This window comes from Phragmites australis, chromosome 14 (genome assembly GCF_958298935.1).
Source record: "Phragmites australis chromosome 14, lpPhrAust1.1, whole genome shotgun sequence".
NCBI classification, from domain to species: domain Eukaryota; kingdom Viridiplantae; phylum Streptophyta; class Magnoliopsida; order Poales; family Poaceae; genus Phragmites; species Phragmites australis.
In genome coordinates this window covers 6,197,259-6,258,206 of record NC_084934.1, presented here as the reverse complement: position 1 = coordinate 6,258,206, position 60,948 = coordinate 6,197,259, and the positions used below count along the sequence as shown (strand labels likewise).

The 60,948-nt window shown below is 50.1% G+C and overlaps 1 protein-coding gene and 1 pseudogene across 1 annotated transcript; one reads left to right on the top strand and one right to left on the bottom strand.

Moving 5' to 3' along the window:
- The first annotated feature begins 3,765 nt into the window (after positions 1-3,765).
- Positions 3,766-27,909, top strand: LOC133890190 (protein NRT1/ PTR FAMILY 2.11-like; annotated as a pseudogene).
- Positions 27,910-40,421: 12,512 nt separating this feature from the next.
- LOC133891622 (probable 1-deoxy-D-xylulose-5-phosphate synthase 2, chloroplastic) lies at positions 40,422-43,582 on the bottom strand. The gene is made up of 3 exons (XM_062332349.1): positions 43,341-43,582; positions 41,207-43,129; positions 40,422-41,033 (listed from the first exon to the last, which is right to left on the bottom strand). The coding sequence occupies exons 1-3, from the start codon at positions 43,422-43,424 to the stop codon at positions 40,887-40,889; spliced, it is 2,154 nt and encodes a 717-aa protein (XP_062188333.1). The 5' UTR covers positions 43,425-43,582; the 3' UTR covers positions 40,422-40,886.
- Between the last annotated feature and the right edge of the window lie 17,366 nt (positions 43,583-60,948).

Below are 60,948 nucleotides of genomic sequence, written 5' to 3'. Positions count from 1 at the left end.
GCAAGGCAGAGTCGATGCATATAGATGATGATTGCAACTTCTTGCTCATAGTATTTACAGCAAATAAAATATCATACCAAATAACCATGCCAAATATAAACTCAAAGCTACCAAGAACATCGAATAATTGTTTTGCATCACTCTTGTCCTTGGGTTCAGTATCACAAGCTTGATGTAACTCAGACAAAGCTGATCTTAGATGAGAAGCTTGATATCTAATTGCTTTAACACTGTTGATTCGACTCTCCCAACGGGTATTACTCAATGATTTCACAGTCAAACTTGGAACATGGTCAAGTAATACTTTCCATCTTTTGGTAGAACCAGAAATAATACATATATTCATTGCACAATACCGAAAAATGAAATAGCTTTAACACATGATTTTGCCATGTCACAAAGAGTGAGATTAAGACTGTGGCAAGCACATGGCATATACAAAGCTCTTGGATTGATATCAAGCAACCTTTTTTGTACCCCCTGGTGTTTTCCTTTCATATTTGAACCGTTGTCATAACCTTGACCCCTTATATCAACAATATTAAGACCAAATGACTTCATATACTCAAGCAATACATTAAAAAGCCCCAAACCAGATGTGTCATCCACCTTCAAAAACCCAAGAAAGTACTCCTCAATTTTTGTTTTCCTCTTAGACATATTAACACATCGAACTATCAAAGTCATTTGTTCTTCATGACTCACATCAGGGGTATAGTCAAGGATAATGGAGAAATATTTGGCCTCTTTGACAATCTTTAAGATAGTATTTGTAACATTGGAAGCCAAAAGAGAAATCAACTCATTGTTTTAAATGATAATGAATTTCATTGTTTTAAATGCGCCTAAGGTGGTCTTGCATTACCAAATCAAATTCTGCAATCATCTCAACACAAGCTAAGAAATTACCATTGTTATCATTGTAAAGCTGCTCACTAGATCCTCTAAAAGCCAAATTTCGTTTACCAAGATATTTAACAATGGCAACTATTCGAAACAAAACTTGCTTCAACCGTTCTTTCTCCTTTGTGATTTCCTGTTGCAAATCTTTGTCAATTGTTTCATTTTTGCTCAATCTAGTACTTAATTCATTCCAAGACCTCGTGCTAGTAATATGCTTGACACTAGTTTCATGTTCTCTAAATCCATTATCTCCTAATGAACTCTTGCTATTGTTAGATTTGAAAATCTTACAACAGAAGCAAAACACTTTGTCAACATGCTTAGAATAAACTAACCATTTTCTGTCATGTACCTCTCCATTGCTCATTGTTCTAGAATAATGAGCATACGAAAAATTCCTTGAGTTACCATCTAAAGGGAATTTAAGATTTTCTTCTCTTATAGGTCCCTTCTCAACTAATACGTCCCTAGCTTTATTATCAAGATTACCCCAATTTCGTGGATCATAGATATCCATAGAAAAAAAAGGTTGTTCATCAACACTAGCAGATGAATTAAACATATGCTCATGATCACTCATATTGTTATCATCCCCATTGGTATCAATATTTTCTTCTGTAGGGCATTGATCTTTTGAATTCTCATTAGGTTGTTCCTCCATAACAGCTATCGCCAACTCATCCGGGTTATTTGAACTGCTCGTATTACTCTTAAAAAATTTATCAATGGCTCCTTTTTGTGATTCCACCAACTCATCTACTCGTTTCCTTTTTTTTTCCTTTTTTCACTGCCAGATGCATACTTTCTAGAAGACATAATTCAAGAATATGCTGAAAATTAAAAAGAAAATACATTAGTGGTTGAAATACTACAAGGATCACCAACTAGACGATTAAGATAAGTTATTATCTCAACGATTAGGCCAAGTTGCCATCTCACCGTTGTCCCCAATCACCAATTCGTCGACTAAGACGACTAAACGAGCCACCGTCTCAGCATCTTCCCGCTGAAAATTAAAACAAATTAACAATTGATATGCATACTTTAAGAATTGATCACGGACAAACAAACTATCGGATTCACAATTTACAAACACCCAAAATAAATCTATCTCGAAATAGAAACTGGATGATGTGATTGTAATTTGTACAGTGGCGATTGGCGTCTGGCACTCTGGCGTTCTCGGTCTGGGCGTCCGCGTCTCAGCGTCTGGCGTCGGTCGGCTACTCACTCGGTGCCGTGCGTCAGTGTGTGATGCGTCAGCAGGGCCGGTCACTCACGCAGTCATGCTCAGCAACGTCGGTGATCGGAGAGCATTTAGAGATTGCAGACACGCGTGCGTGGGCGACTCACGACTGGGCGTGGGCATGGGCGACAGGCCGAGTGGCCGACAGCGACTGGGCGTGCCGCGTGCGCGTCAGCGGAGGCCGGAGCTGCTTAGCGTGGCTACGCGGGCGCGTCGCAGGCGGCAGCGGCAGGTGCACAGCCGCAAGGGGCAAGCTGGCAAGGGCGCACACAAGGCCAGGCTAAGGAAAAAAAATAAAAAAAATATAGATTAAAAAAAACCCTAATGGAGTAATGGGCCCCTGGGATTTGGGGGCCCAGGGCGGCTGCCCCGCTGCCCCCCCCCCCCCAAGGGCCGGGCCTGCTCAGTGCTTAATTTTTTTGCTAAATTTGGTCAAACAAGAAATTCTAGGACTTCGGTGAAACAAAACTCATGAAACTTCATCACAACCTAAACCAAAGCTTAGTTAAAACTTGCTGAAATATGTTTGAAACTTGGATCTTGTGTAAGACCCCTTTCCCGGGATCTCTTATACCTCATGTATCAGTCCCAGGATTAAGTAGCTGATATACATAGTATAACAATTGTAGCATCAAAGTCAACCTTTGTACATAAAAGTATTAAGATTACATAGTACAAAAGATCTACAAACCATATTGTATATTACAGACCTGACCTAACGACCATCAAAAGCACAGCGGAAATATCTACCTAAAGCCACAGGCAGCTAAAGTGTGAACATGAATACTAACTCGACTTCATCCGTGCCTTCATCTCCGACGTAGTTGCACTACTGCAAAAAGATATAAGAGTGCTGGTTGAAAAATAGCTTCGGTGGTGATTTTTCAACCAACACTCTTTACTCAGCACTGATACTCAATTAATATCAGTGCCGGTTGCCCACCCAACATTGTTGTCATTTCCTGACAATAAAAAAAGAAGAGAAAATACATGGTGGCGGGAGCAGCATCCGAGCCGGCTCAGAATCGAGCCATCCGAGTCGGCTCGGATGCCGCTCCCGCCGCCGCCGGATACACAAATCCACACAAATATACATAGTCCAACACATATCCACACAAATTGATACACAAATCCGATGTTGTGCTGGCCCTTCTTCTCGGAGCAAGTGACCGGTGGAGATGGTGAGCGCCATGCAGACGCCCTTGCCGCTCCCAGACATGTCCTCGCCGAGCAGCAGCATCACGAACCTCTCCTTCATCATCTCCATCTCTGCTAGTCGAAACACAAGGCACACCCACATTAGACTACTTCTCCACCGAGATGCTAAAGTTAGAAGAAATCACTAACCTGAGGCTGCTCTGCGCTTGTTCTTGTGCTGCTGCTTGGCCACCCCGATGTCGGAGGTGCAGCAGCCCGGTTTCCTCGTTGTCGTTGGCGGCCACTCATCGGTGGAGGCGGCGTTAGAGCTAGAGCTGCTCCCATCGGCCGAGTCCATGAACGAGGGACGGTGGGAGGTGGCTGGTGGGGAGGGGCGATGGCTGGTGGGGAGGAGCTGGGGAGGGGCGGTGACCAGTGGGAAGGGCCAGTGGCTGGTGGGGAGGAGCTAGGGAGGGGCGATGGCCGATGGGGAGGGCGGTGGGGAGGAGCTGGGGAGGGATAAGGTTGGAATGGCATGGGGAATAGATAAGGCTGGAGCCGGACTCAAGCCTGTGAGCCAAAATAAGATCGATGAAAAGAATCGAGTCTGGTCGCTTCACTGCCAGTTGGTTCTGGAGCCAGCACTGAAAACCAACTATCAGTGCCGGTTCGTGGCTAGGGCTGGCACTGATAGTTGGTTTTCAGTGCTGATTCTTAGCAGTTTAATCATTATTCGCGCTCAGGATATTAAGAACCGACACTGATACCTTTTTAATTCTGGTTCTGGTACAACCGATACTGATGAGGCGCTACTTATTGCATGTTCTGTAGTAGTGTCGGCATCTGCTTCCTCATTTGAATGATAGCAAGAGTGAGTATGGAAGGTACTCAGCAAGCCTTATACTACTTCAAGGTGTTGATAGATGCATCAGAAATGAATCAAGGACAAGGCTTTATGGTTTAGTTTTAAGCGTAAAGTGGTTTTATGCAGGTATTCAATTGTATTTTCTACTGTTAATCTTTAAAATAGTTTGAATAAGATAACATGTAACAAGGTATATCTAGGAGTTTTTTGGTCCTGGGAGGGGCTACACGTTGCTCCGCAGTTCCTATCATTATATCTGGTGTACCTCTAGTATCACCCAGCTCCTGGCAGATTGAGCCAGCAACCTCATCACACGGGCATCTAATCCACACACTCACTCATCAAGACACACAGACACCCCTGAGTCTAATCAATTGAGGTCATGCTTTGCGTGTCCATGACTGTGGATACGACTATACGAATAGATTTACACTCTGCAGAGGTTGTACATTGTACACACGCGATATGCTCAGCCTCCAATAGTTGCAAGCGAAGGAGCGAATCATACCGAGACACTTTAGTCACCTTTCCTTACCAGGCTTTTCTACGAGAGACCTCAAGTACCAGAGGCCTTGTACTGAATGCCAGATTGGCTTTTGCTGTCTCTTGAAACACTCAAACAGAGGACCAGATAGTCACTTAACTCCTCGTTACTCTCAGCCTCCTAGTATGATGCCCAACACGGTCGGGAGAAGAAAATTCAAGTTCTACCCATTCAGGACGCATGATTGCACTGGGGTGGCTTAGCATGTCAGAGCAATTGATTCGGTGCTTAAATGGCCAGGACATGTATCTTCTAGCAATGATACCACAAATGTAACTCAAGCCCCAAAGAGCATCCTCGACCAGAGGACAACTCTACTTGCCCTCGCCAAAACAGTTTTCACCCATTTCATACATCGCCCGCCATATCCCACACGACACCAAGGATTTCACAACCATTAAGGATTAATGGTATATGAGTTAAATTGATAATAAGGGAAGTGACATCTCCGAAGAGATGTATTCCAAAGCGATATCTCTGAAGAGGTGTATTCCACCTTAAGCATGCTAGATATCAAGGCGTCGTCCGACGTTATTATAGATAACGACAGGTAATCCTAGGGTGATATGTGTTTTGGGTGATGCCATTTAAGGCATGGCAATTATTTGATAGGATTAACTATTACAAGCAGTTTAAATAGCACAATACATAGCACATGCGATAATAAGTCATGTTTTAAGTTGATCAATTAGGTTATTGCAAAACATGGGTTCAAAATGATCAAGAAGATAGGACTTGCCTTCTCCGTAGTCTCCCTCTAAGCTTTGGTCATAGTCAGGATCTTCCAGGTTCTCCATAAAGTCTTCTGGTTCTCCAAACGTTACTACTATCAATAACAAACTATACTAAAGAAGAATCAAATAACATCAAATGGAAAACCACATGAGATCTAATGGATATCACACTGTGATAGATGGGTAGATGTCGAATCTAGACGAAAGAATTGCTGAAATTGAAGTCAGAATGGAGAAGTTATGACTCTTGAAAAATTTAATCTAAAATTAAATCGAGAAAATATGAAATAACACTATTTATGGGTGGGATCCACGGGTGGGGCCCTGTGAACAGTAACAGGGTGAGGCCAACTGCATAATACCGGATTGGGTCAAACTTGGGCTCGGAGCTAGGCCTAGGCCGATTTGCACAGTGTTGGGCTATAGGGTTGGGCCGCTCGGTTTCATTGGCTGCGGTAACTAGGTCGACCCATGGCGATTGGGCTAGCTTGGCCTAGCAGGTTGGCAACGCGTGGGTCGAGTGCGGCCTGCTCGACCAAGCTGCACAGACGAGGCCTGGAGCCTAGCCACACGCACTCGTGCGCACAGGCGTGCTAGCAGAGCAGAGCGATAAAGGGGATCAGGCCGTCAGCGAGAAATCATGATGGCGCAACATCGGAGTCTCGCATGAATCACGTTCCCCCTGGGGGTTCATGAAGACAAAAGGTCAACGAGCTTCTACACACGATGACAAACTCATTTAGGGGCTTATCGACGATGGGTTGTGCTCGGAGTGAAGCTGCGCGGAGCACGGCTGTGGCAGTGGAGCTATGCTATTTGCATGCAAGGGGGTTCTGCAAACTACGGCTACGGCTGCTAGACAACATCACGATGTGAAGGCCGACTCAGTAGGGAGCTAGGAGGTCGCCGGCGGCGAGCTTAGCGCGACGACAGAGAAAGAACTCGCGGATGCACGCTGTCGTGTGAAGGGAAGGCACAGGAACGACGACATGCTTTCTAGGAGGGTGAAAGGGGGACGGGATGCTCACCAAGCTCGAAAATGGTGATGGGTACAGCAGCAGCTGGCGATGCGACGGTACGGTGGTGACGGAGCTGCTTGGTCTCAGGCTCGGGCATGCTCCCGTCGGGCTCTTCGGCAAGGGAGGTCGGCACAAGGGTGGTGGTAAGCTCCTAATGCTCCTCGGTTGCTCGGGGGAAAGAAACGGTGACGGCAGAGCTGCGGTGATGGCGTAATGGTGGCAACGGCGGCGATGTGAACGGGGAGGAAAAAGGGGGAAAGGGAGGCGGATGCTCTATTTATAGAGAAAGGGGGAGCACAGAGAGGCGATGCAGTGGTATCGCACTGTCCTCAGTGAGCAGGACCGCGGCAAGGCGGCACCCTCCCTAAATCACGTAGCATGGCCGCTCTGCGCCGGCCATGCGCGTGCGCGGTCGTGGAAGTCGCACGATGGCAAAGCGGCTTGGGCTACGCACGTGAGAGAGCAGAGAGGGGAGAGAGAGCGAGAGCACAGAGAGATAGCACGAGAGGGCGAGCAGAGGGAGACAACGAACATCAACTGTGAGGAACAACATAATTAGATACAGTATAATGAGATATTTGGCTAATTAATTATGATATTTGAGTTGATCCACATATTAGCTTAGTACTTAAGAAGAATTGCAGCTTACATTGCATTATGAAAGTGAAAAGTGAAACTTTACCATGGCCCACATGTCATGACTATTGCGCCAACCATTAGAGCTGACTACAGAAATTCACTTCTAGGCCCACCAGTAAATCAAATATATTAGTACTATGGGCCATTGGATTGCAGATGGCAGCACACAGTACATCTGACTCTAGTTTATCATGTAAGAAAAATACTATAGGTGCCCAATATGTTGTTTGGATAAAGTTCTAACTGATAAAGCACAAATTTTTACCTTGCTTATCCTCCATGTCATGTGACTCTAGCAAAACCACTGTTTTCCTACTTTTTCTCAGAGCACTGAATCCATAGGCACCCATATGCTTGTGTGAGTTTAATTGTTTTGACTAAGTCCACTGATACTATAGGACACTGACTATTGGGCCATCAAAGCAAATCTTGACTCCTATACCAATAGCGCACATAGCTCAGTTTGGATTATCTTGGAGCAGGGAACACGTTACCTTGCATGTTTATCATCGTAGAACGCAAAGCTTCCGTAGCGGTCAAGTCATCGACGCTTATAAATAGAGCAGTACACCACCTGCTACTGGCCGTACACACAAGCAAGTCTCCTTTCAACACTCAAGTCTTCTTCATACAACACACGTAAACTCTTCCACTCTCATATTAGTATTAGTTTAGAGCTAGCAATATTGTGCTATTAGAGTTCTATAGCCTATAGTTAAATTATAGTTCGGGTATTCTGTCAAGTTATAGTCTGGGTTTTCCGTCGAGATATATAAATATTGATTTTCAAGTGTCGGTTCTGCCAAAATTTCATATCAGGGCAAATGCGCTATATTTGATCAGAATTTTAGTTTTCTTAGTAAGAGGCCAGCTGCGTTGGTACCCTACTCTATTACTAATATGCTTTTATCTGCAAGCTGTATTCACACCCTCTTAAAGTAACATATTTATATCAAGTGTCTGTTTATATTTTAATATTTTATTTCCCATTATTACGTATTATTATCTATTAATATTATAGTTTGATGTTACATTTTAAGTTATGCTTGTATTTCTAGTGTAGAAATACATATGTCGTCGATCACTAATGGTAGAGTAGATACTGACGTGGATAGTTGATACATTTTGAGTTACCGGGAGTACCTAGTGAAAAATCTAGTCATATAGCTGGGATTATCTTATTTACCTATATGGTGTGGTACGTACATTAAAAGTATCATTTGGGACTGTCCATAGAAAAGCTCAGGTCCCGTCGTGGTACAAAATACGACATGATATTAGTGATTAGATAATCTCTGTAGAGTTAATAAACAATGAAAATTTGAAAATAGAATAATTCAAGTTTATTTATACATGCAATGTATTTATCTTGCTGAGTATTTTATACTCGTATTTGTCTTGGGTGTTAAACGCAAAATCTCAAACTCATGATTAAGACATCTACAACTAGGTACTATACACGGGAAATTTTGGGATATATCAATTAGTGTAGTGTTTAATATTTGTTTACATCAAAATAAGTTATATAAGCACACACTTAACCATGTAAATTATGAATTCTTGTATAAATAAAGCTTTCGTAAGTTGCTCTGTAAACCACTAATTTTATTTAAGTATTTTTTCCTTAACATGATTATGGGTTTTTAATCCATAATTATGTGGCGTCTGTTGCGTGGCCCTGTGTTCGGGGCGTGACAGTTAAAATTGTACCAAAGCCTTAGGTTGTGTGGTTGGAGAATGCTTAGTTAGTCTCATGATTTACCCTTGCAAATTGGTTGTGCTTTATTTTCCAATTAATATGCATTAACATTTTATTTTACCTTTATATAAGATATTCTAACTCATATTTAATTGTTATTTCTTGCCGCATATGGTAGGCGGAAAGGTATATACAATTGATTTTAAAGAGTTCGTTAGTAATATCGCAACTGACTTTGACTTTCCAACTCTATATTTTGGCTATACTCGAGATGGAGATGTGTTTAAAGCTTTTGTTTATGTCCAATATAATCCAAGAAATGGACCACTTGATCATCCTTTCCATACTTTCTTTGAGGAGCATACATTTGAAGGCGAAGTACAGGAGGGCTGCGTTAGCAGCTATCCACGAGATGCACCATTACTGACCTATCCACCTAGATGATTTGCATCAAAGAGAGGTTTTTGAACTACGTGATACCGTAACTCAGTATCACTCTTACAATCATGATTTTCAGGATGATTTATCTTTTCTAGAGAATGAGATTAATAATGTTCGAGGTTGGCGTACATGTGTTTGTGAGTAAGGTGCTCAAGTTGCATAAGAATTACGTGAACTTTACCAGATTCTTGATCAGCAACACATCTGGCCTTCTAAACCTGGTGATTCACTCCTAATGCTAGCACCAGATGATTCTCATACTAGAGAGTCGTATATCCAGCTCTCGAATATTATCAATATAAATGATGATGAGGATCCTGAAGAGATTATCTTGGAGCACCTTGGATTGAATTTCAATTGACACAACCAAAAGTACTACAAAAATATCAACTAAATTGAAGAAAAAAATAAAAAGAACATGCTACCATGGGTAATTATTAAATACCGTTCTTGTTAACCCACATCATTTTCTCGTTAACTTCATCATTCAACGTCTGTTTTTTCTTACATTTTTCTAGATTTAGGCAAGGATTAATCACTCTTTAAAAACAGATTTGGTACATTTAGTCAAACTTTCGACGATAAAGTTGAACATTTAGCAACTAGTTTTTATCATCGTGTATGTTGCAGCAATATCTCCCAACAGAAGTACAGAAAACCTTGTTGAATCTGTTGGCAGTAGGGCTGTATAACAACCAGTTCAGCTTGTTTGGCTCGTTTAGATAACGAGCTGGCTTGGTTCAGCTTGTTAACATAATGAGCAAAAGTACCAGTTTGGCTCGTCTTATTTGGCTTGTGAGCCAACTCGTTTGGCTGACAAAAAACTATCAGTGATGTGAACAGAGGTCCACAATGATGTCGGGAGCCGAGATGGATGGAGATCTGAGTGGCCGACGGCACGGACGTCGTGGACGGGGGACTGATGACTGCTATGGACGGAGGATGGTGCTACCAATTCATCGCTCATCGAGTCCCTGACAGCTGGCGCCTTGGCACCTAGGCCTCGCAACCCTTGCGCCCATGCCTCGAACAGTCGAGCCCTCATTCCTCAAGCACCGGCTACAGCGGCTACGGGAGAATAGAAATGGGATGCTGCGTTAGGGCTACTAGGAGTGGGGCAGATATTTAATTATGCAAATGGGCTACTGAGCTGCATAATATTATATTGATTGTCTCTTAACTCGTTTCGCTTGCAAGCTAGCTTGTTATATAAACTAGCTAAAACTCTAACATAAGTCGTTAAATTTTAGAATGAGTTGAGCCGAGTTAGACGCAAACTAAACTAACTCGCAAGCTTCGAAGCAACGCTCGTCCAGCCCTCTCCAACAAGAGATGGTCCACCTGTCAGTCTCTAGCACCCGACCATACCATTTACCACACGCTGGCTCTGGGTCCCATCTGCTGCGACATACTATTCCGCCGCTGAGAACTAACCGCCAAAACCACCCCAGCTTCCTTCGCGCGCGCTCCTCGGACGGCTCAACTAATTCAAACACAGCCATCTGCCGCCACGTGCGCGGCGCCGCAATAACCGTGAGATGACGCCGCCCTCTGCTTCCGGCGCCGGCGGCCATCCAGAGCAGCCCAACTCCGAGTCTCCGACACGATTCGCACGGTCCACTCTAACGAGGGAGGCAACGACGATGACTTGGACTCTATTGCGACGAAGGAGCCGAAGGTCCCGTACCGGGGGTGGAAGACGATGCCGTTCTTGATTGGCAACGAGCTAGACGTTTAAGAAGCTGGGCAGCATTGGCACGGCGGCGAACCTGATGGTGTACCTGACATCTGTCTTCCACACGAGCAACGTCCGCGCCGGCGTGGCGCTCAACGCGTTCAGCGGCACCACCAACCTCGCCACCGTCTTTGGCGCCTTGGCCTCCGACCTCTACCTCGGGCTCTCGGCCGCTACGCCACCGTCGGCATCGGCTGCGTCGCCGCACTAATCGTAAGCCACCTTCAGCGAATGGCATTGCCAATTTGATTTGGAATTTATTGTGGTGATTCTTTTGATTTCTTTCTTGATGTTGCAATTCTCTATCGATCGCACGGCGTGATTATCCATGTTGTTCTTAATCCTTGTCGTAGGTCTTGGAACTTGATTCATGATAGTACGAAAGCAAGGAGTTTATATACGGTTTGTATACAGCTATAGCGTCGTTCGTATGTGTGCAGAGTTCGAGTCGGAATCGGATCGTGGGATGGCATGATTCGTGTTAGGGTTCGGAGTTAGCAGATTGCTATAAATATGAGTTGTAATCTCTAATCTGTAAGCAAGATATAGAGTCATGCAAGTCACGAGTTGAATAGAATCTAAAATTTCCTCCAGAGAGCTTTTGCCTTGTTTTATTGTTCTCATCGAGATACGTGAGATTGTTCTCACCGAGTAGTACGCGACTCAGGAGTAGCTGGACTTTGATGGTCGATCGGTGTGATCAAGAGCAGCACGTACACGGTGCCAGACTAGTCGTGGTAGAGCACATATGACTGGTCGTTCAAGCTGGTCGTGACTGGTGGTCTTGAGTTGGCGTGCTTCCATACTCTGGTCGCTCGGGTAGTCGAGAAACCTGATCGCTTGTGTTGTCGCAAATCCGGAGTGGTCGCGCACGTGATCCAGTGGTCAGACCCAACATCTGGTATCAGATCTCGTAGTGTGTAGCACTAACTCAGAAAGATGTCGATCGTACCTCAGGGCAAGGTGGCGCGGGAGAGCGGCCGGGGGGGGGGGGCATTCCTGTACCCGCAGTTGACGACGACGAACTACACGAGCTGGGTGATTCGCGTGCAGGCGATGATGGAAGATCAAGGCGTCTGGGAAGCAGTAGAGCTAGCGGCCGATGCGGCCGTCGACGAGAAGAAGGACAAGAAGGCGAGGTCGCATCTCTTCCAAGATCTCCCGAAGGATCTCCTGATGCAAGTGGCAAAGAAGAAAACCGCGAAGGAGGTTTGGGATTGTCTCAAGACAAGGTTCGTCGGCACGGATCGCGTCAAGAACAGGTAGCTTCTCACGTTGAAGAGCGATTTCAACACCATGCGCATGCAGGAGGGAGAGAGCCTGGACCAGTACGCTAGAAGACTCAACAGCATGTCCGTCAGGTACGCAAATCTAGGGGAGACGCTCGACGATGCTGCATTGGTCAAAAAGCTGTTTGACACCGCACCGAATCGGTTCCTGAGTGTGATCACTGCGATCGAGCAGTTCTATGACCTCGACAAGATGTCATTCGAGGAAGCCATGGGGCGGCTTAAGGTGTTTGAAGAACGTACTCACTCGCGTGCATCCGGTGGCACTAGCATCGGCGACAGCCAGCTTCTGTTCACTTAGGCTGAGTGGCAGGCGCGACAAAAGAAGGATGGTGGCAACTCCTCATCAAGCAACAAGGGTAAATCCCATCTTGCTGCAGATAGTAGCAACCGCGACCGAAGTGGTCGTGGACGTGGAAGAGGCCATGGCAGAGGTGGTCACGGTGGGATGTCACGCAATGACGAGGAGAGCGGCTCGAGCAGCGGTCACCACAACAAGAGCCACATCAAGTGCTTTAATTGCCACAAGATGGGGCACTACGCGAACGAGGCAAGGCACCAAAGAAGAAGGAAGAGGAAACACATCTCACTCGTGCTGACGACACCGAGCCGGCCCTACTACTCGTGGTGTCAGAAGAGCCAGCATAAGAACAGCAACACCAGCGGGAGCCGTGCTGTTGAATGAGGAGAAAGTGAAGCCGGAACTACGCGACACAATGGAGGGAGGCTCTAGCTCTGAGGTCTGGTACCTAGACAATAGGGCCAGTAATCACATGACCAGTGACAAAGAGAAGTTCAGAGAGCTGAACGAAGGTGTCACTGGTAAGGTGAAGTTCGGGGATGGCTCCACGATGCAGATAATGGGCTTAGGGCCTGTCATGTTCAGCTGCAAGAACAGTGACCAGTGGCTGTTGCAGGAAGTCTACTACATTCCAAGACTGTGCAGCAATATCATCAGCCTTCGATAATTTACCGAAGTTGGACACAAGGTGATCATGGATGCTGAACATCTACGTGTGTATGATAATAGCCCTGCACGGTTACTGATGAAAGTGAGGCGAACTCCAAATCGCCTCTACAAGATCGAGCTGCATCAAGCAACACCAGTGTGTCTCTTAACAAGCCTTTAAGACCCAGCGTGGCTTTGGCATGCGAGACTAGAACATGTCAACTTCATTGCTATGAAGCTGCTCGTCGATAAGGGAATGGTGGCAGGAGTACTGCCGATCACATACCTGAATGAGTTATGTCACAGGTGTTTGTTGGCAAAGCAGGCGAGGCAGCCGTTCCCAGCAGCGACAACATTTAGAGTGGAGAAGCCACTGGAGCTGCTACATGCTGACCTTTGCGGGCCGATCACACCTTCGACACTCATCGGTAATAGTTACTTTATGTTAATTATTGATGATTACTCATGATGGATGTGGGTGTTCGTGATCAAGTCGAAGGACCAAGCTTGCTCCATGTTCAGAAAGTTCAAGTTGTAGGCCGAGAACACGAGTGGGGAACGCATCAAGACGTTGAGGACTGATCGCGGTGGCGAATTCCTCTCTACTGAGTACACTCAGTTTTGCGAGGAGGCCGGGATCAAACGGCACCTCACCGCGCCATACACGCCACAACAAAACGGTGTGGTGGAGCAGAGGAATAGGACCGTGATGGCGATGGTGAGGTCCCTCCTCAGGAGCATGAATGTGCCTGGAAGGTTTTGAGGGGAGGCGATGTGGCACGCGGTGATCTGCTGAACTGTCTACCGACGAAGGCGCTGGACGAACGCACCACGTTCGAGGCTTGGAACGGAAAGAAGCCGCATTTGGCGCATCTTCGTGTGTTCGGCTGCATTGCACACGTGAAGGTGACAATACCATACTTGAAGAAGCTTGACGACCGAAGCCAGCCGATGGTGTATCTTGGTGTCAAAGACGGCTGCAAGGCGCATCGTCTCTTTGATCCAAGGCGCGGGAAAATTCATGTAAGCCATGATGTTAAATTCAATGAAAGCATGGAGTGGAGCTGGTGTACAAGAACAGGTGGCGGAGAGCCATCTGATTTCGATGTTGAGGAGGCGATTAGCACTGAGCCGCCGATGGGCGGTACTATGCCACCCACGGGTGGTCCAGCAGGTGTGCCAACGCCCGCGACAAATGATGATCAAGCTCCTTCATCGACTCCGCTAGCCGGTGAGGTGACGCCGGAAGGGCCAGTAACCAGGAGACGCGTTGCGGCACGCACGGCAACCGACTCTCCAAAAAAACCCCACCAATCTAGTGGTGCTGCCAGCACCTTAATTGCTGGTGGATGATTGGGCCACACCGCTATCGAGTGGGAGCAGCAACACAGATGAGGATCCTGTGCGCTACACGCACATTGCTGACATCATGAGAGATGCTCTAAGGGTGGATCTCGATGAAGACTTGGAAGCAAATGTCATGCTCATGGAGACGGAGGAGCTGTCTTGCTACCTTGAGGCTGTTGGACAGCAGGTATGGGAGGACACCATGACCAAGTAGATCGAGTCCATAGAGAAGAATAACATATGGACTCTCACGGCATTGCCAGCTGATCACAAGCTAATTGGGCTCAAATGGGTTTACAAACTGAAGAAGAACTCAGATGGAGATGTGATCAAGCATAAGGCAAGGCTGGTCGCGAAGGGATATGTGCAGTGGCAAGGAATCGATTTCAAAGAAGTGTTTGCGCCAGTGGCTAGGCTGGACACCGTACGCGTCATCCTTGCTGTTGCAGCTAACCGAGGTTGGCAAGTTCATCATCTCGATGTCAAATCGGCATTCTTAAATGGTGAGCTTGAAGAGGAAGTATACGTGACCCAGCCGGAGGGATTTGTAGTGAAGAACAAAGAGCATCTTGTGCTCAAACTTAGCAAGGCGTTGTATGGACTTCGCCAAGCGCCACGGGCATGGAATATTCGGCTTGATAGAAGCTTGAAGCAACTTGGATTTGTGAAGTGTGCTCAAGATCGCGCCGTATACACAAGAGGAACAGGCCAACATGGAATTATTATTGGACCATATGTTGATGATCTCATTGTGACAGGAGAAAGTCCAGAAGAGATTATCGGATTCAAGCAGCAGATGATGAGTGAGTTCGAGATGACCAATCTCGGATTGCTCAATTACTATCTCGGGATTGAGGTAACGCAAGAAAATGGGCGAATTACCATCAAGCAAACATCGTGTGCGAAGAAGGTTCTTGGTCAGTTCGGTATGCTGGATTGCAATCCCACAAAATTCCCCATGGAACAAAGGGTGCAGATGCATAAGGATCCAGATGGACAACTGGTTGATGCAACCGAGTATCATCGCATTATCGGTTGCTTGATGTATTTACTCCATACAAGACCTGATCTTTCTTTTGCTGTTGGGGTGGCAAGCAGATTTATGGAGATACCCACGGTGATGCATTACAAGGCAGTAAAGCAGATTCTTCGGTATTTAAAGGGCACCATGCATTATGGTATTGTGTATACCAGAGGAGGAGAAACAGAGGTCATCACCGGCTACATAGATAGTGATCTGGCTGGTGACATGGATGACAGAAAGAGTACTGGAGGTATGGCTTTCTACATTAATGACAGCTTGGTGTCATGGAACTCGCAGAAGCATAAAACAATTGCTTTGTCTTCCTGCGAAGCTCGGTTTATGGCGGCAACGATGGCGGCATGCCAAGCACTGTGGCTTAGAAGTCTGTTGGGGGAGCTGACAGGACAAGAGCCCAAAGCAGTCAAATTATTTATTGATAACAAATCAACGATTGCTTTGATAAAGAATCCAGTGTTTCATGGCCGCAGTAAACACATTGACACCAAGTTTTATTTCATCCGTGAGTGCGTTGAAGAAGGCCAGATTGAGGTAGATTTCATCTGCACAGAGGAGTAGCGAGCTGACGCTCTAACAAAGGCATTGCTGGCGGTAAAGCTAGTGGGCATACGATATCTTTTGGGAGTTCATGATCTAGACCCAGGACAAGATTAAGGGGGAGTATGTTGGACTTAATCCTTATCGTAGGCCTCGAAACTCGATTCATGACAGTCGAAAGCAAGGAGTTCATATACGGTTCGTATACGACTATAGCGTTGTTCGTATGTGTGCAGAGTTCGAGTCGGAATCGGATCATGGGATGGCACGATTTATGTTAGGATTCAGAGTTAGTAGGTTGCTATAAATATGAGTTGTAGTCTCTAATTTGTAAGCAAGATATAGAGTCGTGCAAGTCACGAGTTGAATAGAGTCTAAAATTTTCTCTAGAGAGCTTTTGCCTTGTTTTATTGTTCTCATCGAGATACGTGAGATCGTTCTCAGTGAGTAGTACGTGACTCAGGAGTAGCTGGACGTTCCTGGTCGATCGGTGTGATCGAGAGCAGCACGCACACAGCAGATAGCCAACTAGTCGTGGTCGAGCACGTACGACTAGTCGCTCAAGCTGGTCATGACTGGTGGTCGTGAGTTGGTGTGCTTCCATACTTTGGTTGCTCGGATGGTTGAGAAATCTGATCGCCTGCGTTGTCGCGAATCTAGAGTGGTCGTGCACGTGATCCAATGGTCGGACCCAACAATCCTGAATTCCTGACACTGACGGCTGGTGTGCCAGCGCTGCACCCACCTCCGTGCACGGGCAGGACGAGGGGGCAGTTCGCAGTACTGGTGCTGTCGTTCTTGTTCATCATGATGGGCATGGGTGGCATATCAGGCCATGCAGCCTGTCGTTCGGGGCCGACCAGTTCGACCCGCGTGTTGAGTCCGGCTGCCGCGGCATCAATAGCTTCTTCAACTGGTACTACTTCACCTTCACCATCGCCGTCTGCGGCTCGTCCACGGCTATCATCTACGTGCAGAACAACGTGAGCTAGTGGATCGGGTTCGCCATCCCTGCCGCGCTCATGCTCGCCTCCAACACAATCTTCTTCGACGGCGCGGGGCTCTACGTCCACCTGCGCCCTGAGGGGAGCCCCTTCGCCAGCGTCGTCCGCGTCGCCGTCGCCGCTTTCCACAAGCGGCGCGTGGCTGCACCCGAGGACCCCACCGTGCGTCGGTCTTCAGGACGCGCCACGCAAGGTCGCTCGTGTCCAGGCTCACCTACACCGACCAGTTCAGGTTCCTCGACATGTCTACCGTGGTGGTGACCAGGAACGAGGTCGACGACGCTGGAGGTGTTGGAGTCAAAATCAACTCGCTCTCACTCAATCTCACACAATTCTGAACTTGCAAAACGATGAACAGTGAATTCAGCCAACTGAAAGTTCAGAGAATGCAAGAGCCAGAGTTTTTCCGGGGGGTCGAATTGATCCCCTCGTTTTTGGTCTTTTCATTTATTCATAGCACTTAGGCTTCACACGATCACACGTTACACCGTCTATTTCATCGCCCACCTCACACCCGAGCTCTGAAATCGTCGCACGCACAACTGCATAGCACTCTGCTGGACGAAGCTCCCGCTGGTTAGTTGAGCGCGTATAAAGCTACGAATACACGCACACATACGCGAATACATATGCACACACATAAATACACCCCGGACATGTCTAACACAACATATCACCCCCTTAGACATTGTCCTGGAGTAATCTCCATAACACAAAGCCGAAGCCTCATTTCAACGAACTTCACACGCTCGAGAGCCTTGGTCATTATGTCAGCTAATTGCCCATCTGACATGCTCTATCTTCATCTTTCCATCTATTATGCACTCTCGGATGAAGTGAAATTTTGTGTCAATGTGCTTACTTCTGCTGTGATGAACCGGATTCTTGCTTAGCTCAATTGCAGAGAGATTGTCCACGTTCAGCTTGAAAACTTTTGTGTTTTTACCCACTAGGTCTGCAATGAACCGAGACAACCATAATCCTTGACAAGTTGCATTTGCAGCTACAATATACTCTGCCTCACATGATGACAAGGCTACAATCTTCTGTTTTTGGGAATTCCATGTGATCAAATTTCCTCCCAAAAAGAAAACCATCCCTCCAGTGCTTTTCCGGTCATCAAAGTCACCTGCTAAATCACTATCACTAAAACCAACCAGGCCCTCATCTGATTTTACCCCTTTCTTCAGAATACAACCACAATTGAGTGTTCCCTGTACATACCTCAAAATTTGCTTGACAGCTGCCTTATGCATTGTTGTGGGTCTCTCCATATATCTGTTTACCACTCCTACCGAAAAGGCCAGATCAGGTCTGGTATTCACAAGGTAGCGAAGGCTTCCCACAACACTTCTGTATTCAGTAGGGTCAACTGGAGGATCAGTGCTATTCTTTGTCAACTTCAATCTGGAATCCATTGGTACTGCACATGGGTTGCAGCCCAGCATACCTGTATTTTTCATAATCTTCTTTGCATAACTGATTTGACACAAAGTGATCTTCTCTTTGTCTTGCTTTACTTCAATGCCTAGATAAAAACTCAACAAACCAAGGTCACTCATTTTGAACATTGAGCTCATTTGTGCTTTGAATTCTTCAATATCCTTGTTGTCTGACCCTGTGACAACCAAATCATCAACATAGACACCAACCAATAGTACCTCACCTGCTCCTTCCCTTCTATAGACTGCATATTCAGAGGAGCTTCGACTGAACCCAAGTGAGAGCAGTGAGATATCCAATTTTGCATTCCATGCACGTGGTACCTGCTTCAAACCATACAAGGCCTTCTTCAACTTGAGAACAACTTTCTGATTGTCAGTATCAGCATATCCAGGTGGTTGTTGCACGAATACATCTTCAGTGAGGTCACCATTTAAGAATGCTGATTTTACATCCATGTGGTGTATTTCCCATCCACCATGTGCTGCTAAAGCTGCCAGCACCCTCACTGACTCCATCCTGGCCACAGGAGCTAATACTTCATCATAATCCACCCCCTGACGTTGAGCATATCCCTGGGCCACCAATCTTGCCTTGTATCGAACTATGTTCCCTTCAGGATCCTTTTTCAGTTTAAAGACCCACTTAAGCCCAATAGCTTTGCAACCAACAGGGAGTGTGGCTGGCTCCCATGTCTGATTTTCTTTGATAGCTCTCATTTCTTCCTCCATGGCTAGTCTCCATTTTTCCTCAGTCATAGCTTGCTCAACACATGAAGGTTCTTCAGTTGATATCAAGCATATGTCTTCCTGTTCAACATCAGTTTCAGCAAAGGAGAAAACTGGGGCAGTGCTGTTGTAGATATCCTCCAATCCTCGATACCTAATGGCATTACCCTCAGAATCATGTGAACCACAGGTGGGTGGTGAAACCCATATAACATTGCCTTGATCACTGATAGCTGAGGTCTGTTGTTGATTTTGAGATGGAGTCTGGGAAACGGCCTCTGACTGAATATTATCCGGCACACCTCTGAAATCAGTCCTTTGCTGCTCAGATTGATTCTCCTCACTCACATTCCCATCAAGCTGATCTGCCCCATCAATAAACAGATATTTTACAGTGAAAATATCAGGATCACAATATTCCCCAGAGGTTTCCCACTGCCAGCTCTTCTCTTCTTCAAAGACCACATCTCTAGTAATATGAACCTTTTGTGCCACAGGGTCATATACCCTATAGGCTTTTGAACCTGATTCATATCCAAGCAACACAGTCTTGACTGACCTATCACTGAGTTTTGTCTATCCTGGTCCTAGCTTCTTCATGTGAGCCAAACAGCCAAAGACCCTGAGATGTTCCACATTTGGTTTTCTGCTGAACAAGGCTTCATATGGTGTCATATCCCTCCAGAGATTTTGTGGGTGATCTATTCAGAACATAGACTGCTGTCCTTAATGCCTCAGCCCAGAATTTTGTAGGCACATTTCTACCTTTCATCATGCACCTTGCTATCTCCACAACAGTCCTATTTCTCCTCTCCACAACTCCATTCTGCTGGGGTGAATAGGGAGCTGTTGTGTATCTTCTAATTCCTTCTTCTTCGCAGAAATTTTCAAACTCAATTGAGTTGAACTCACCTCCTCGGTCTGACCCGAATGCTCTGAGCCTTACGCCAACAATTCCTTCTACCTGGGCTTTCACCCTTTTGAACAGCTTCAGAGCATCAGATTTGTATTTCAGCATCTCCACCCACATATACCTGCTGAAATCATCAACTACCAAGAGGAAATACTTATTGCCACTTGGTGTTTGAGGAGTAACAGGACCACACAGGTCTCCATGAGTCAATTCCAACTTCATCTTACTACGGTATGCAGAAACTTGAGGAAAAGGAATTCTAGTCTGCTTCCCAATCAAACAATTTTCACATAATTGCTCAGGGTGTTCTAACACTAGCATGCCATGAATCATCTGAGACTTGCCTAATTTCATTAAAGCACGAAAATTAAGATGACCATACCTTTCATGCCACAGCCAAGACTGATCACCTCCTTTTGTCAGCAAACACACTAGTTTGGTCAAGTTCAGGTTCAGCTTATACATTCTATTTTTAGTTCTTGGCGCCCTTGTCAACAGCCTTCTCTCTTGATCAAAGATCTCCATCACTCCATCCTCAATCACCACTTTGCACCCCCCCCCCCCTTCTTCTAATTGTCCTACACTGATAATGTGTTTTGAAGTCGAGGGATGTAATATACCTCAGTGAGAGCTCGGTGATCTTCATTCCGACACTGCAGCGTGATGGTGCCCTTCCCGCGTATCTCGACATACCTGTCGTCGCCGAGGCGCACCATGCTGATTGCTGACTGGTACAGCAACGTGAACGCATCACGGTTCCCGGTCATATGATTGCTGGCGTCGGTGTCCAAGTACCACACGCCGTCCTGCACACCGCTGTCACCGTCCACCCTTTCATTCATCAGCATCTGGGGACTCGGTAGTGTGCGCACCAGTGTGTCCTGGGACACCTCCGCCACCAGCAAAGTGTGTTGCTCGTTGTCGGCCTTAGACAGATTCACCTCCTCACGCCGTTCCCTGCGCGGATTGCGACACTCCTTCGCGTAATGACCATACTTGTTACAGTTGTAACACTTGCCTCTCGAGCAATCGCGCGCACCTCCCTGCGATGCTCCATCTCGGCCACCACGTCCGCGGCCTTCGCTACGTCCGCAGCTGCGTGAACGGCCACCACTGTGGCCTGCTCCGCCCCTATCGCCACCATTAGAGTTCTCACCGTGCTCCTTCTTCTTCGCCCGGGCCTGCCACTCCTCCTTGGTGAGCAGCAGCTTGCCGCTCGGATTCACATCGGTCGGCGTGTACCATTCCTCGGCGATGCATAGCCTCTTGGTTAGTTCTTCCACCGACAAACTCGCCACGTCCAACAGCATTTCCACTGAGATCGCCACTTGCGTGAATTTGTCGGGCACCACGCGCAAAAACTTGCGAACGATTTTCTCGTCTGGCAAATCATCGTCGAGCTTGCGCAGTCGATTGGCTAGCCCGATGATACGCATTGAGAAGTCGTTAATTGTCTCACCATCCTTGAACTGAATTGACTCAAATTCAGCACGAAACTTCTGCGTGCTTGCTACACGGACGCGCTGAACTCCCTGGCGCATCACCTTGATCGCCTCCCATGCCTCCTTCGCCGTGTTTTTTGTCACCAACGCCTGCAACATCTCCGATGGAATAGCACATAGGATCGCCGCCAACGCCAACCGATCCGCGTGGTAATCCACTGTCCCGGGATCTATCGCCTCCCACGTGCCCTACGCCTGCAGGTTCACACGCATCAGCAGCGCCCAATCGGTGTAATTGGTGCACATCAGCACGGGAAGCGACAACACGCCGCTGGCTTCCCTCACGACCCACTGGACCATCGCCTGCTGGCTCCCGCCGGCGCCGTGTGTGCTCGAGCCATCATTGCCGTCAACCGTGCGGCTGCCAGACTCGTCACCGTCTTCAGTGTGAATCCTGGCCGGACGAGGGGACTTCGGGGAGAGGGAGCCATCACTGGACATCGTTGACGGTTGACCTTGGCTCTGGTACCACTTGTTGGAGTCGAAATCAACTCACTCTCACTCAATATCATACAATTCTGAACTTGCCAGACGATGAACAGTGAATTCAGCTGACTGAAAGTTCAGAGAGCGCAAGAGCGAGAGTTTTTTCGGGGGGTCAAATTGATCCCCTCCTTTTTGGTCTTTTCTTTTATTCATAGCACTTAGGCTTCACATGATCACATGTTACACTGTTGATTTCATCGCCCACCTCACACACGAGCTCTGAAATCGTCGCACGCACAACTGCATAGCGCTCTGCTGGCCGAAGCTCCCGCTGGTCAATTGAGCACATATACAGCTACGAATACATGCACACATACGCGAATACATACGCACACACATAAATACACCCCGGACATGTCTAACACAACAGGCGGCCGCGCCCAAGGATCCATGGCGACTGTGCAGCCTACAGCAGGTGGAGGAGGCCAAGTGTATCATCCGCATCCTGCCGATGTGGGGCACCTGCATCGTCTATTACATCGCATTTGCGCAGACCAACACCGTACCTACATCGTCCTGCAGGCGGTCCAGTCTAATCGTCGCCTCGGCTCCCGCAGCTTCGAGGTGCCACCAGTGTAGTTCACCATCTTCCCCATGCTCGCGCTCACCGTCTGGATCCCGGTCTATGACTGCCTCGTTGTGCCGTAAATGCGCAACGTCACCAGCCGCGAGGAGGGCATCACGCTGCTCCAGCGCATAGGCGTTGGCATGGTTCTCTCCGTGGTGGCCATGCTCATCTCAGGCATGGCCGAGCAGCGCTGTCGCGAGCTCATCGTGCTGCAAGCGGCCGTGAACGGTGTTAGGTAATCTAGCTTGTTTAGTTTATTTACCAATATTGTTGTTTCCCAAGTTAGGCGGCATGCTCAGGTTGTTGGAATTTGCCTGGGTCTTACGCTCTTGCCACGCTGCGTCGTGAGGCAGAGCGAGTCTAGCGCGTTGTGGCCAGTTGTTGCGGACGTGCCGCTCGTTCCGGCAGAATAGCTGCCATGATCTTCTTTGTGTTCGTTTAAATATCAGATGAAAAAAATAGGAAAACGCTGCAGGTTTTACGTAGCACCAAAATCTGAGTGTTCATCGTGTTCACGAGTGTGTACTATTTCTTATTCGACAACAGACAACAACGGCTATTCCGGCCAACAATTGGTATTCAGAGCCAGGTTCGGCGAGGGCTGGGCGATGTCTGAGACACCACCATGCCGCGACAGTGCGCCGGTGAGTGAGCGGCGACGATCGCCATCACCACCGTCAACACGGAGGCGCGGGCGCGGGCATAGTCATGGGCGCGCGCAGTGGGAGCTGCCGATCGTCGTCCACCACACCGTCAAGGAGGCATCGGGTTCCACCCAGTACCCGATGCTGACCAAGACCAACTACCCAGAGTGGGAGCTCTTGATGAGCATCAACCTGCAGGCGCAAGGCCTGTGGGCAGCAATCGACCCCGGCGCCGTGGAGTACAGTGAGGATCGGTTGGCGCTAGCGGCGATCGCCCGCTCAGTCCCGTCGAAGATGCTGACCACCATCGGGAGGAAGCCCATGGCCAAGGAGGCGTGGGAGGCGATCAGGGTCATGCGGATGGGCGTCAATCGCGTTCGTGAGGCGAATGCCCAGAAGCTGTGGCGCGATTTCAACAACCTCTTCTTCAAGGAGGGAGAGACTGTCGATGACTTCTATATGCGCATCTCCGGCCTCATCAACAACCTGCGTCTCCTCGGCAACACCATCGAAGAAAAGGAGGTCGTGTGCAAGATGCTACAGGTCGTCCCCAAGCGGTTCGAGCAGGTCGCGATCTCCATCGAGATGTTGCTGGACGTCAGGACGATGTCTGTCGAGGAGGTGACAGGGCGACTACGCGCCGTCGAGCAGAGGCACGAGGCGCGAAAGGTGGCTGCCGAGCTAGGATCACGGCTACTCCTCTCCACCAAGGAGGAGGAGATGATCTGTCGCATGCGGCAGAGGGAGAAGGAGGCCGTGCGTGGTGGCGGCGGCAACAACGGTGGCGACGGTTCAAGCGGCAGCTCAGGCACATCGCGCTCTGGCTCGTCACAACCGAGTCGGGGACGTGATGCGCCCCTCAAGACCACCAACAAGGACCAGTGCCACTACTGCAAGAAGTATGGGCACTGGGAGTGTGATTGCAGGAAGAGGAAGTGCGACGAGGCAGTGAACCTGGTCCAGGCACAGGAGGATGATGAGGATGAGCCAGCTCTCATGATGGCCCAGGTGGCGTCGATCACCCCTCTGGTGAACGGCTCTCCAGCGCGTAATGAGGTGGCGGCCGTGGGCGACCGAGTCTACCTCAACGAGGAGCGCGCCACGGTGCATCTGGGCGACACCGACGATCTTGAGCAGGAACACGATGTCTGGTACCTCGACATGGGCACATCGAATCACATGACCGATCAACAGTGCCGCCTTCTCCGAGTTGGATCGCGGCATCACCGGCATGGTGAAATTCGGTGACGGCTCCGTGGTGGACATCATCGGGCGCGGCACGATCATCTTCTCAGCGCGATGGGGTGGCCATCGCATGCTGACCGACATCTACTACATTCCATGGCTACGTAGCAACATCGTCAGCCTGGGCCAACTTGATGAGTTTGGGTGCCAGGTGCTGATAGAAGATGGGGTCCTATGGGTGCGCGATCTGCAGAAGGAGCTACTCGCCAAGGTTCATCGCTCGTAGAACCGCCTTTATAAGATCACGCTCACCATCGCCCAGCCTATCTCGCTCTTGGATGATGACGTGTGGCGCTGTGGCGAGCGGTTCGGTCATCTCGGCTTCGACGCGCTCCGGAAGCTCGGTCGTGGCAGGATGGTTCGCGGTCTGCCGCAGCTAGATCACGTTGATCAGCTGTGCAATGCATGCCTGGCTAGTAAACAGTGATGAGGTGGCTCGATCTCGTACATGGTGATCTATGCGGCCCGGTCACCCCGGTGACACACGGCGGACGGAGCTACTTCCTCCTCATCGACGACGCCAGCCGATACATGTGGCTGGTGCTTCTGTCGAGCAAGGACGAGGTAGTCGGCGCGATCAAGAAGTTCCAGGCTGGCGTCGAGGTGGAGACGGGGCGCAAGCTGCATGCACTGTGCACAGATCAGGGTGGAGAGTTCACCTTAGCCACCTTTGGCGAGTACTACGCAAAGAAGGGCATACAGTGGCAGATCACGGCACCATATTCTCCCTAACAGAATGGCGTCGTGGAGCACAGGAACCAGATGGTGATGGCCATGGTGTGGTGTCTCCTCAAGGCCAAGGCGATGCTGAGCACGTTCTGGGGGGAGGCGGTGAGCACTGCTGTTTTCATCCTGAACAAGTCGCCTACGAAAGCTGTGCACGGCATAATGCCGTATGAAGCATGGCATGGTGAAAAGCCGGCGGTTCACTTCATGCGCACATTCGGCTGCATCGCGCACGTGAAGGTGACCTCCTCGCATGCCAAGAAGCTTGATGACAGGAGCACCAATATGGTGTTCTTGGGGTACGAGCCGGGATCTAAAGGCTATCGCGTGTACGACCCGGTGAACGGCCGGCTGCACATCACCCGCGACATCGTCTTCGATGAGGCCAAAGGGTGGAACTGGGTAGACTCTAGTGAGAGCGCGGCACCTGAGACGTTCACTGTTGAATACACGGTGAATGCGCTCTCAGGTGGAGGCGAGCCGGAGGCGCCTGTATCCCTTGCGGCCTCCCAACACGCTGCACTAGACGTGGAGGAGCCACGTACTCTGGTGGCTGGCACGCATGCATAGGACGGCGGCCACAACAAGTTCGTCTCACCGCCGTCAAATATACCGTCTGGGGTTGACCTGGACGATGAAGGAGCGCCACGTCGATACCGCACGGTGGCGGACTGCATCAACACCTTCGAGCCACGGGAGCTGGACCTGGATGAGCTCCTGCTTGCCGCGTCCGAGGAGCCAAACACGTTCGAGGAGGCGAATGGTGACCCGGCGTGGCGAGCAGCAATGGAGGAGGAGCTGGCGGCCATCATCGACAATGGTACATGGAGGCTGGTGGATCTCCCTGCGGGTCACCGCCCGATCGGTCTGAAATGGGTGTTCAAGCTCAAGAAGGATGCAAGCGGGGCGGTGATCCATCACAAGGCACAGCTCATGGCAAAAGGGTACGTGCAACGCGCCGGCATCGACTTTGATGAAGTGTTCGCTCCAGTGGCAAGGCTCGACTCGGTGCGCGCTCTGGTGGCCGTCGCGGGGCACGAGGAGTGGGCGGTGCACCATCTCGACGTGAAGTCGGTGTTCCTGAATGGGGACCTTGCCGAGGAGGTGTTTCATGGCGAATCCAACGACGGAGCATCTCAGAGCCGTCAAGCACATTCTTCGGTACATTGCGGGCACACTACACTACGGCTTGAGCTACACCAAGGGTGAATGTGAGATCAAGCTCAAGGGGTACAACGACGCGGACATGGCCGGAGATGTGGATGATTGCAAAAGCACCACCGACGTTCAGTTTTGTCTTGGGAACACACCAGTGGCATGGCAATCCCAGAAGCAGCCGGTGGTGGCGCTGTCGTAATGCGAAGCGGAGTACATTGCAGCGTCAACAGCAGCCTTCCAAGGTCTCTGGCTTGGGCGTCTGCTTGGGCGCTTCTACGAGAAGGCAGCGAGCGTCGCCACCATTTTCATCGACAACCAATCAGCTATCCAGTTGTGCAAAAATCCGGTGTTCCATGGCCGGAGCAAGCACATCAAGACGCACTTTCACTTCATCAGGGAGTGCGTCGAGGGCGGTGAAGTCATCGCCCAGAAGATCCACACTGACGATCAGCTAGCGGACATACTTACAAAATCACTTGGTCGGGTCAGGTTCCTGCACCTGTGCTCGAAGATCGGCGTCGTCAACATCCTCGACAACTAGATTAGGGGGAGTAATGTTAGGTAATCGAGCTTGTTTAGTTTATTTACCAATATTGTTGTTTCCTAAGTTAGGCGGCATGCTCAGGTTGTTGAAGTTTGCCTGGGTCTTACGCTCCTGCCGTGCTGCATCGTGAGGCAGAGCGAGTCTAGAGCGCCGTGGCCAGTCATTGCGGACGTGCCGCTCGTTCTGGCAGAATAGCTGCCATGATCTTCTTTGTGTTCGTTTAAATATCAGATGAAAAAAACAGGAAAACGCTGCCGGTTTTACGTAGCACCAAAATCTGAGTGTTCATCGTGTTCGCGAGTGTGTACTGTTGCTTATTCGACAACAGACAACAGCGGCCGTTCCGGCCAACAAACGGCGGGTCGCTGTCCCGCAACCGCGTCTCACCGGCGTCAGCATTCTAGCTGGTGCCTCAGCTCGCAATGCTGGGTCTCTCGGAGGCGTTCAAGCTAGCAAGCCAGATGGAGTTCGACTACAATCAGTTCCCGGAGAACATGCGTAGCGTCGCTGTCTCGCTCCTCTTCAGCGACCTGGCACTGTCCAGCTACCTCAGCAGGCTGCTGGTCAGCGTCGTGCACCGGACGACAGCCGACCCCGCGTCCCCGCCCATGGCGAGTGGCGACGACGGGTGGCTCGCCGAGGACCTCAACAGGGGGAGGCTGTACTGCTTCTACCTCCTCATCGGCTTCATTGGCGAGGTCAACTTCTTCGTGTTCCTCTGCATGCGCGAAATGGTTGGGTGCGTACGGAATCGATCAATGGCTGGCAAGGTCAGTGGTAGGAGATGGTGTTGAGGAGGAAGAACACCAGCGGGCTGGCTAGCTAAATAGTAGATCAACATGTTACAGTAGAGATAGATGGTACTAATGTGGCCTCAATAACAAGGGTATTGCTATACTTCAGGTGACTGTTTCTTAAAAAAAACGGTCGACGAACAGCAGACGTCCCATTCCAATCTAACAGTCTAAAATCGAGCAGGTATCGTTCATCATCTTCCCGTATTTCTTTCTCCCAGCTCTGAGTGTTTCTTCCTACCACGACGTCGTGACACGCTCCCCCACGCCGCCCAACTCCAGTTATCTCCGACGGCGTCCTGCCACTGAACACACACCCACCGCCGCACTAACCACTTCGTTGTCCGACACCCGACACCGCCCACGGGACATCCTCCATCACCCGCCTCCAAGGCCATCACTCTAAGCACAGCACCTGATGAACCCATTCCGAATCCTAACCCCTTCCATAACCTCACCATCTATTCTTCTCCAGCAGCGTTCAAAAGCTCACCGAGGCGTGATTTCAGTCAACTGAGCAGTAGGAAGTGTGGAATAATAAACTTGTTTACTTTGGCATTGGGAGTTTGGGACATGGTTAGACCATTGTGTGGCTTGTGATACTCTCTTGGATGTTTTTTTTTTAAGTCCTTGGAGCGGTACCGAGAGGCACCATGGTAGTCAGCCATATTTTAGTACTTCATGGTGAATTAAAATGTACTGATAGTAGAATTGGGAGGTACCGGCAGTAGAATTTTTTAGAGGACCGTAAAAAGCTTCTTGATCTTAATCAAGTTGGATCCCGGACTATTCAAACAAGTCCTACTTAAGCACAACATGTTCTGTGATCCTGGCTCCATAAACGACCAACAAAAAGAGTGTGTTTTCCTGCATTTCGCCATTGGAACGTTAAAGCCCTCAAAGAATGAGTCCACTTTTTATGTCATCGTCGTTGAAGGCCCAAACCTAACATGGGCCCTGCCGAGAGAAGGTGAATGTGTTAGAGCATCTTTAAAAAAACTTTCTAAAACTCAATTCATATATCCTCGTATAAGGAGCCTTTCTAATAATATTTCTTTTATAAATCTCCTTCCTCTCTAATAAACTCCTAACGCACAATTCTCTATATTTCTTCATATATATCACCGACAGATGAATCCCACCCATCATCTCTATGTTTCCTCTATCTCTCTCCTTTTCCTTTTCACAAGCAAACATAGCAATACTCGGCGTGGACGAGGCGATGGCTCCAGCGAGCTGCAGAGGAAGAGAAATCCTACACGAGAGAGAGAGAGAGAGAGAGAGAGAGAGAGAGAGAGAGAGAGAGAGAGAGAGAGAGAGAGAGAGACCAGCACGAGCGCACAACACGGCGATGTCTGTGGCGCAATCCTAGTCATCCATTTCGTATTCGACAGCAAGCAAGCACTGCGTCCGGCTGCAGGCATGGTGGCTGGCCGCGTCAAGGCGGTCATGGGCTTCCAGCGGAGCACGGCGACGCCTAGATCCTCCTCTCAATGTCAGTTGCCGAAGTCGACGGCGATGACCTAGCAGCCAGAGACGCCGCGGTGGAGGTCGTCCAGCCACACCTGAGGTCGAGGAGCTCGTCCACCTCATTGACGAGCTGAAGGAGAGGGAGTTACGCCTCCGGACTGAGCTGCTAGAGCACGCCACCCTCGAAGTCGTTGAAGCGAAGGCTGAGGAAGCGGAGGGTCGGGAGGTCGAGGACGACGTTGTTGGTGGGTCCGTGGTGAGATTGGGAGTCCGGCTAGTTTCCTATTTTTAGCTAGGATTAAGGGGATATTAGGCATTAGGGAGCCATATAAGATATCTGTAGAAGATGATTTTTATGACAAAATTTTTAATTTAACTATAGAGAGTTATATTGGACATCTTTTAGAGATGCTCTTACCCACTGTGTTAATTAAGTATTCAAGGCCCATCCCAATAATAATACTATTATAACTATTATTGAAGGTGGCATTCCTCTAAAAAATATTTCATTTGATGTATTTTCATACCAATGTCACTGGGAATTTGCTTCACAAATTCGTATTAGTAGTGGTGGTGGTGGCGATGGCAGAAATTCAGAAATATCAAACAACTGAGGAAACTAATAACTGAGGTTGGGCTAATTTCATTCAGCTTCAATGTGCAAATCTATGTGAAGGGTTGCTTCTGATTTATAAATGCCACCACCTTGTTTCACCTCCTGTTTGGATAAGGTGGACTTGGTTGAAATTCGCTACAGATTTTAGCTAAACTTCTACCAAATATTCCTAGAAGACTTTTACGGTACACCTAAATGAGTGCATACCGTCCATTTTCTTCATCCGGTGGTTTAGATTGACCCAATGATACTCTATCACCCATCAGTATCATAGGTATCATTAAAGAGTATCATGGGTATCATAAGGGTAGAATTGGAAACAAAAAAACCATGATAAACTTGTAAATTATATATTTAATTAGGGAAGGTCGAAATGTTAGTTTATTCCTCGGATAAGCTTTCACTTGTTCTGTTCATTTCATTTATTAGGGTTTTCACTCTCCGTCGGCTGGTATGGGTGACGAAGGTCCGAAGTCCGATCAGTCAATGACGTAATTACCCCTAAGGGTACCAAGATAATTACAATAATACCTACTAAAATGGACGGTTGGATCACAACAATGATACTCTTCACCATTTAGTATCATGGTGTACTGTAAAGGTTCTCTGTGTTAGGACACAGCCACAGGATCGCAAGCTTCTGCAGCAAAGAGGACACAACAATAGCAGGAATCGACAAGAACAGAACAATCAAGTTTTTCTGGGTGGACAGAGCTACTTTCTTCTGTTGAATAATAATTGATGTCATACAATACGAAATACAACTGAATGCTACTTATACTAGCAGCAGAACCGGATCATGGAATCTCACGATCCACTAAAAACGGAAACAAACTTATGCACACCGCATGTTATTTTTGACCACGCACTCACGCATGCCCGGCGCTCTCGCCGTGGCCACTTCCTGATTGAACTCCTGACGACGCGCTCTCCCTACTGACTCCACGCCAACGACTAGCATGCCAACGGGCCACATTCATGATTAAATCCAACATTCTCCCCTCTAATCCTGATGTGGCCCCAGATCACGAACACCAAGCAGATGTCGCATTGTTGCAAGCTTTACTGCTGACAGTGCTTTCGTCAGAGCATCTGCTCTTTGCTCTTCAGTACAAACTCGCTGAACTTCAATGCTTCCTTCTTCAATGCACTGTCTGATGAAGTGATACTTCGTATCGATGTGCTTACTTCTACCATGGAATACTGGGTTCTTCATCAGTGCTATTGCTGAATTATTGTCAACATAAAGCCTCACCTTGTCAGGTTTCACTCCTGTGATCTCCCCCAACAGGCTTCTGAGCCAAAGTGCATGAACTGCTGCTGCAGTAGCTGCCATGAACTCAGCTTCACAAGATGACAGAGCCACAGTCTTCTGCTTTTGTGAAGTCCATGACACCAAATTTTCACAAAAATAGAATGCCATGCCTCCAGTGCTTTTTCTGTCATCCAGATCACCGGCCAAATCACTGTCAGTATACCCTGACAGTTCTTCTTTCCTCCCTTGTGCATAAACCAGACCAAAGTTAATAGTACCCTTGAGATACCTAAGGATTTGCTTCACTGCATTCATATGCATCACTGTTGGCCTCTCCATGAACCTGCTCACCACTCCAACACAGAAAGAAAGATCTGGGCGTGTGTGGAGTAAGTACCTGAGACAGCCTATCACTTGTCTGTACTCAGTAGCATCTACAGGCTGCCCAGCAAGATCTTTGTGCAGCCTTGCTCTCTGCTCCATTGGGTATTTTGTTGAATTACAGTCTATCATCCCGAACTGCTTTAGCACTTTCACTGCATATCCAGTCTGCTTGATTGTCAGACAGTCCTCCTGCTGGGACACCTCAATTCCAAGATAAAATGACAACAAGCCCAAATCACTCATATCAAATTCAGTTGTCATTTGTTGCTTGAAAACTTCAATCTCATTTGGATCATGCCCTGTGACAATGAGGTCATCAACATAAACCCCAATTATAACTGCAGCTACCCCTTCTCCTCTTGTGTATACTGCTTGCTCTTGCACACATCTTCTGAAACCAAGATTTTTCAAACTCTTGTCCAGTCTGATATTCCATGCCCGCGGCGCTTGCCGAAGGCCATATAGAGCCTTGCTCAACCTGAGCACAAGGTGCTCCTTGTTCTTCACAGTATACCCTTCCGGCTGTGACACATACACCTCCTCTTCAAGCTCTCCATTCAGAAATGCCGACTTTACATCTAAGTGATGAACTTCCCACCTGCGGTTTGCAGCAACAGCAAGAATCAGACGCACCGTATCTAGCCTGGCTACTGGCGCAAATACCTCCTCAAAATCAATCCCTTGTCTCTGCACATACCCTTTTGCCACTAACCTAGCCTTGTGCTTGATCACCTGTCCTCCTGAATTTTTCTTCAATTTGTACACCCATTTTAAACCAATGGGTTTATGTCCTGCAGGCAGCTTGGTCAATGTCCATGTTGCATTTTTCTCGATTGACTCGATTTCTTTATCCATGGCCTTCTCCCAATCTGGATTCCCTGCTGCCTCGCTGTAGCAGGATGGCTCTTCTATTTCTGCAAGCAGAGCCTCACCATCAGAGTCAAAAGTGAGCTCTACCTCAGATGTATTCTGGTAAAGATCATCCAAGCCACGGAAACGAAGTGGCCTTCCATCTGAACTACAGGTGTTGGTCGACCCAGAAGCCTCCTGCTCCTCGGGCGGCTCATTTGTCGATGATCCGGGTGATGGCATCTGCACCGGAGTGGCTGGTGAAGAGGGTGACGCCATGAATGGTACTCTCCCTGAATCTGCAATCTCTATCAGGCTGTTGGGCTGAGGCACCATTGGCTCCTGCATGTTTGCTGGTTCTCCACTAGATGACCACACTGAGGGGTTTGAGTGAGGGCCTTCTTCAACATGGAACTTTGCTGATTCTCCAGCACCCACATCTGCACACCAATTCCACTCCAAACTTTCTTCAAAAATTACATCGCGACTTACGACAATCTTGCCGCGACGTGGATCGAGCAGCCTGTGCGCCTTGCATCCATCTTCAACGCCGAAATAGACCATCTGCTGGCTTCTGTCATCTAGTTTCTTCATGTGCGGCGTTGCCGGCTTGACATGTGCCAAACACCCAAACACACGCAGGTGCCCCAGGTGAGGCCTCCTCCCGTTCCAGGCCTCGAATGGGGTGCACTCCCCTATTGCTTTCGTTGGAAGACGGTTCAACAGGTAGACGGCATGCCTCACTGCTTCCCCCCAGTACTTGCCAGGAACACTCATACTCTTCAACAGTGACCGCGCCATCTCCATCACCGTCCGATTCCTGCGCTCTACAACACCATTCTGTTGTGGTGTGTAGGGTGCAGTGAGGTGCCTCTGAATGCCTGCTTGCTCACATACGTCCGCGAACGCCGCTGCCAAGAACTCGCCACCGCGGTCAAAGCGCAGCGTTTTGACGCGGTGTCCAGATGTGTTCTCGGCCTCCGCCTTGTATGATAAATGCAGCGCATGCTTGATCCTTGCTCTTCAGCATGTACACACACATCCACCTGGAGTAGTCATCAACGAGCAGCATGAAGTATTTGTTGCCAGCTGCCGTCGATGGAGATATCGGCCCGCACAGGTCGACGTGCACCAGTCCGAGCGGCTCCTCCGCCCGGTATCGCGCCGCTCGAGGGAACGGTGCACGCGCCTGCTTCGCCACAAGACACCCATAACATACCTGTTCTGGGTGCACTATCTGTGGCACTCCCACTGCCATGTTCTTCTCAACAAGCATCTTCATCGCCTGGAAGTTTGCATGGCCCAGTCGCCCATGCCATAGCCACGCCGGGTCCTCCAAGTTTGCCAGGAGACAAACAGGACTCGCCAATCGCAAATCAATACGGTAGAGCCGATTTGGTGAGCGTTTCACTTTCATTATCAGTCTCAGGGGACTTTTGTCAAATACTTTGAGCTCACCCCCATCCATCACCACCCTGTAACCAATTTCAGTGAGTTGGCCGAGACTCACCAAATTGCTCCGAAGTTTGGGGATGTAGTAGACTTCCTGGAGCATCCATTGATCTCCGTTCTTGCAATCAAACAGGATTGAGCCCTTTCCCATGATCTGCACAGTGGATCCGTCCCCAAATTTCACCCTTCCGGTGACAGCCTCGTCCAGATCCTTGAATTTTCCTGGATCTCCCGTCATGTGGTTGCTCGCGCCGTTGTCGAGGTACCAAGTGTCGCTGATGAACGCACCGTCTTCTGTGAGATGCAACTCGGGGAAGACCTTCTCCTCAGTCAGATACACAGCATCTCGTCGCCCCCCGTGCGCCCGCTCGAGCGACGTCGGCACCTCCGACACCGCGAGCATAAGCGCTGGTTCGACATCTTCCGCCCGCGCATGGTGAGCTTGTTCCTCCTTCTTGGGCTCCTTGCATTGGCTGGCGTAGTGGCCATACTTGAGGCAACTGAAACACTGGATATGGCTTTTATCTTTGACGCCACCACCAGCGCCCTCCTTGACCACCGCGGCCTCGGCCTCTACCGCGGCCATGCCCACGGCCGCGCCCACCATTCTCAGGTGATTTTCCTCTCCCTGAAGTGTCACCCGCCACCTTCTTCTGGCGCGCCTCCCACTCCGCCTGAGTGAGGAGGAGCTGCCCGTCAGCTCTCACGCTGCCACCTCCGCGGCGCGTGCGTTCCTCGTAGGCCTTCAACTGGCCCACGGCTTCCTCGAACGCCAAGGTACTGAGGTCGTAGAATTGTTCGATGCCGGCGATGACATTGATGAAGCGCTCCGGCACGGTGTCAAACAATTTCTTCACCAGAGCGGCGTCAGTGAGGGTGCTGCCAAGGTTCACGTACCTGACCGCCATGCCGGTGAGCTTGCCGGCATACAAGTCCAGGGACTCGTCCTCCTTCATGCGTAGGGCGTCGAATTCGCTCTTCAACGTCTGCAATCGCGCCGCCTTGACACGATCTGCGCCAACGAACCTCGTCTTGAGGCACTCCCAGACCTCCCTCGCCGTTCTCTTGTTCGCCACCTGCATAAGGAGGTCCTCCGGGAGTGCTTGAAGAAGATGCGCCCTCGCCTTCTTGTCCTTCCTCTGGTCGACGGCCGTGCCGGTCGCCGGCTCAACAGCCTCCCAGACTTCCTGATCCTCCATGATCGCTTGCACGCGGATCACCCACGCGGTATAGTTCGTTGCCGTCAACTGCGGGTACACGAACGGCCCGCCGCCGCTCGCCCGCGACGACTCTCCTTGTGCGACGATCGACATGGGACTGAATCGGGGATACTTGGGCATACAATTGCAACCTAGCTCTGATACCAAATGTTGGGACACAGCCACAGGATCGCAAGCTTCTGCAGCAAAGAGGACACAACAATAGCAGGAATCGACAAGAACAGAACAATCAAGTTTTTCTGGGTGGACAGAGCTACTTTCTTCTGTTGAATAATAATTGATGTCATACAATACGAAATACAACTGAATGCTACTTATACTAGCAGCAGAACCGGATCATGGAATCTCACGATCCACTAAAAACGGAAACAAACTTATGCACACCGCATGTTATTTTTGACCACGCACTCACGTATGCCCGGCGCTCTCGCCGTGGCCACTTCCTGATTGAACTCCTGACGACGCGCTCTCCCTGACTCCACGCCAACGACTAGCATGCCAACGGGCCACATTCATGATTAAATCCAACACTCTGTTCCTAATCCAATGATGCCTTGGTGGAATAACTGCATCGTTGGATCAAATATAGACCAGTGCTGCGGTACCATATGCCTCTTCATGAAAACCACCTCATTGAGCCCTAAGAAAAGTACCATGTCTCATTCAAGCGGCTTAGTTGTCGCCCTGTTTTCCCACAAACATTTCACTATTAAAAGAACATATCACATGTTTAGACTTCCTTTTGCTTCTGAAAAATCAATATCTAGTTGAAATTCTTTTTTGCAATTTGTAAAGCATGTGCATGGAAACACTCCAGATTCAGAAGCAGTTACTGTCATGCTGTGGCGTAGTACTATTTCCGGCTGTCAGTAGTGTCCTACTTTCATAGTCGTGTCGGCCAGATTCAAATTTGTCATTAGCTGAAGTTGTTCATCGAGGTACTTTGACAACAGCTCGCATGTGGTGCTGAAGAATTCTTCGATGCCGAAGTCAATAGTCAATCATTTCCTCTCAAGAAGAAGGCCTCTAACATTCAGTTATTTGAACCGAATAATTTTTATTAACTGAACCGTTAGAGTCTTAGCATAATCTGCTGCTTTCTCATGTCAAGTCCTGACTACATAGAATTTTTTTACGGCATCTCCAGTGCTTCATGATAATGGTCATCTGCCGTGCTGTTTGAGCTGTTTCTGAAGCTTCCGCGCCGCTTCCTCGACGAATGGGTTAGCAAATGAAGATGAATGCCAAGGGTGGTAAAATTTCCTCCCATGTTTTTCAGAATGTACAGATGGATTCAAAACATGTGAGTCCTCAACAGGGCTTGAAAAGTATGCCTGGTCAGTGGTCAGTGTGCTTCCAAGTTCCAACTCTCAAGTCTTCATGAGAGCTCCATCTAACGAAGGTGCCTTCAAAAGTCTGAAAACTGGTAACTCATGCTGTGGGATGATGAGTTCATGTTTCCTTTGCTACATTGAATACTGAATTGTCAAAATTAGGTTCCGAGAAATTAATCAAATTATGAGCCCTGCACAGAATAATGTTGTAGTTCTTTTTTTTAAAAGACTGAATTACGAAAAAAAACTCGTAATTTCTGTGGCTGGAGTTGCAGAAAACCCCACAGAATTTTGGCTTGTAGCACACGGCCTCAGGTTTTGTGGTCTCTACAAGCTAAAATACCTTTTTCTCTTTTGCAAGTATAAGTGTATAACTATAAAAAATGTGGTTTTTTAGTAATTTACTAAACAATCCAACTGTTTCGAAGACTTATTTCCTTTATCATCTTAGAAACGTTTCAGGGTTGCTTTCAGTCCAAGTACATGCATATTTATGCACGGTGGTTTTTATCAACCTTGGCATGGCACATGCTTCTTCCATTCTGCAGAATTCCTTCCATGTGGTTTACTGGAACGATGATTGTGATTTTTTTGAAATTTGTCTTCTTTCTTTAGCTTCATGTATAAATACTATACTGTATAAGCTGACATTTTATTGATATCATTGTCATTTGAGTTTTCTTGCTTGTGCCTCACATTTCAGATTAACACCGTATCTGATTAACGAAGGAAAAAAAGGGTGACTGACTGAAATGTTAATGTCCATTAGAACTCATCAACATATATACTGAAATGCGTAAATCTTTTTTTTAAATGCATACTGAAATGTGATTGTCATCTCATTCAAATGTATGCTGTAATTTGATTGTCGTTTTGGTTCTTTTTTGTCTTAATTTCATGATGTAAAGTTGTTGGCAAATGCAACAATGGAAGCATAAAAGCAGAGTGCTAAGCTGTGAAGCTTGAACATTGTATGGTCAGTTGGTCATTCATATGCTGCAGGGTTTACAGACACGCAGGCCGGTTTTTCCTTAAAGGGTAAGGGCCTAAATGGCACATGCTGATACCATTTTGACAGAACAGATGTACATACTTGTGAGACATGATCCAAATATCACATCTTCAGAAGGCAAAAAAAAAAAAAAAAACCCAATGGTTCTTATTAAACGGTTTTCTGAACCCTTATAGTACTTGTTAATTGTTACTATCTTTTGTATTTATCCTTATTGACTTTTCTCGTCGTTAGAAATGTAACTTTGAATACAACATTTTATAACTTAATATAAATATATACTAATACAACTGTATTTTTATTAAAGTATTTCTAAAGATAAAGCTAATAATTAATTTAGATAATCTTGATAGATTTGAATATATCAACAGCCAAACTTTTAAAAACATGACTGCATATATTTTAAAATGGCATATAAAAAGAACAGAGGGGTATCTTTCTTCAAGCCTAGGTGTACTTGCTTTAAGCCTGGTCCATGTGTGTACTCCATTTTTTAATGGGAAAAGTCAACTTTACTCTCCTAAAGTACTAGGACAATCTATTTGATATCCCTAAGATATCTTTTTCTCTACTTAATCTCCTGAGTTTGTAATACAACTCACATCACCCACTATACCCTTTCGCTAAGTGGTTTTAATGATGTGAAAGGTTGTATTGTCATATGATCTGCCATACTACTTGATCTTTCCCTTTCTCTTCCCTCCCAATTTCTCTCTCCTCAGACATTCATGCAAGGGCTCCGGCAGTGGCAACACGTCCACGATTTGCATAGGAAGATGGGGGTGGGGGGCATTGGGGTGATCTTGCAGTTGTTTCCCATGCAGAGTTGCACCTCCTATGGGCCTTTCGCTCGACTTATACCAAACCAATGAACAAAGCTCCATGTATACACTACTAAAAAACTATTTCTAGAGGCGAGTGGTAACTCATTTTCACAGACGTTTAGCGCACACGTCTGTGATCGAATGCCTGTAGAAATGAACGATTTTCACAGGCGCAAAAGAGACCGCCTGTGAAAATCTATTATCATAGACGGTTCACTTAAGAAACCGCCTGTGAAAATAGGTTTCCACAGGCGGTTCCTTAAGCGAACCGTCTGTGATAATCGGTCCCCGAATCGATATTTTTTGACCGAAAAAAGTCACAAGTCACGTGTTTTTTCGCGCGAAATATGAGCGTTACGCGGTTTTTGGCACTCGAACTCGAAACCTCTCAGCTCGCGCGAACCCTCCTCGCTGTCCCACCACAGAACTACTACTGACCATATTAACATATGTAATTCTTTTGATATCTTCTATCCAAAACTTCAAATAATTATTTAGGCATCTAAATGACTTCAAATGAAAACTTTTCAACTACAAAGTTATATATCTCGTCGAGGGCTACAATTTTTATATAAATTTTGTCCTCATCCGACTTTGTATGAAAAAATTATGAATATTTTAAGATAAGCTGTCACATATTTTCACAAACGGTTCACTTAATTAACCGCCTGTAAAAATGACCATCCATTATTATAGCCGGTTCACATAAGAAACCGCCTGTAGAAATAAATGACAGTTTATCTTAACAAATTTATAACTTTTTCATGTCAAGTTGGATGAGGAAAAACTCTATATGAAAATTGTAGCCCTCGACAAGATCTACAACTTTGTAGTTGAAATTTTTTCATTTGAAGTCATTTAGATGTCCAAATAATCGTTTAAAACTTAAAACGATTATTTGGACCTCTAAATGACTTCAAATAAAAAAATGTCAACTACAAGGTTGTAGATCTCGTCGAGGGCTACAATTTTCATATAGAGTTTTTCCTCATCCGACTTGACATGAAAAAGTTATGAATTTTTTAATAGATTGTCATTTCTAAAGGCGGTTCACATAAGGAACCGCATGTGGAAATGACTATTTTCACAGGCGGTCCGTAACCGAATGAGATCCTCGTTAACTATTCAGACGTTTTTTTAAATGAATCATCTATGAAAAAAGATAACTTAGGTGTCTCGAAAAATAGTTTTTTATAGTGATACATAGATTTATACCAAATCAATAAACAAAGCTCAATCATTTACACCGAGTGTATACATGGAGTTAATTAGCATCTTATATACATCACACTTGTGATGTGATTAGCAGCAAGAGCACACTAGTTGTTCAAGGAGCTGCTCCAAGAAGGGTTGTACGAAGGGTTTCTCGTCCTCACTCCTTGATCTGCTACTCGTCCTTTCTTGGCACACTAGCAAACAAAAGTAGCGGTGGTGTGCACTTTAGGTGTGCATGACATGCTCAACCTTATACATGGCATAGTGGAAGTCATGACAATGGTTGAAAAACACAATATGGCGGTGTAGCAACATTGAAGAATGCGTTCATAATGAGCAAGGGGATGTGGAAGAATGCATTGATAATAAGCATAATGATCACACGACATCTGAGGAGAGAGAGGGAGAGGGAGAGGGAGAGAGAGAGATGAGGTGATGTGGCAACTTGCGTGGCAATGCAACATTCAATATCACCAAAACCACCTTACGAACCCGTACAGGAGATGATGTGATGTGATCCGGTATTACAAATTTAGAGGTAACTAGTAAAAAAGATACTTTTGGAGGTTTAGTGGACTCTCGCAATACTTTGTGCGGGCAAAGTGGATTTTTCCTTCTTCTTCTTTAATCATTCAAGGTATCAGCAAACTTTTACCATAACTTTATCCAGATTGTCTTCATTAACATGGAAGCTCTGTTAATACAATTACAACTGGCAACTTGAAGAGTCCAGACAACATGTTAGTGAAAAACCAGGCACCTGGGAATATTCTGTCCCTCAACGACACACTCCTAGATGCTAACCCTCCACTCCCATGATTCCATGAGCTTCAGCACAACACCAGGACAAACCATGGGGAGGAGATCACAATTCACAAGGCCATGACTCTTTCTCACCAGACAAAGAACTCATCCACATCTTTCTTCTTTGTTTATGCTATATAGAACACTGAGTATTGCATGATCTTTTTTTGTATGCTTGTCACCTCATCTATACAAAACTAACAAACGAACATGCATGCCTACGTCACTGACAAGATCAGCTCAGAGGAGGACATCCACCTGCTCTGCTCTGCTCTGGGAATCAAGCAAGCAAAGCAAAGGCCATGTCCTCACTTCACCACCTTGTGCGATACTCTTGCATTTGGAAGCATTGGAACATGCCAAGAATCACATACACACATGGGCTTGGCATCTTCTTCTACCTAGTACTAGGCTGCTAGCTAGCTTACTGCCTGCAGATCCATTAGAGAATGTGACTGTGGTTAACTAGGTCAGGGACATCAGGGACATGCATGATCTCCTTCCTTGGCTTTATTTATCTGTTGTTGATGATGTGTAGTGCAAGGTGATGATGAATGAATGATGGATGATTCACTGGAGCTGCAGGGCCTCCAATGGCCTCCCCAGCAGGGACAGCACCGTGGCGGCGATGTGCCTCGGCGTCAGCCCTGCCTCCTCGATCTGGTCCTGGGGTGCGCCGTGGTCGATGTACCTGTCCGGCAGGAACATGGATCTCAGCTGCAAAACAACACAAGAGCGTACGTGGTTAGACTGATAAGAATTTGCTCCCTTTGATTTCAAACCAATCCAAAATTAAGCTTAAGTTGTCGATGTCACTGGTCCATGTTGCATGCCGTCAAATTAGCTTTTAGATGACGTGTAGAAGTGAGGATGTGACGTCATCTACTTACTTTGAGAGGCCCGTCGAGGAGACCGCTGAGGCTGAGGTATTGGGCAACGTGGGAGCCGAACCCTCCGATGGAGCCCTCCTCGGCGGTGATGAGCACCTCGTGCTCGGCGGCGAGCTCCCGGATGAGCTCTGTGTCGAGCGGCTTACAGAACCGGGCGTCGGCGACGGTCACATAGATGTCATGCTCCTTGAGCGCCTCCGCCGCCTTAAGGCACGCCTGCACCATCGTGCCGTACCCGAGGAGAGCCACCCGGGTGCCGCCGACGAGCACCCTGCCCTTGCCGATCTGGAGGGGCGTGCCCTTGTTGCCGGGCGGGAGGACGGCGCCAATGCCATTGCCGCGCGGGAAGCGGAGGCAGCTGGGGCGGTCGTCGATGGCGGCAGCGGTGGCGACCATGTGCATGAGCTCGGCCTCGTCGGCGGGCGCCATGACCACCATGTTGGGGAGGCAGGCCATGTAGGTGACGTCGAAGGCGCCGCAGTGCGTGGGCCCGTCGGCGCCGACGAGCCCCGCGCGGTCGAGCGCGAAGCGCACCGGCAGCCGCTGCAGGTCGACGTCGTGCACCACTTGGTCGTAGCCGCGCTGCAGGAAGGATGAGTAGATGGCGCAGAACGGCTTGAGCCCCTCGGCGGCGAGGCCCGCGGCGAACGTCACCGCGTGCTGCTCCGCGATGCCCACGTCGAAGCACCGGTCCGGGAACCGCTTCTGGAAGTAGTTGAGCCCCGTGCCGCCGCCCATGGCCGCGTGGATGGCCACCACCTTGTTGTCAGCCTCCGCCTCCTGGATCAGCGACTCAGCGAAGTACTGCGTGTACGACAGCGTTGGGGCCTTTGCCTTGAACTGCTTCCCCGTCGACGGGTCGAACCGGACCACGCCGTGCATCCTGTCCGCCGCCGCCTCCGCCGGCGGGTACCCCTTCCCCTTCTCCGTCACGATGTGGATGAGCACGGGCCCCGAAGCCGGCATCGACTTCACCTTCTCGAAGATGGTGACGAGGTCCTCCACGTTGTGGCCGTCGACGGGGCCGATGTAGTAGAGCCCGAGCTCCTCGAACAGCGACGAGCCCGAGGCGCTGATCATGCCGCGCGCGTACTCGTCCACCTTGGCGGCGACCTCGTGCGTCTGCCCGCCGATCTGCTTGGTGAAGGACTTGGCGGCCTCGCGGAGGCGGCGGAGCTTGGTGCTGGACTGGAGCTTGGTGAGTGCCCGGCTGAGCGCGCCGACGGGCTTGGAGGGCCCGTCGAGGGTGGCGGTGGGGAGGGACACCTGCTTGTTGTCGTTGAGCACGATGATCATGTTGGCGTCGAGGTAGCCGGAGTTGTTCATGGCCTCGTAGGCCTGGCCGGCGGTCATGGCACCGTCGCCGATGACGGAGATGACGTGGTTCTTGCGGCCCAGGAGGTCGCGCGCCACGGCCATGCCCAGCGCTGCCGAGATGCTGGTGGAGCTGTGTCCGGCCCCGAACGCGTCGTGCGCGCTCTCGTCGCGCTTCGGGAAGCCCGCCAGCCCGGAGGTCTGCCGGATGGTGTGCATCCGCGACCGCCGCCCCGTCAGGATCTTGTGCGGGTACGCCTGATGCCCCACGTCCCAGATGATCTTGTCCTCCGGCGTGTCGAACACGTGATGCAGCGCCACGGCAAGCTCCACCACGCCTAGGCTCGAGCTCAGGTGACCGCCGGTCTTGGACACCGTGTGCACGATCTCCTTGCGGAGCTCCGCCGCTAGCTGCTCCAGCTCCGAGGTGGAGAGGTTCTTCATGTGGACGGGGTAGTTGACGGTGTCAAGCAGCGGCGTCGTCGGCTTCTCTCCGGAGAAGTCGATCTTCCACGCGCCCGTGGACAGCTCCTTCCGAATCACCTTTCCGTCGCCATTGCTGCTGCTGCTGCTGCCGCCTGCGCTCGGGGCCGCCGCGCTGGCGCGCACCTGGAACCGCACACAGAGCACCAAAAGCATCCCGTTCATCAGCACCCCATAAAAAAGCTTCGACTTTAGCGCGCTAAGAAACAGAGCATCCCGTCTCCGGCGAGCCGAGACGGCAGGAGCCGCGCGCGCGGCACGAACGTCAGCCGCTAGAACGCGGGCGCACGCAACACAAGAAGCATGGACAGTCGTCTGGCGAGCCTAGTGGCCGTACCTGACGCCGGCAAGAGGCGTGGGCGATGGCCGGGACAGCGCGGAACGCGGAAGGCGTCGATGCCTGAAGCGCCATTGGAGACATGTGCTAGTCTAGCTAACGTGCAAGGTGCCGCTGAGTATGGTCACTTGTTACAGTCGTGATTAATTGCTTCAGGTAGCTAGAATTGAAGCACGATTAGCTCGTGACGGCAATGCCGCGCTGCGACGAGGAGGAGGAAGAAGAAGAAGAGTAGAGGTGTGGAGGCTAGGAGTGAAGTAGAAGCAGAAGGGGAGGCGGGTTAATATAGGCGCGCGGGAGGAGGGGGAGTGACGTCATAATAGTGAGCCACTAACTGGAAAAAAATTAGTAGAGGAAAAGTAAAAGAGAAGGAAAGGGATTAGAAGGCGAGAAAACCAGGGTGGTTCGGGGAACCTGCTTCTCGCGAGATCGATAACGAATTGCGTGTCAAGTGTTAGCTTCTGGCTGCCCCTTATGCACCGTGGGATCTTCATCGTGTGGTTGTCATCTCTCCCCAACGTGAGACCATTCATACTGTCGTCTAAACCGAACTGTAGTCCTACGTGCCACTTCGTTGAGCTATGTTGAACCAAAGAAAATGTTCCAAGCATTGAGCCAAATAATTGTTGCAATGGCCCGCACTTTGCTCTGGATGGAGGTTGTCGGTGCCAACTCATCTCCATATTGAAGCCTCCATCACCATACCATGGGAACCTATTGTCTGCGACGATGGTCATAAATAAGAAAGTAGGGATAAGAACCCGTAGTGGAGGAAGTCATCATTGTTCGTTAAAGGTTTTATCATCTATGGAAGAGAGCAATGGGAGGATAAAAGGTGTGGGTGTGAAAGATTAGGGTGTGCAGGGCAATTAGCCCTCATTCGCATTACTGACCCTAGATATGAAAAAGAAAAGAGATCGTTAAGTAATGAAGGTCCACTGTATCTTTATCTACTGAACATTTTTTTTGGCTAACTTTCTATTTTTCGGCTAACACACAATTTTCATTTTTGGCTAATTTTCCTTTTTAGGCTAATGGACCATTTTCTTTTTTTTTTGCTAAAAAAATGTTAACATGTTTCAGAAATTGTTAAACTAGGTTTAAAAAATAATTGACAAGTTAAAAAAATCGCCAAGCTAGGTTCCAAATTTGTCGCCAAGTTTTCGTAACAAGATACCAAATAAACTAGGCCTAGGCAAATTTGAGTATTACTTATTTTAAAACTTGAAAATGTCCAGGTAGCTAGGCTGACCAGTCCGATCTTGCTTGTGCGTAGTCCTGAAAATTCCACAGCACATGTACATACTGACCCAACGCATCCACAAGTGACAAGTCGTCCAACAAAGCAAACTGGTCATCATGTGTATGCTGTAGAGATGGTCGGTCCCAAGCGTGCGTGATTCCTCCATGGACGAGTCCAAGGATGCGGTTGCTGCCATGGTATGGACGAGTTTTAGAAAGTTGCTCTCATCTTCGATTTCTTTAAGTCCATATATTCCATAGGATGAAAATGACCATTGTGCTGGCCCTTTTCCGGAGAGTACTCTGCTGTGGAAATCCGCCTTCATTTTCATGTGTTTCGAGAGATCGATTTGCACAGGTTTGGAGAACATCTGACGAGTGACGACAACAAATGTCTTTCACTGGCATTTAGGTTTATCTGAATCTCTGTTGGCATTAATTTGTATATCATACAATAACCTAAAACTTGACTAATCTCCGTAGAAATCCAATTAAAAAAAAGAGAGAATGAAAGCAGTTCATAAAAATTAGTCTCAAGAAAAAAAAAATCAGGCAACTTCTAAAAATAGTTTGGGGCTGTCTATATAATATCGGAAAGACTAAACATGGGTCGTCTGAATTCTCCGCAACGGTCGACCTGTTGTGCCATTTGATTTGTTTTTTGTTTTGTCATTGGTGCTTATTGCCGCAGACTCGTAGGATCAGTATCCAACGGTGGGGAAAGGGATTGAGACTTGATTTATTTTTAGCGGCTTGACTAGGAGTCACTACCATATAATAGATATTCCCTCCGATCCAATATATATAAGCTGTTTTAGGATTACTGTTGGTAATACTTTTTTAAAATATATGAAGGATTATGTAGGTTGGCAACATAAAATTGATGTTATTAAATTCATCATGAAAAATACTTTCGAAACAAATAAGCAATTTATTTTAAATACCATATTTTTATAGAAAAATTACTGGTCCAAGTTTTACCTTGTAGAAAGTTGTGTTGATGTCTTAATTAAACGACTTATATTAGTATGCGTATTTCGAATGGCTCAAATTTTGTGGTGTCTTGTGTTAGTTTGTGCTCAATGCCGACTTGGCGCAAATCAAAAGCATATCGAAGTCGGCTAACACAAAATTAATTGATATATAAGCAAAAAATCGAAAGATAAATAGATGAGTATTTGGTTTAGTGTTTAATTGGTTATCCGCAAATCACATGGCCTGTCACTTGGTGTGTATGCACACACACATATCGATCCAATCTTGTGCATGTAGCTAAGATGTGGCAGTTACCTTAACATATTAACGCGTGCATCACGTGTGACATCGAACTTGGAACAATAGGTTTTTTTCCTTTTTTGTTTATCGATTTTGCACACAGATGGTGCTCTGCAAGTATTGTTTTATTTAGCGGTATACAATAAGAAACCGTGATTAGGTACACGCTAATTTACTGCAAATAGTATGACAGCGGATCGACGACACTGACCGAGCAGCAGCGAGTTGCATCATGCATGGATACGTGACACAAATGAGCCAGCTCGTGCGCTCCATTTAGCGGCAGACATGCATATATCCATATATGTACACATCGGTATTATTTAATCTGTACAAAACCAAAACACCAAGAAACCAAAATACATATGCTCAATTTAAATGCAGGGTTTAAATTTGAAATTTTTAAATTTGAGAGGAGTGACCAAACCTAACATGGGAGGAGTCTGTAATGAGGGAATTGAATGAATATAATATGTCCAAAAAAACTATCTACGGATAGAAGCGTGTGAATGTTAACAATCCACGTACCAGGACCATAACTTATGTATCAATCTTCTTGTACCATTATTACTTTTATTTTTTTACTATCACTAGTAACTTTATTATTATTATTGTTTTCTCATCATCTTTTTAGTTCGATCTTGTGGGTTTCATCTCTAGCCTACCCAATTTGCTATGGACAAATGTTGTTGTAAATTTGAGATGATTATATTATTGAACTAAGTATCTCAAACTCACCTCAAAATTCAAACTTTCAAATTCAAACCCTGCATTTAAATTGAGCATATGAATTTTGGTTCTTTCTATGTTGATTTGAAGTAGAATCTAATTCAAATTCAAATATATTTGTAATCCAAATTTAGCTCAAATTCTAAATCAGATCTTCAAATCCAAATGAAGCCTCCAATATAATTCTACTCATAATCAAATTCCAAATCTATCTCAAAATTAAGCTTAGCTCAAATTCTAAATCAAAATTCCAAAATTTTAAATCCCTAATTCAAATCCTAAAACTATCTTTAAATCAAACTCCAAATCTAGTTCCAAATCAATTCCTAATCTATTTCTAAATCCCACTGCGCCTTTGGGCCGAATCCTTTTTCCCATCTGGCCCAGCCCAGCAACCTCTCTCCCCTTTTCTTTTATCATCTCCCTCAGTCGACCCAGCCCAGCCAACCTTTCACTCTCTCCCCTTCCCCCGCCTACATCGGCTCAGCAATGCCAGCCCCCTCCACTAGGCTAGCCTACTAGGCCTACTCACGCCTCCGCCCTCTTCGCCCGTGCTACGCCTCAGCCAATCTCAACCTAAACGCACGTGCCCGCGAGCCAACCCAGCACCCCACCCCTTTTCTTTTTTCCTCTCACTAATGCATGGGGCATGCACCAGGCCACTGTCGTCCACCCCCTGGCACCCCCACAAATAGTGATGAGGCTCAGACTTGAGCCACCCGCGGTCGTTGACCCCTCACTTGCCTACCGCCCATGAAACCTGCTCGATTCCCGCCTCCTCACAGCGTCGTGTGTGGACTGCCCTAGCCTACTCTACCAGCGCCTCGAGGCGACACCATCTAGAGTGTCCCCCCCCTCCTCGTGAACAGCCACCGTGCCTTCGAGCTCATGCTCCCCAAACTGTAGTTGCTCCCTCTCCTCTATAAATGGAGCGTCTAGACCTCCCCTCTATTTCCCACTCTCCTCCCTATTCCAGCCGCCTAGATCTGCACCCGAGCGCCCATCCTTCTCCCTCTCGCCTTGATGCATCATTGCTTCCGCTATGGTTCCCGCCAAGAGCAGCAAAGACAGAAGGAGATAGCCGTTAGGAAGCTCACCGACTAGTCCTTATGCCCCTCCCCCACCACTCTGCTCAAGGACGGCTGCGGAGCCTTAGAGCTGGAGATTGGAGAGAAGTCATTGTCACCACTCATCTTCTTCACCGCCAACCGTCTTCACCCCTCTACAGCACATCGGTATAGATTCTCATTCTTCCCCTCTGTCCTAGATTGATAGTTGTTAGGGTTCATTTAGTGTTCCATTTGGTGTTATTTGGTTCTTCATTAGTGTAGGTCCACTTATTGTTGTAACCACACTTTGCAAAAGAAGAAGAGTTCATGGAGGAACCCGAGGACTAGGACTACGAGGAATGAATGAAGGACTTGAAAAGGCAAGTCCTAATTCCTCGATCATGTTGGGCCTATATATCATAAGTTAAAATGTCGAACCTAAAAACATGATATATATTATTGCATGCCTTATACTAGTTTTAGTTCAAATGCTTATGATAGTTATCACCAACTTGCTATTTCACACCTTGAATGCTTGTTCACCATGTGCCATGATAGCCCTAGATTACTTCCAGCATCTGATATAATTGTGCTGGATGATATTTTTCCAATAGTATGCTTAGAATGATTACATATCTGTTCGGAGATGATCACATATGATCAATAGCTGTTATCTTTCATTGCAATGTATGGAATAGAGTGTGGTGCTTGATAGCATGCATATGGGAATAAATGGGATAATGTGGTGAAAATATTGAAAACCTATTTTGCAAGGGTAAATAAAGTAGCCCTCGGGGGAGGGTGCCTTGGGGGTGACTCTACATTTGTGGTATTCGTCGCTAATGAAGATGCTTGCTCCATCCATATAAGGAACGAATCATGGTGCGGTAATGCTAAGCCACCATGTGCAACCACGCGTCCCTGATTATGGTAAAGGGCTTGGCCCTTCATCTTTGTTGGCCAAGCTGGACATACCACAAGTAGGGCTACGAGTAGCGGGAGCCAGGTGGCGGTTTAGTGCTCTTTGTGAGGCTTGTGAACTAAGTGTTCTATGTGAGGCTTGTGATCCAATCAGAGGCCATTGTTTGTGAAGGCTAGGAGCCTCTTGTGTGTCCCGTGAGTGGATGTCGGGCAAGGGAGGATGTATGAAGAGTCTTATTATGATTCGCTCTGCCACTCGTGATGGTTAAGGGCTGAAAATATCATATGGGTAAAGTTGTATACTTCTATAGAGTGTAAATCTATTCGAATAGCCATATCCACAGTCATGGACATGCAAAGCTTGGCCACACTTTGGTTAGACTTGGGGTGTGAATAATCCTTGATGGGTGAGTGTGTGGGTCATGAGCTTGTGTTTTGGTGAACGACGACTGTGAGCCATGGATTGGTTGGTATTGTGTGTCCACCAGCTTAGAAAAGTGAATTACGCAGAATGGAATAGCTTCTCCTAGGGCCCAAAACCCTTAAATATGTGAAAATCATCCAAATTATATTCGAATGAATAAAATGGCCTATTTGTTCAATAAGATGAGAGCTAGCATATGCCCGTCTTTCAACGTACCATGTGCTAACCCACATATCAAAGCAACAATCGTAGCCGCTAGATGATTAAAATGAATCCAACTCCAGTAGTCCCGGTATGTGTTTTATACCCAAGATCGGAACACACACCTTTACAACAAGCTTCATCACATCAAAATATAGAAAAAAGCAAGTAATTTAAATAGATTATTACAACTCTTCAAAGTTATTAAAGTTTCAACATTTTAAAAGGAGTACATGCTGAAATTAAAAGATGAGAGCCAAATAACAAGTTCGGGCTCTCCAAAAAGACATAAAATGAGTGCTAGAATTAACAAAATACATCAAGTTCATATCCTAAAAAGTTAAGGTCACTACACAGCGGAAATATCATCTAAAAATAGAAAAATAAGTGGCGCCATTGCCCTAAGGCACCACCAAGACACCACAAGTTTTTGCGAGCACGAAGTAGCCATAGACTAATTCATCCTCACCTGCAAAAACTCAATGATAGCATCATAAGTACGAAGGTATTCACAAGACTTACTCATATGTGTACATATAATAACCCAACTACAAGGATTATGCATTTAGAATGAGTAGCAAGGGGTAGGCCACAAGGTTAAGTTGAATTAAGAGAAAAGCAAATTACACATAAACATGTGAGCATCTACACCATTCAAACTTGTGCTATGTTATCAAGAGAGCATAAGCATAAACATAACCAAATCAAGAATCTGCTCTTCTCAACATAGACATACACGAACCAACTCCCAACTGTCGGTGAATCAGGAACCAGGGGTCCCCGAATCCCGAGGCCAGGCCAGCAATTCGCCATGTGGCACCATCCCGCGGGGTCACCTCCGCAAGGTAAAAAAGACTAAGTCCCGGGAGAGGGCGCTCGGGGCCACAGTCAGTGGTCCCCGAGTACCCGGGTTCCCCGACGATCTGCGAAGACTAAGTGACGGGAAGAAAGTGCTCGGGGAGGTAAACGGTGACCCCTGAGCACCCAAGTCCCCCGACGACCAGGAGAACCAAGTACTGGGAGGGGTGTGCCCGGGGCTGCGAGCAGTAGCCCCCCGGGCATCCGAGTACCCCGAGGGCCCACTGAAGGAAGTTCCGGGAGAGAGTGCTCGGGCTGCGAGCCGCGGCCCTCGAGCACTCGGTTCCCCGAGGATCCGTACAAACATGCCCAGGAGAGAGTGCTCGGGGAGGTGAACAGTAGCCCCCGAGCACTCGGTTCCCCGAGGACCAAGGAAGGGCGTTCTCGGGGGAGAGTGCTCGGGGAGGTGAACAGCGACCCCCGAGCACTCAGTTCCCTGACGACCCAGGAAGCCCCTCCGTCAGTGGCCCCCACAGGGGTCTAGCGATGAGGTGTCAGCAAGTGAAAGGCCCGAGGCCGCATTTAAGAGCGCGCGTGGCCTGTCACCTCCAATTGCTCCCGCCATACTCAGTGTCAATTCCTGCCATATTCTGGCAGGAGGGCGTGGGGATATTAAATGCACGGGTCCCATCCCGTGCCATCCGGCGCGCCTCGGGATAACGTCGCAAGGGCCGAGGCATTCCGTTTGCCGTGCTACTGTGGCAGGAGAACAAGACAGGGCGGGCACGCCGGGCCGCTCTGTGGCTGCCCGGTGGGCCCTCTCCACGGCGCCTGTTGCCAGTGCTATTATGGCGACTGATGATCGGGCGCGGGCGCATTTTCAACCCCCGTCACTTCGCACAGAGGTTATGATGATGCCCTTTCCATTTATGGTGCCTTGGAACTCATGCCCTCCCATTCGGGGCACACTACTGCCGGCGGGTATTTAAAGCGGCCGGCAGCACGGACAAAGAGAAGTTGAAGCGCTCAAGCTGAAAAAGCCCGGCAAGCTCTGCATGGTTGAAGAAGTTAAGGAAGTAGAGAAGATCGAGAAGTCCAAGAGCACCCAAAGCCAACAGATACACACAGACTGAAGAACTAGGAGCCCCAGGCTCTGGGATAGACAAACATTCTTGTAATTATCACATTCCTGAGAGACATTCTCAGGATATTTATAGCATCCATACAGGAGTAGGGTGTTACGCCTCCGTGCGGCTCTAACCTGTCTAAACCCCCAGTGCATTTACTTCATTCCGCACTAGATCATTCCATCCCACCAGCCATCGCATTCATATCCATTTATTCCTCCGGCAAGCATATTCAGAATCATCCCCCCGGCCGAATCTCTATAAAGGGGTCCCTCAGGATCCCTGCGACAGGAGTTAACCCTCCGACAGCTGGCGCGCTAGGTAGGGGGGAAGCATCCCTGAATTTGTTTGTTTGTCATCGTCTCCAGCGCTCTGGCTCCAGCTCCAGTGAGGAAATGGAGCCCCTCGCTCAAGAGGCCCCAGTCGCTGCTGTGTCCCAGCAGCAGCCACGATCTGCACGCACGGCGTTCCCCTCTCAGGGAGACCATGGCGTTGGGCCCAGCAGGGCCGCCGCCGCCGTCGCTGGTGCACCATCCAACCCCTAGCAGGTGGCCGAAACTCCTGCCGCCAGGTCCGCGTTTGGACAGCGCCGAGCGCCGCTGCGGTGTAGGCTCGCCTTCCGCGAGGCCAGTGCTGGGAGCGTGCTGCTTGCGGCGCAAGCTCTCCTTAGGCACCCGCCAGTCCAGGCGGCTGGGGAAACCCCGGAAGGCCGCTGGCTCCAGGAAGTAGCCGCCTTAGTCGGCACGGCCCACCGCCAGGTGCTGGCCAAAAGTTCCCGCGCTACCTCACATCGCGGCGCAGCTAAGACCGGCCCATCATCAGGTGGCGGTCGCACTGGCCGGGGGGGCCTCCAAGCGGAGCGCTGCCCCCCTGGCCACTACCGGAGCCCAGGACCTCCGCTTGCACCTCAACGAGCGAAGGGGCATCGAAGACGCGCGCGTCACCCTCGAGCGCCAGCGGGAGACCCGGCATGAGGCTGAAGCCGAGGACCATGCCTCCTCTTTGCCGGCCCATGATCGCCGGGGCTCCCCGGCTTGCCGGCGTTCACCGCCCAAGGGCACTGCCCGCGCCGCAGGGTATGGCACCGGTTGCCGAGCCTTCACCAGTGAGCTCCGCCGTGTCAAATGGCCCACCAAGTTCCGCCCTGAACTGCCGAAGAAGTACGACGGGTCCATCGACCCCGTCGAGTTCCTCCAGATATACACCACCGCTGTCCAAGCGGCTGGCGGTAGTGAGAAGGTGATGGCCAACTACTTTCATGTCGCCTTGAGGGGCTCTGCCCGCTCTTGGCTTATGAACTTACCCCCAGGATCTATCAGCTCCTGGGATGATCTTTGCCACCAGTTTGTGGCTAACTTTCAGCACACATTTACGCGCCCCGGCCTGGAGTGCGACCTCCACGCCATCAAGCAGCAGGAGGGGGAGACATTGCGGCGCTTTATTCAGCACTTCAGCCAGGTCTGCAACACCATCCCGCAGATAATCCCCCATGCTATCATTGTCGCGTTCCGGCAGGGCGTCCGCGACGAGCGGATGCTCGAGAAGCTAGGCATGCACGAGGTCGAAACCACCGCGGAGCTTTTCGCGCTGGCCGACAAGTGCACCAAGGCGGTGGAAGCTCGGGCATGGCACGTTCCGTGCCCTGAGCACCCCGCCGCCGATCAGCCAGGTCCTTCCCGCTCCGACAGGCGGGAAAAGAAAAAGAGAAGGAGGCGCGAGGCTGTCCCCGTCGAGCCAGCCCAGGGCCCCGCCGGCAAGCACGCCGGGCGACCACCGACAGACGGCCTGCGCCCGCGAGGGCTCTGGCCCGAGCCCCTCCTAGGGCTCTGGCTCCCGCGAGGGCTCCCGCTCCTGCAAGGGCCCCTGCTCCCGCGGGGCCCGAGCCAGGGAAGTGGTGCTCGATCCACTAGGCCAGGTGGCATGACCTCACGAAGTGCCGCACAGTCAAGGGCCTCATCGAGCAGTGCCAGAGGGACCGCGAGGAGCCCTGCAGGGGCGGCGACGACGGAGCCGCCCCCAACAACCCGGAGCTCGGCTTCCAGGAACCCGAGCACACCGTCACCTTCATCGACGGAGGCGCGTACACACCCTCCTCCCACCGCAGTGTCAAGACCATGCGGCGCGAGGTGTGCTCGGCGACCCCGAGCGAAGAGGCCGCAAGGCCCCTGAAGTGGTCGGACATCCCGATCACGTTCAGCTTGGCCGACCACCCCGCCAGTACTGCAGGCGTGGAGCGACTACCCCTGGTAGTGTCCCCCACCATCTGCAATGTGAAGGTTAGCAGAGTGCTGATCGACGAGGGCACAGGCCTTAACCTCCTCTCCAAGGAGGCTTTCGAGAAGCTGCAGGTGCCCTCCAGGCGCCTAAAGCCATCGCTCCCCTTTTACGGGGTGACACCCGGGCACTCCGTGCCCCTCGGGCAGGTCGAGTTGCCCGTGACATTCGGGAGCCAGGACAATTTCCGTACGGAGAACGTCATCTTCGACGTCGTGGAGCTCCCCCTCCCCTACAATGCCATCCTTGGGCGCTCGGCGCTTGTTCGATTCATGGTGTCCACGCATTACGCATACCTCACGGTTAAGATGTCGGGCCCGGCGGGCCCCATCTCCATGTCTGCCGAGACCAGCAGCGCCGTCTCCTGCGCCAAGCAGTTATACTCGACCTTGGTCTCAGCTCGGGCCGAGGTCGAAGGTTGTCCAGGGGGCCTGGGACCCTCTTCATCCAAACCCTGACTCGCTGCCGACACCTCCGTTTCTACGAAGGAGGTCGTGGTGGGCGAAGATGCCTCCCAGGTCGTCTAAATCGACGGTGACCTGGGCAGCAAATAATAAAGCGCGCCCGTCACCTTCCTCTGGGCTAACATCGACGTGTTTGCATGGCAACCGTCCGATATGCCCGGGATCCCTAGGGAGGTGATCAAGCACCACCTGGCTGTGTACCCGGACGCACGCCCGGTGAAGCAGAAAGTCCGGCGGAAGGCGCCCGAGCGCCAGGAGTTCATCCGGGAGCAAGTCAGTAAGCTCCTTGACGCCGGATTCATCTGAGAAGTCCTCCACCCCGAGTGGCTGACGAACCCAGTCATCGTCCCGAAGGCCAATGGCAAGCTCCGCATGTGCGTGGACTACACCGATCTAAACAAGGCTTGCCCAAAAGATCCTTTTCCTTTACCCCGCATAGATCAGATTGTACATGCAACCGCAGGATGTGATCTTTTATGTTTTTTAGATGCAAACTCTGGTTATCACCAGATTCGCATGGCCATAGAGGATGAAAAAAAAACTTCTTTTACCACTCCGGTGGGGACTTATTGCTATGTATCGATGCCTTTTGGTTTGCGCAACGCTGGGTCTTCTTTCCAGCGCGCTATCCGCATCACCCTTGACTCGCAGGTTGGCCACAACGTCGAGGCCTACATCGACGATCTCGTGGTTAAATCTCGAGACCGCGCCACCCTGCTTGAAGATCTTGCCGAGACTTTCAACAGTCTCCGCACTACCCGCCTGATGCTCAACCCCGAGAAGTGCGTCTTCGGGGTGCCTGCGGGCAAGCTCCTCGGTTTCTTGGTCTCCAGCCAAGGGATCGAGGCCAACCCAGAGAAGATCCGGGCCATCGAGCAGATACGACCCCCGACTCGACTCAAGGAGGTTCAGCGTCTCACCGGCTGCATGGCGGTCCTCGGGCGCTTCATCTCCAAACTTGGGGAGTGAGGACTCCCCCTCTTCAAGCTTCTGAAGAAGACCGATCATTTCGACTGGACGCCGGAGGCCGAGCAAGCCTTCCGTGATCTGAAGAAGTACCTCACCTCACCGTCCGTACTGGTGGCCCCCTCCGAGGGCGAGCCACTACTGCTCTACGTATCGGCCACTCCTCTGGTCGTAAGCATGGTACTGGTGGTGGAGCGCAATGAGTGCTAGGGGCAAGATGCTGGGTCCCAGCTCCCAGCCGCCCCCAAGCACTTCCAAATACTCTCGGCTCCTCCCGACCAGGGAGTGAAGCCCGAGCACTCGCCCCCCCCCCGAGCAGGGGGTCGAGCCCGAGCACTTGGCTCCTCTCGACCAGGGTGTCGAGCACGAGCACCCGGCCAGCCCTGACCATGTCGCCGAGCTCGGGGACTGTGACAGGCCCTCGCGTGAAGTCGTAGTCCGGGCCCGCCGTGTGCAGCGACCGGTGTACTTCGTCAGTGAAGTCCTTCGGGATGCTAAGACAAGATACCCCAAGCCCAGAAGCTGCTCTACGCCGTGCTCGTTGCTTCCCGGAAGCTGCGCCACTACTTCCAGGTGCACAAGGTCTCGGTGATTACCACGTACCCACTGGGGCCCATCCTCTAGAACCGAGAAGGCACCGGGCGCATCGTCAAGTGGGCGGTGGAGCTGGCGGAGTTCGACCTGCAGTTTGTCAGCCGCCAGGCGATCAAAAGCTAGGCGCTCTCTGACTTCGTGGCAGAGTGGACGCCCGTCCCTGAGGTCGACCAAGAAGAGATTTCTGCATATCCCGGGCACGATGCGCCCGGGTACTGGATTATGCACTTCGACGGTTCCCTCACGCTGAAAGGCGCAGGGACCGGAGTGGTTCTCACCTCCCCAACGGGTGAAGAACTCCGGTACGTCGTGCAGCTACAGTTCCAAGCAACCAACCACATGGCGGAATATGAGGGCCTCATCGCTGGCCTCCGAGCGGCGGTGGGCCTCGGGATTCGTCACCTCCTGGTCAAGGGAGACTCCCAACTGGTGGTCAACCAGGTGTCGAAAGAATACCAGTGCACGGATCCTCAAATGGCGGCGTACGTGGTGGCAGTTAGGAAGCTGGAGAGGCACTTCGACGGCCTGGAGCTGCGGTACATCTCTCACCGCGACAATGCTCTGGCCGATGACCTTTCTCACCTGGCCTCCTCCTGTGTGCGCGTCCCTACTGGAGTCTTTGTAGAAAGACTCACACGGCCTTCCGTCCTGCCTGCCGAACAGGACGAAGAGGAAACCTCGAGCCCAATTCAGGGGACCCCGGCGGCGCCCTCAGTGGGAAGCCCCGACAGGGTGCCGCCGCCCGGTGAGTGCGCTGCGCTTGCTGGCAGTTCTCAAGATGCCTTGTGGATGGACGAGATCTGAGAGTACTTGAAAGAAAAGTTCCTCCCCGGGGATGATGCCTCTGCTGAAAGAGTTGCTCGGAAGTCCAAACGCTATGCCATAGTAGATGGGGATCTCTACCGGCGTGGCTCAGGCGGCATCCTCCTGAAATGCATCACCCGGCAGAAGGCGGCGAGCTTCTCGCTGAGGTCCACGAGGGCGAGTGCGGTGGCCATGCATCGTTCCGCACGTTGGTCGGGAAGGCCTTCTGGCAAGGTTTCTACTGGCCTACAGCCCTCCAGGATGCTTCCGAGCTGGTAAGACGCTGCAGGGCGTGCCAGTTCCACGCAAAGCAAATTCACTAGCCAGTTCAGGCTCTTCAAACCATCCCCCTATCATGGCCTTTCGTGGTCTAGGGGTTGAACATTCTGGGTCCATTCCCCCGTGCAATCGGGGGCTATGAGTACCTCTATGTCGCCATCGACAAGTTCACCAAGTGGCCGGAGACGGTTCCAGTCGTCAAGGTGACCAAGAACACGGCGCTCCAGTTTATCCGCGGTATCACCAGTCGCTTCGGTGTCCTGAACCGGATCATCACCGACAATGGCACTCAGTTCACAAGTGCCCTGTTCGGGGACTACTGCGAGGACCTCGGCATTAAGCTCTACTTCGCCTCTGTCGCTCATCCTCGGAGCAATGGGCAGGTCGAGCGCGCCAATACGGAGATACTGAAGGGGCTCAAAACCCAGACCTACAACGTGCTCGCAAAGCACAGGAAAGGGTGGATCGACGAGCTACCTGCCGTGCTATGGGCCAACCGGACCACGCCAGGTCATGCTACCAGGGAGACTCCTTTCTTCCTTGTGTACGGCGCTGAGGCGGTCCTCCCCTCCGAGCTCACTCTAGGCTCCCCTCGGGTGCATGCCTACTCTGAAGGTGAACAGGAACAACGAAGGCGCGACGACGTCGACTACTTGGAAGAGCGCTGGCGGCGTGCCACCGTCTGAGCAGCCCGCTACTAGCAAAGCCTGCGACGCTATCATCAGCGTCACATATGGGCCTGGTCTCTCGAGGTGGGGGATTTAGTTCTCTGACGCGTCCAATCGCGCGAAGAAAGGAATAAACTATCCTCTATGTGGGAAGGCCCCTTTACCGTGATCGGTGTCCCGCGAGAAGGCTCCTTTTAGCTGGCTGCAGAGGATGGGCAGCCGCTCCCCAACGCGTTGAACATCGAGCATATGTGCAAATTCTTCCCATAGATGGCATGTATGCATGCTCAGGTCAACCAGGCTGGGGGCTTCCCCCCCGCCCAAGTTGACCGGGGGCTACCACTAACCGGATAAGTCACCCAGTCTTGTAAAAATTGTCAATACAATATATATGTCATCAATGTGCAGTTCTTATGTCAAATTTTATTTTTCTGGAAACCATATGTTTAATCTGTCTGGTGAGATGCTCGATTGTGCGAGAAAAAATTTGCTCTCTCATTTTCCCCGTTGATAAAAGAATCCCGATCGGTATGCGCGCGGGCAGTTGCTGCTGACTTATGTCTGTCGTGGTAGGCTGTCGTGTTCGGTGTCGTGGCAGTCCCCCGGGCATCACCGAGTCCCTGGGGTTCTCAGGTAATCCTATCGCTCGAGCAAAGAGTAGTCTGGAGCCTAGGCCCCAAGGGCAGGCTGTCGGTGCTCGGTCTGGTCTGTCATACCCGGGTGCCACTGAACCATAGGACCTCTGGGTTATACCTCTGCCTGTATAGTCCGCCGGTCTGGGTATTCGAGAGGTCTCGGGTCGAAAACAAGAGCAGCCTATAATGAATACCGCACTAACAGAGCGCACCAAGCAAAGAATCTTTCTATTTTTCTCGAATCACAGATCAACAATCAAAAGCAAAAGCAGCTCGACCTCAAGGGCCTTAGTGCCCAGGTTGCTGCTCGGACCTAGGGGTCCTCGGGTGGTCCTACTGCTCAGGCATGAGTGGTCGGGATCGCCTGGTCCCGGGCTCCCCATCGCGCTCCCCAGTGCTCGGGCACTCCAGCTGAAGGAACCAAGTTCCCGGCCCCCCCGAGCTCGGAGCGCATACCTCTCTTGGATCTGTCGGCTGAAAAGCTGACAGCTGTCCAGTGAGTGGTTAAATTCATACGAATCTACAGTCATTAAATATATTATTCCCGAGTTATCCTCGGGGCCCTCGTATTCTAATCTATTCGGTGAGATGGTCTCCTCGCGCACAAAACCCTGCCATGTGTCCGCTTTTCTCAGAACGACAAAACGGATAATAGAAAGGTGTACCGTACGAACGGCGATGTCTGACTGAAGTCCTTCATGGTGATCGTGGTGTTCGGTCTGCTTAAAAGGCCCTGGGCACTACCGAGCCTCTAGGGTTCTCGGGTAATCTCACCACTCGAGCAAAGAGCGGTCGGGAGCCTAGACCCTGGGGGCGGGCTGTCGGTGCTCGGTCCGGTCCGTCCTAGCCTGGGCACCACCAAACTGTGGGGACTCTTGGTCGCATTTCCGCCCGCACGTGTCTCCAGTCTACCTGTTTGAGTGGTCGCAAAATGGGAAAGTGTTCACTGGTCGTGGCGTGCTCCATGCTGGATCGACCTATCTCCCAAGCAAGGAAGTTCGTGCCTTTGTCTTTTGACTTAGCCGCTGCGGACTTGCGAGGGCTCGGGGGCTGAACGCGCAAAGAAGGTCTCACTGCTCGGGCGACAAGTGGTCGGGGCAACTTCGTTCTCGAGGAGGGAAAGGTCGGGCTCGGTCTAACTGAGTACTCCTCGGGACATCAAGTGAAAAGAACAGAGACTTCATCAAGCATTTGAAAGAACACTGGAGTTGCGACCCCAAAGAAAGGCTTCCATTATATTCACAAGAAAGGACAACTATTCTGAGGGATCACTCTCATATTTACATCAAGTCAAAGAGAAAGAAAATTACAAAAGCCTAATCTAAGTCGGAGCCATCGGGCTCAGAAGATAGCGGGGCCTCCTCGCCGCTGCTCCCCGAGTCCGGAGTCGGCGGCGCCTCCCGCATGAAGCAAGCCGCCACCTGGCGGCGAAGCCCCGGACTGCTTCTCGGGCGGCCTCTTCCTCGGCCTCGACCACCCCTTCCCGAGCTGGTTCCAGCGAGAAGTTCGGATCCCGGCTCCGGTAGCAGGCCAGGACGTGCTCGGCCACCGCTTGGGCCAAGCCACGCCCTTCCCAGGCAGCTAGCTCCTGCATGGCCTGGGAAAGCACCTCGAGTGCTGGCTGATTTTCTTGAAGCCAAGGGTGATGTGGCCGATGCCCGTCCCCTTCGCTCCCACGTGGACTTGCCCGAGCCCGGCCACCCTCACGGACCTCCATGCTTGCCGAAGGATGTCTTCCATCATTAGCTTCACATTGGTCTGTTCGGCCCTGGCGGTCTCGAGCTCGTCCTTCATGCTCCGCAGCCGCTCCTTGAAGCTCAGACCCTCGGCCGTGTTGGTCGGGGCGGCGCCGGGCGCCGGGGCTTCGGCCTGCTTCTGCTTCACTTGCTCGGCGAGGGCGGAGAGGGCCTGCTCCCGGGAAGTCAACTCTGACTCCCACATGGCGGCCCGCTCCTCCCGAGCAGCTGAGGCCACCAACGCCTCAGCAGCCTCCGTCTCCTGGCGGATCAGCAGCTCCTCCCGGGCGTCCAGATCCGTCACCGTGATGCCGACGTCGGTCTCGCGGATCGCGACGTCCTCCTCCCGACGCCGGAGCTCCTTCTCCCGACGCTGGAGCTCGGCGTGGCTTTGCTCAACCTCACCTTTCTGGCGGGCCAAGTCCGCCCAGGAGGCCTCCACCGTCCTCTCGTGAGACAGGATTGCCTCCTGCTGAGCCCACACCGACCTCTCCCTGGCGAGCACCTCGGCGGCCCGTCTTCGCGATGTCTCGGCCAGGCGGGTGGCTTCTTCTTGCTCCTGCACGGCCTCCGTGCGTATGCCCTCCAGGGCCTCCCGCTCCGCCTCTATCGCGCGCCGCTCATTCTTGTTGACGGCATGCGCCGCGGCGACGCGGGCCTCAAAAAGGCGTCTGCCCTCGGCTAGCTGCTCCCTCTCCTCAAGAAGGGCGGCGCGGCCCACCTCAAGCTGCGTCTTCTCCCCCGCCACGGCCGCCTCCAGCCACTTGATCACCTCCCGGGCGCTTCCTAGCATGTCCGGGAGGGGTTCTGCAGGCCGGCTGGGCGACGGCTGGGCGCTAGGTCCCCTGCGAGCCCCCTCCAAGGGGCTCGGGGTCCCCGAATACTGCCACGCAGGCACCGCCATTGACGAGGCCATCCACCCCGCACTCGATGTGCTCGGGGCGGGCTCTGCCGGTGCCGGTTGCTTGGGCGTGGCCTCTGCCATTGGCTCGGGGCAGGGCGGCGCCTGTGGCTCTGTTTCGGCCGGCGCGCTCTGCGGCTCCGGCTCCTCTGGTGCGCTCAGCGGCTCCAGCTCCACCAGCGCGCTCGGCTCAGGCACGCTCGGCTCGGAGGCTAGAGCTAGCCTCGGCGCCTCCGACCATCCTTGGTCTCCGGCGGCGTCCGTAGGCGGCCTGAAAAGGAAAATAAGGTTAGTCTCCGAACTCACTCCGGGCAAGGCATGCTCAGGGAAAAGGGGGGGAAACTTACGTAGTTTTGGGTCTTCGGTATTGCCATCTTTATTCCGGGATCCTATATTCCAGGCCCGATAGCTTTGGCCCGGAATCCTCCCTCCTCCTCTTCTGCGAGGGGCTCTGCGGGGCCTCGCGCGGTCTCCGGGTTCCAGACCAAGCCCAAGCAGATCAAGGTTTGGTTCCAGAACCG

Excerpts from the sequence above, each read along its gene's own strand:
- LOC133891622 (XM_062332349.1), bottom strand. The coding sequence starts at position 43,424 with ATGTCTCCAATGGCGCTTCAGGCATCGACGCCTTCCGCGTTCCGCGCT. Across the intron at positions 43,130-43,340 it reads ACGCCTCTTGCCGGCGTCAG|GTGCGCGCCAGCGCGGCGGC; the intron begins GTACGGCCACTA and ends GTGCGGTTCCAG. Across the intron at positions 41,034-41,206 it reads TCCTCGACGGGCCTCTCAAA|CTGAGATCCATGTTCCTGCC; the intron begins GTAAGTAGATGA and ends GTTGTTTTGCAG.